A 60,948-nucleotide genomic window follows, 5' to 3' on the forward strand; every position below is an offset into this window, starting at 1 on the left:
GCCCTGGAACATGGAATAGGGAAATATTAACACGCACACATCACGTACATATAGTACATATATGTTGTACATTGGGACAAAGAAACAAGCCATTATACTTTTTTTTGTGAGATCTAGCGTACTGGTTTGCATATATTTATATATATATATACTTTGTTTTGTCCTGATAAGCAATATTAAGTTTCTTAGGTGACTGTTATTTATTTTCTTAAGATTAGTAAGAAATATACAAATAATTGGAGGGTGGTGTAAAAAATCTGAATAAAGTATTAATAATTTTATTGAATCAGAATGCATATGAGGCTTTCTGGCCATTAAGCCATCATTACCGTTTTATTCAGTTCCAGATTTATATCTGTTATATTTCACTATTCCTGCCCATATAACTGAATAACACATTTTTCACCTCTATAATTTGGAGCTCTGGAGCTGTGATACCCCCATAAATGTGGTACCCTAAGAATTTACGTAGATTGCACACTGGCCAGGTCATAGATCGCCGTGTTTTTGGTCATTAGCCTCTTACCTGGAGTTGCTGGTCTAGATCAGGAAAAGCCAGAGGGAAAACATTCTCTGCAGATGATTCATCTAAGGAAAGCGAAGAATTTCGAAATGTGGTTACAAAAATTAAACTTCACCTTAATATAGATGATTTTTAAATTAGGAGATGTTGTGTTTCAGTACCAAGTGCAAGCGGTTGCTTTACTGTATTTCATACTATTACGTGATACCCAGTCATCAAAAAAAGGTGCATGAGGGGTGTAAAAAAGATTGGATTTTAAATTTTACTTATTTTTGTGTGTTTAGCATGATTATGTAATTTAACCCTTTCCAACGTGCGCCTAAACTGCATTATATTGTGTACCGCGTGTGCAACCTACATGTATGTACAACCATGTTTATTGGATATATTTACCAGGGAGGGGTGGGGGCTTTAAAGAAAATTATATTGGAGGAATAATAAGGAAAAAAATTAAGATTTGGGATTTTTTGCGTGCATTTAACCCTGCGTAATGTGATTAAATGCACATGACTCAAGATTGTAAGCGCTCTCCACCTAATGTGTCGGTTTGTCTTAGTCTGTCAATTCTCATCCTGTCATACCCCTCAAATATATGTATTGTATAATAATAATAATAATAATGTCTCCATAGGTATCTGTGAACAGGTTAACATGTCCTGAATATAAAAATATATAGGTTTCTCTAAGTAACGTGTAAACTATTTATACGGTTGTCACCTTAATCTATGTATAGCAAAACTAAGGACGTTTGGCCAGGTCTCCCAAGAGGAAAAATGTGCCCCGACCCCCAGCGTTCAAAGGGATGGGAAGTATTTCCTATAAATGTCTGGACCCCAATTAATTCAAGACAAAGTTCCAATAAAAAAAATAAATCTCATTTTCAAATGAGTGATTGGCTGCTAACACGACCCACACTCGAGGCTCCCACCAGCATCTCATGTTATTGGAATAAAATGTGATAATGTTATTTTACAGACGAAAGACCAGCTCCGGCACAACTCCGATAGGATTAGCAGCAACATTAAGGAACAAGACTAAACAAGATGATAAAAGGGTATTAGCTTTCAATTTCTTGGCTATAAATATCAGTTATGAGAGTTATGGCTCCCTGCTATTTTATCACTATGATAAATTTAACTCTCTTCAACGCATGCTGTCAGTCCAGATTTCCAGAGTGTTTACTTTTAGGATGATAATTGCCTCCTTTAAAAATAGGCGAAAGATCTAAAAGCAGAGGGGTGAATCATGCTTCAGAGCCAATGAGTGCCGAGTATGACTCAATCTCACTGCTCCAGCTGCTTCCAATACATTTTGTCAGCCAACTCTGAAGCAGCTTGAGATGCTTTCTCCGTCCGGTGTCTGATGACCCTTTGAAAGTAGATGTTGCATCATTTCAGATGGAGTCATCTATCCATATAGTAATCACTTTGAAACAAAAGGTCTATGTGTAACTGTTTCAGAACCAGAAGAGGTGGTTTGTAACGTAGTCGTTATTGATACATGTAAAGGAGTTACTAATAGGTTCAGCTGATGGCAGGACTCTAATACTAAAGAAGAGAAGGACCTCGGCAGATGGGCTTCATTTCCTCGGTGGCCTATTAGAAGAGGGTAATGACATTCATGCCTATGGTGCATCTAGACCATGGGTCACTGGTGCAAGAGAGACACATACAAGCTGGTAAGATAGCTCAGCAGGTAAATACCTCTGACAGCTGCAGGGTCACAGGTTCAAATCCCAGTAGGAGCAACTTCAGCCCTTTATCCTTCCAAGGTTGATAAGTACCATTTATTGGGTAATAACAGCAACTATTATTTGGCCTCTGATTTGAAAGCTGCCCTTCTGGATTCCTATGCTTCTGGATAGTTTAAGTATGAGGATATTGGGCAAAACCCCAAACTCTTCTGCAACTAGTTCCCCAGCCACTTCTAAAAAACCCAAGTAGCAGCTGATGTCTACACCTAAATATAGGAATTTTATGCTATAACTCCCAGCACCCTTCGCCTATCTACATAGAATATGTGTTTGATTTGCATTTGCCAACCGTAAAAAATACAGAGGCTGCCTATTACTAATATATATATATTACGCATATTTTGCGTAACTGTTTTAAATAGGAAATGATGAATCACGTTTTCAGGAGTCTTCATATATTTAATTATCTATAGGAGCATGCATAGTATTAGGAAAGGTATTTGGGGGCAAGAAATGAATGCAATTTAAGGACGTTTTACTTTTACTAAGAGTGTGGTAGATAAAGGGAACAGCCTCCCAGCAAAAGTGATATAGACTGATACAGTGAGGGAATTCGAACATGCATTCGATAGGCATAGAGATATTCTAAATCTAAGACAGCAGAACCATTCAGCCCATCTAGTCTGTGCATTTATCCTGATGTAAACACGAAGACCTTACTTAGTCCTTTTTTGTCTTATAGACTTTGCAATCAAGATCATACAAAGCAAGTTCGAGAAGCTCACCGAGAACACCAATCAAGACTTAATATGATTAAGTTCACTGTCAGTTCTAGGATCCAAAATGTTTCCGTTCAAATATAAAAAAGATTGCCTTGGGATAAATATTATAGAAATTAGTGAACCAATTGGGGTCGAGCACAAGCTGAACCGGGGCAGAGCCACACCATCGGATCCAAACCTGATCAGGACTTTTGGATGCAGAAGGACCTAAAGACGAGACTGGGCCCCAGCTTGGGTTCCTCCCCTCATGAAGAGCCAGGAACTTAAACTCATTTTCCTCGTCAGATTCCAAGCCTGGAGCTATAGTATATTCCAAGCACTGCTAATGAGTAATTTGCCCCTTCTAGTTTGTTAGAATTATATTATTTTGCCTATTTTGTTTAAATACGCATTTCCTGTACATCACTTTAATAATAATCAAATAATTAGGCTCTTATTTGCTAGTATAATTGTGCATGGGCGTTATGGTGGAGCAAAGCTACAGTCTCTTTCCACGCTCTTTCCACGCTCTCATCTTCATCTCACCAAGATACTTAGCCTACAGTACCTTTTATCAACATTTGTTCCAGCATTGGTATTGTATGAATTGATAATTTGTTATCGAATAAACCTTATTAATAAGACATAGAAGCTGTGGTCTTGATTGCTGTTTGATCACTGGAGAAGCTTAGATATTCAAGACAAAGAATATTCTAACATAGTTGTACCGTTTTTCTTGATGTCAAGACTCGGACCTCAATCAGTCGTTGGTCTCATCTTAGGTTCAGAGACAACCATATGCATATCCCATGCACGTTTTAAACCTATCTACCACCCTCTCGGTAAAGTAAAACTTCCTTACATTACATTCATTTATTGTACCCAAACAATGATTGGGCCTTCAAAAAACATAAGATTGACCAAAATACTTTGTAGACAGAGCATAGGCGAGTGAAAATTGTTGAGTGAAAATGTTTGATCTGAACACATTTTTAGACCAAAGTTTTTGACAGAAATTATGCGATTGAAAAACAAAATGTGTTATCCCAATTAAAATATTAAACAAAATATAATTCAATATTTAATCTATATAGTATTTGAATAAATTTAAAAAAAATTTAACTTAAATAAATTGTGTATACACGAAAATATTCTTCTGTGCGTTTTCCATCACTTTAAATACATGAGAATCCAGTAAATGGAGAAAAGAGAAGTGACCTAGAATTGAACAATATAATTTTTTTCCGAGAAATACTGCTTTTTTCAGAGCTTCCACCTTTCTACGTTCCATTATCTTTCTACTTTCTAAAGTATCTATAATCAGACGTTAAGGTATATGAAATGTATAAAGGTCAGGGTTATATGTTCTATATGTTGTGTGCTTCAATGTTAGCTGTATGAAGACCATTTGTTATGTAATTAGTCTTGTGAATAAGCATAAAAAGAACATTATAGGCAAAAAGGAAGTCAACGGCTAATAAAATATTCCTGACTGGAATAATGAATATGGCCGAGCATCTAATAAACATCTACAATTCCTAATACAGTGTCTTAGAGGAACTGTCTAGAAAAGCCCTGAGGGGAGAGAAATCGGACAGAAGGATGTCCATGACTGAGGTAAAAAGGCCCTGAACTTTACTTCACCTTATCTTTTTTTCCCAGGTTCGTGTCTGATTGGCTCCCTAGCTTAGCGATAAGGGTCGGAGTGCTAAAAATAGACTTATATATAAAGGAGTTGTTAACGCAGTTTTGTAATTTTGGGTTCATTTGGTTCATTCTATGGCTGGTCATTTATTGGACGGTTATGTTTATGGTTTTATACATCCGGTGGGTATGGTGCATGAGCTAGCCATCTTGTGGTATGGTGGCCTGTGGTGCCCAAGCGCATTGTGGCCACATTTATAAAATCCACAACTGAAGTAAAAAATATTTATTAAATTAAGTAATTGCATGGGTTTTTTTTAAATTTATAGGGAAAGTGCATTTTTATTTTTCATAGTCAGACAATGAGACATTTAACTCCTCCCCCCAGCTGCCTCTATTGAAACCAGGAAGCATGTGTATGTACACTTCCTGCACATGCTCAGTAGCACTCCCAAGTTAATGGGAGCTGGGCTCCTAAGGAAATCATTGACTCCAGACATTTGAGGAAGGAGTCAAAGCTAACTCCAATAGCTAAAGTATGAGTGCATCCAAAATACAATGGAGTCCATGCAAATGGGGCTGAAGGGCTCATTAGAGGGGACAGTCACGGTTTACTACCTCCCAGTGCAATCCGAATCATGTTTTCCTGGTATGGCACATGGCAGCTTCTTTCTGACATTATGGGTTCAGTGAATGTTAGTGATCTATCCATACACTTCTACTGCCTCCCCCCGTGAGGTTGGCTTCAGGATCTAACCCAGCAGTGTGATGTCCTTGAACGTGGAAGCAATTATCTTAAGGCCAGGGTGTTTAATGGTGATCACAACTACTATTTTTCCTGGACACATACACATTTCTCATGTTACTGACCGGCTCATGTAAAGTGCTGCCCTGAAGTATCGTTGGTGGTGTAACTGAGAGCCTGATTCTCTTCTGTGAGTTTATACCCCCCCACATACTGTAGGGGGCAGTACGTGTAATGCATAAGCCCACAGTCACTTTGTGAAGTCCACGTATCCCCAAAAATACAGGGAAGCACTTTATTGATGGTGGCCTGCAACATGAAAAATTAGATGTTTCCTAAAGAAAAAGTCAGATATGGCAACACGGATTGTCTGGGACCACTGACCAATGCCCCAAACAAGAACCTTCCATGCAATAAAACCACACTAACCAAAATGCAGTAATGTTGTTAAAAGTTGCCCTTCAAATATGTTTTTTTTAAATTTTTAAAAGGTCGACTATTTTAACCCTTTAAGTACCAGAGTTGAATGTTCTTTCTTCAATGGTTTAAATAAAGGCCTTTATTTTGTTCTGTGGCAAATTATGGGCGCTGTAAGGTTGTAAGGTTCTAATAAATGAGTGTGCAGGGAGTTGTGCGTTTATCGTTGCTTTGTCACAGGGTTCTGGAGGGCAGTCCTTTCTCTCTACAAGCTTGAACGTTTTATAAATGTATGGTAGGGATTTTGTCACACTTATTGCCTCCCCTTCCCGAGCTGGATCCATCTCTGTATCTATCTACTGAGAGAGAGAAATAATGGTCAATTTAGTTTGTACCTGAGGAGTCTTTAAGGCTGAAGGAAATCCGGACGGGTTTGTCAGCAGGTATCCTGGCTGTGGTGATCATTAGGATGCTTTGACTTCAGCTCTTCTACCGCAATTTTCTCAGCAACAAATATTCCTATAAAATATTAAAACAAAATACCATAATCTGGAAGAAACGCGTAAATGATAAGAAGCATCTGTCTTCTCAGGTCATGATTAACAATAATGAAAAACCACAAAAACGCAACTAAAGTGCTCATAGTCTGAATGCAGAGCATAGAAAACAATCTGTATAGTTTGTACTGAATTCAAAGCTAATGCATAGATCAAAAGATAAAACGTTAACTTATCAACAAAAAAAAGGTTAGCATTACCTATGATGTTACCATGCAGCACAACATAACAACGAAAAGGGACGCTCCAGCCATCAAAATTCTGTGGTGTCTCCCTTGGAAATGGCTGGTGGCATTCTGTAGGATTCCCCCCATATATTTTTGCCCCTTTGTCCGCCCCTTCCACTATTTTCAGTGCATATGATATACTTGCCTCTGATCAGCTCCAGTGCAGGCTTGGTGAATGCTGCAGGCGTGCATGTACGGAAACCCCACTGCGCACGCACAGAAAGCTCTCCCATTGATTTTAATCAGTGGCAAGAATTGTCGGAACATGGACGAGGAGGAGAGCTTTCCGTGCAAGCTTTTGTTTTGAAGGAATGCATACTAAAGTACTTTAATAGATGCTACCATTCAAAAGTTTGGGGTCACTTGGCTGTTTTCATTGAAAACAAGAATATTTCTGACATAACCGCAAAAGGGTTTCTAACCGTCAATTAGCCTTTTAAACTTAAACTTGGATCGAACACAACGATCACAAAAGAGTGATGGGAGTGATAAAGGGCCTCTGTACGCATATGAAGATATTCGATTAAAACTCCAGCTACATAGTCATTTACAACATTAACCCCGTCTGCGCTGGATTTCTGATCCAGTTCATGTTACTTTAATGCACAAAGTGTGCTTTTCTTTCAAAAGCAAGGACATTTCTAAGTGACCCCACCACCACTGGCTCATCTGATGGTACCTGGCATAAGGGGGATCATCGTATCTGGATCAGCTAATCCCATTTAAAGTAAAGCCTAAAGAGAAGATGCTTTAGCACAGCTGTTTTAATTGTAACCATCAATGTTCTTTACATATATATATATATATATATATATATATCTCAGATATACTATATGTAGATAATTGCCACAATAAATCACAATAACTGTCAAGGATGAGTGAATAAAAAAGTTTACTATAACAGACTTCCATTCCAAATGCATTAATAGGTATCATAATGTCTGTACGGCTACTGTACTTATGATCAAAGCCATTATGGTCTGAGGTCATGCCCCGCGCTGATGTCACATCCACTTCCAAAAGTGAATGGAAACACAAGGAGGTGCAGGGTCATTGCTGCCACGTGCCTCACCTTGTTCTGCTTGGGGCAGATGTCCTTCTTGCCCTGCGGAACCTATGCTCTTGCTTATAGCATTACTGCATTTAGTCTACCTCCCTTTTATTAGAACAGTAAAGCGCTAAGTACAACTGATAGCACATTTTTCAAATGTAAAGTAAATTAATGTGAATTTTATTTATTTGTACATATTTTTAATTGGTAAGGGTTTGTTTTTGTTTTTTTTTAGAATGGAGCAAAGCTGTGACCTCAAACATTGTTCCCTGCATGTCAGCAGGAATTAGCCATTTTTTCCAGCATGTCAACTAGCTTATCTTTGACAATAGATCCACTAGGTTACATAGGTTGTCATTGTAACAAGAAGCCACATTAGGCTTCCTGTTCCATGGACTGATCTTACTTTTACTTTTTTTATCCTAAGGAAAACTGCTGATCGCTCCCAGACTGACCATTGTTTCCACAAAGAAAGCCTTCACATTCATCTGTAAAAGCAGGGCTTCTCTGTTTCAGATCAGGGCAGTTAGAAAACAGTAGGGATGAATAAAGGAAATAATTTCCCTCCTTGATGGACTTGTGTCCATCTTATATTATTATTATTATTATGTTACTATGTACTGTCCTCAACAGGGTCCAGCATCCCACAAGAACCTGGTAAGATCAGCTGCCAAAACCAGGATGATATTTAACTGCCGTGTCAGCAATCATTGATTCATTTCACGATTACACTGACAATATTATGATATAGTAATTAAGGATGCACGGTTTTATCCCCCCACCTGAGCCATCATTCACATTTTCTCAGTATCCTTTCAATAAAATTAATCAAACTACATGACAGATGTGTTATGTATCTCATATATGTTCAGAAATACTTTCTCTCTCATTGTTTAAAGCCAATCTAGAACATTATCCCAGGCATTCTAATTCATTATTCCGAGATATCCAATTCATTCTGCTGTCCACTTAGCAGTCTGTGGATGCAATTTCACTCTCTGCAAGGTTTTCATACTGAATGAAATTGACCCTTATTTGTATGCGCCGGCCGGGGGAACGGAAAAGAAAATACATATGCTCATTACAACAAATTGGCTTTATCTCCCGTCTACCAAAACTCAAGCAACGGCTGCCAAAAAAATCCTATCCCTCTATCCCATATGGCGCGGAAGAGCGGGGGGGGGGACATCTGGGGTAATAGTCTGGCAGGATCTTAGCATGCAGTTCCATTACTAAAACAACTGTTCCCGGTGCTAACAGTTGTTTATCTGCAAAATCTGTATCAGAACGCAGATGAAGTGATGCTACGACTTAATCGGACAAGTTGTATTTTCACACCTGTTGTCTTACCTCACTCGGTTAAGTGTGTCTGCACTTGAGTAATCCTGGGTCAGTCACTGTCTTGGCCGGTCTTTGCCTTTATGGAGTAAAATGTTGGAGTGAAGTCTGCACCTGCTGCATACTAACACACTGACAGGCATTGAAAGACTCGGGCAGCTGTTATTGTAGCATGGGGCTACCTGAATTGGTCAATGGCTTTCGCCTTTTCAGAAGAGCTGGCTTCCTCGCTTCTCGATTGCACTTTTCATTCCTTTGGACTGGACGTTCAGTATGTTGTCATGCCTCAAGGGGAGTAAAAAAAAACACCCTCTCGTCGAAAGGGTTTAAAAAAAGTGACAAACTGTCAGAGTTCAAGGCTTTTAATTCATTAGTCCTGGCAAACCTAAAATACAAACAGTCTTACTTCACGGGGCAGGAATGTTTACAGCGTGGCCCAATCAGTGTCTGTGTCTATTCCAGCTAGCTGGCAAAGATAGACTGACTTCAGTCAGCAGAAATGTCTGTAGCTCCAATCAGCGAGGGTTGACATAGCCAATTTGGACAGGCAAGGTTATCAGACCTCACTATTATCCAACAAAGAGCTCAGACTGGCATTTCAGGCCCCTGCGTAAAATTGTAAACTGAAAAGTACCAGATTGAAAAGATTTCTTAAGAGCGTTGGGTTCTAAAATAGTTCTTGTTAACATATAATGTAATGGGTTTTTTTGACAAATGTATATCTGTAATGTGTGTGTTCTAGATCTCTAATGGTAGCCCAATCTACTTAGTCAAACACAATGCCTTCTGGTAAACAATAGAATAGCTCAGTCCTAATCACGTAGGGGGGACATGAAAGTCTATGAAGGAAATTATTTAATTAGATAAACAGAATTTGTTTAGCATTGCCATAAATTATCATCTCGGGGTGGTGCTTAAACTGCAAATGTCACCCAACTAACACATGCCTGACAACAATGGCGGCCTCCACGTTTTACTTGAATAAAGATAAATATAACCTACTTATCCTTGTTGTTATGCAGTGCTGTATATAACATGGCATATAATGGTCATAGTTAATTATTTTGTTTTCCTTACATCTGGTTACTTCTACATGAGTTCATTTAAATGTTTCTAAATTATTTAGAATAAATTAAATTTTTCTCTTTTGTTCTTACGCAATAACCATGGCTCTACTGAAGGAGAACAGAACTTCTTTAATGGACGTATTGTAGAATCTCAACTTTCTATGTGCCAGAGAAGATGCCATCCAAGTTGACATAGGCAACCAGTTACAGGGCCATGGCGGACTTGCATTAGTGGTGGGGGTGCATTTTCTTGCGAGAAGGTTTATCGAGCGTACGCATAAACTCCCCCGCCTACTCCCCGCATTACGGCACGCTGATGGAGAGCCTTTGAGATACTTTATATCGGTGAAACTCAAGAGAGACGTTGGCAAACGTCAGCTCATATGACACGTTGGAAGTTTAGACTCGCTTGAATTTTGATACCTTGGTATTATACACAAACATATCTGATTTAGGCCAAATTATACAAATATTGATTCATCATCATTTTAGCAGTCCGAACATCTACAGGAAATTTTAACAATATCGTTTTCAAAATGCAGACCAGATGACGGTACCTATTCCCCATACATAATAACAGAAAAATGTTACTATTTTCCACAGGAATGTATTTAAACATTCTGAAAAATATATGGAACTGCGCTGTTTCTCCCGATGTTGCTGAGGAAGAGATGAATGGGTTTTTTTCAAGAACTAACACCTTCAACACCTTCCACAAACATTGGCACATATTTAAAACAGGACAGAGGAGGGCTGGTAGGGAGGTAGATAATTGCCCCCCAGGTTGCTCTGATTTAAAGATATTGGCCCAGATATTTTTTGTGTGCATTTTACATGCAATTCTACAAATAGGCACCAGGGTGTCTACAGTAACAATTACTTTATAACCTGATCAGATGCTTTTTGGGGAGGTTCTATTTGTTCAATCAGGTTCAATTTATGTAATTTGTTTTGGACAGAATTGTACTGGACATATTGAGTGATTTATCTGCCAGGTGTGTTCGGACATATGGGCCACGAGGCTGGATTTGTCCACGAGCTTAATGGAGCCAACCCTTCCTTGAAATAGGATGGTCCCCTTGGAGACCCTACAGGTTGCTTGGAATGCAAGTGGACAGGGCGACCCTCAATCTCCACACTTAGGAAAGTCCTCATGCTTGTGGTCTCTCCAGGTCTGAGCAAAGAAACTGGAGTTTGGGAGCCCTTCCCCCAAGGGGAAAAATAAGTAGTCCTGTGAGGCAAATATTCTACCCGGATGCCAGTTCAAATTATGTGGCGATTATTAGATTAATAGGGACAGAACGTTGATCCAGGGATTTATTCTGATTGCCATATTTGGAGTCGGGAAGGAATGTTCCCCCTGGTATGGGGCAATTGGCGTCTGCTTCATAAGGGTTTTTTGCCTTCCTCTGGATCAACACAGTAGGGACACAATATGTATATAGGTTGAACTTGATGGACTTTGGTCTTTTTTCAACCTTATGAACTATGTTACTATGTTACTATGTTACTATATAACAATGACCCTAACAGAGGAGTAAGGGGGCTCCACTCATTTTGACTTATCAATTCTCTGAGTGGTCTACACACTTTTATACAAATATACAGTATTTACATACATGAAAAGAAGACAATCCATTTATAAAGCTACTAAAACAGGTAATGGGAAATGTTTGCTTCTCATTTGGTCATTGAGTGAGGTCATGTATAGTCATTCTCAAATTAATGAGAATATAATATGTCATTATGTGTGTTAATTAAAACACTTTCTATGAGAAAACCTTAATAGTGGCTCAATTTGGCTCAATAGTGAAGACCTATTAATCTAGGAAAGCATTGCCACTAAGAGGGGTACAATCAACTGTCAACGCCATGTCAACTGTCAACGCCATGAAAATTGACTTTATGAGGGTGATATTATGAGATTTTAGAAATCTCCTTTAATCCCTTGATCACAACCCCATTTGTTTGACTTCTCTTCTAGCCATTCTCTGGTGCTGGTGCCATCTGGCCGGCAGAGAAGGTTAAATGCAGCTGTCCAGGAACTGATTGAAGAAGATACTTAAGGGGTGGTAAATGCTTCCTATTTCCTATTAATAGGCACGTGTGTTGGATAATTTTCCTAGAAATGCAGAAATGTGGAATATTATGCGCATTAAAAAAATAAACTAGTACATTGCGGATTATCCCCAGCCGTAATTTTCACACCTGTGTATGTAACACACTGTATGTATCATGCTTTTTGGAAAAATCAATAAAAAAATAAATGTTTCTATTCTGTTGTGCTGTGGGGGGGGGGGGTGGAGTGATATAAATTCACTTTTAAATTTTTTCTTTTACCTTGAGATTTAATAATAAAACCATCTCTGTTGATTCATAACAGTATATGGAGTCTGTTTGTTATGGAGAACAATATCATGATAAAATGCTTACATTTCAATCTATCTTGGATCCCTGGAAGGTTTATTTTCAGAATCTGGGAGTCTTTCCTTCGACTGCCCATCTGTAGAAGTCCAATTCTCGCTTTCTTTCTTTTTTCTCTTTATCTCTCTATTTCTTTCTTTTTTGTTCTAAACTTCCTTTTCTACTTATCTTGCTCCCTTTGCACATAAGGTGTTATTTTTAGTCCAGTTTTGGGATTGGATGACTACTTTGCCAATTAAGGCTGCAATACTGTTATATAGGTTATTGTATTGTTATCAAGTATTGAGACAACGTGATCTAGATTACTGGGTACAGACACTATTTGAGGTCTTTAGATGGTATGTCATCCCACGCCCCTTTTATTTGATTCTCAGTGTGTACTTTGTATTTCTTTTGGTGTTTGTACTGCCACTTCACTACAGGGTGCTGCGATATGATGTCATACCCCGCCGCTCCATGTCTTAAAGGTAACCCACCCCTTTTAGTGCAGTCTATGGTGGCTGTGCCGGCGAAGAGATCTCCGCTGTAATCGACCCATTGAGGAGCGGCACACTGGGGTGCTTTGCAGCAGGGGGGCTGCCGACCTTCTGAACCTCCCGCCGTAGATGGGCCTATGCCAGGATATTTCACTGATGATAGTTCACACGGAATATAGAACAGTAGAACTTACAACCCTGATACAACTTCTTCCATGGAATGACCATAGGGTTTCAATACAGAGTTTCTTGAAAGGTCATTGGAAAGAGGCAAGCTTCCATTACATGTTTTGTCATCAGATTGTATTTAGCGTGACCCAGTAAACCATGGGGGAAACTGAGCGGGTTTCTGAACGTGCCTTTGCCCCAAATCCAGTTCAAACTTAGCTTGGCTACCACCTCTCTGGACCCGCCAACCCTAGACGGCCTAGGCAAGAATACGCTCCTAATTCCATAAACCGAAACAATCACGTAAACTGACTTTTCTGAATCCAAGTGTTATTTCACAAGGAACATGAACTTTTACGCCAATCCTCAACTTCCTTCCTGAAGTGAAAATTATCCTTTTCTGAATCCATGGCTTTATATTTTTAGGATGAAAGGTACTATTCTTAGATGCTAACTTTGCCCAAATACCAACACGTAAAAGTTCACGGACTCAAATACTGCCTTAGATCAGATACCTATAATTGTGATGATGACATATATATTACCGAAGCCAAAAGACTTGACATATGTATAAATATACCGAAATCTTCAAATGTTATTGGTGTTCTGTTACAGAATCATTGCACTGCGGTTATGGTTAGATTGTACAGAAATGTAATATGCACATTTTGATTAGATTTCAAACGTTCATGTAGATATGGTAATATTTCTACATATACAGGATAAGGTCCAGAACATGTTTATAGGTAAAATTCATGATTCATTTTTATTAAGAAGAAAATGGGCGAAATGGAGAATAAAAGGCGCCTCTCACTTTAAATCCAGCGGCTGTTAGGAGCGGTGTTGACCTAGTAATATCGTGGCCCTAACCACATTTGTTGTAGGCAGGCTAATTGAACGCTACTCAGTCCTGAACAAAAAAAAATTATTATTATGCATTATGGGCAGACCAGATGGGCCAAAATGTTTCTTCGCTGGTGCAAAAGTCTATGTTTCTAAAAAAAAAAGTGCACAGAAAGGATCCAGCCACAGTATAAGCGCTGTCTAAACATCGTACACCTCTTCTTAATGTATTCATACCTAGTGTAGCCCGACTTGAGGTGGGGGGTCGCTTAAAGTGGCCGCCAAATGATGTACGCATGGCTCCATACTACATTGTTGCATTCTTGCCGCATGCAGCCACACATATGCAGCCGGTGGCCGCACACACACAATAGGACCTGAGCAGCAATATGGGGAAGTACTATATGGCCCTATCGGCCACCATGTATTTGCCTGGTATGCCAAACGACCAGTCCAGGCCTGACCGCTGCACTTATTGGGCCCCCCCTTTTATTATACTGTAAAGCACTAAGTACATTCTCTTGGCGCTATCGGTAGCTTCGTGATACAACATACGGTATGAGCGATGCTAGCTGGACTGTATTTACACCAAATGAAGAAGCACTTAATTTCTTAAACAGCCAACATTCATAATCTAACTTTTGCAATGAAAATGCTCCCTGGACCATAGAAGCTGCAGCTAGGCCCGGACTGGCCATTGGGCACACAGGCTGGTGGCCGACAGCTCCAGACACTCACCTGATTGGGTGCCGGAGCGTGCGGCCAGCAGGTAGATATGCCTGGCGACACGTCATGTGATCATTAAAACATTGTGTGCAGCCATGCATATCCAGCCGCTGGCCACACTTACAGTACGTCATCCGGCGACCGCTGGCCTTAAAGTGCCAGCGCCCGTCATTGACAGCCTGGCCCTGCCTGCAGCTAAACAGGGCACCGGCTGGAAATAAAGGCACTTCCAGAACCCTTTTATTACAATGAACACGTTCCCCTTATGAAAAATTACTGTAGTTTTTCTGAAGTAATACTGCAGTTTTTTGGACATGAAAAAACTGCAATACTCCACTTTTACTGCAGTATTACTGCACATTTACTGCCGTTTTACTGCATTTGTACTTCACTGTATTGCAGTTTTACTGCACATTTACTGCACTTTTTTTTTATATTGCAAACCTGCAGTTGTGCTTCAATGTACTGCAGCTTTATTGCATTTGTACTTCCATACAAAAATAACTGCAGTAAAACTGCAGTACAGTGAAGTACAAATGCAGTAAAACTGCAGTAAATGTGCAGTAATACTGCAGTAAAAGTGCAGTATTGCAGTTTTTTCATGTCCAAAAAACAGCAGTATTACTTCAGAAAAACTGCAGTAATTTTTTCGTAAGGGATCAGAAATAGTACACTCATAAGGGCAAAGCTGAACTATGTAATTATACAAAATATTAACTAATAAGTAACAAAAATAATTCATTGTGTTGTATGACAGCATGACTCTAGCGCTATGTTTTGGGAGTGATGCCAATTTTTGTTTTAGACGGCCGGATAACCTGCAGGCCTTTTTAGCTGGTGATGGGGGCGTCCCTTATTTTAGCAAATGATGCCTATATTAATTTAATATCGTGGTGATAAATTCTAGCATAGTTCAAACCGCCGAATAAGGGCAGATTAAACTGTTAAAAACTATTTGTTATAAATATATATTTCATAAAACTAGTTGCCGATGGTTCGATTTAGCAACTCATAGCAGTGATTTATGAAAATCCATCCTTGGCATTGCTTACATGTTTGTGGTAAAGCTCTGATCTTTTTAGCTTTGCAAAGCTTAGTGCGAAAAAAAAAACCGCTTGCCTAGGTTGTCGAAGATTAATAATATTACAGATGGGAGGTCATGGAGTTAGTGTTGTTTTTAAATGTAATTCTGTGTTTGACAAGTGGATTCAGAATATATTAGTTGTGATGACAACGGGAAATATATTTGAGAATTAGATGGACATTTTCCTTCCATACCTCCCAAGTGTCCCAGTTTAGGAAGGACAGTCCCTTAAAAACCAAAATCCTGTTTTCTCCCCCGATGCCCCTTTTCTAAAAGCTCAGAATATTTTCTGGGTATCATAGTGTTCTACAGCTCAATAAATACTCTAGAGCTGGATGAGACTTTTCCCCATATGCGCAATAACTAGGAAGTACAAATTTCCTCAATGTGAACTATTCCATGGAGATAAATAAATGCGTAAGCACTTATGACATCATGTTGTACAGGAACATCGCAGGAGAAGCGGGGTGAACAGTAAGGAGATGGAAGTTTCCATCTTCTTTCATAGGCATCTTTGGTCCCCAAGGAGAAAGAGAAACATCCAGCTACAAAAAAGATAGATAGATAATAAATAATAATGAAAACTGCAAGATAAAGCGTCTAGATGTAGAATTGTGTGAATAAAATTTGTTTGTTCTTCTTTCGAATGCATACATTTATATAAATATATAAAGTCTCACAAAAAACATAGCTTTTAGCCACCCTAGGAGAAAGTCTTTGGCCATCTTTCATCTTGTGAACATTGGATGAGAATAATAACATTTCCAGAAAACTATGATACTAAGAACCACAAAACCGGTCATGTTGTATATTCTTCAATTTGGTCGTTAAGAATTTCCAGTATCGTCAGCTATCCGGACCTCCTCGCACGAGCACAGGTGGGTTTTTCGTCAGTACATATGCACCTTTTTGACCCACCTATGCTTGTGAAATGATAGACATTATAAGACGGTGAGAGACATTCTCAGACATGTCATGGATACCTGAGAACCTTCTTTTTTTGCAGGTATAAGTTGGCATCCATTGTTTCCTATGAACCAAGTACTTGAATCAAGGCCATGTCCTTCCAGAAGGATCTTTAACTAGTGTTTTCTGGGTAGGGTTGCATTGAGCATCTCTTACATGAAAATGTGGAGTGGTATAGAATTCCTATAATAATCCTTAGTTATTAAACATTTGAGCAGAGGCATGCTGTTTATTTGCATACCAGTATCATAATGTATATATTTAGAATGCGTCAGGGATTCCTCTTTCATATTGTTTTCCTCCGTAATAGTATAACACACTCATCTTATCGTCTGGTATTTTATTACTCAATAATGTGTACACTATGTGTTGCAATGCCCATACCATTAGCAACACAAACAAATAGAGAATAATATGAAACGTAAAACCCCGCCATGATACTCCTGCTAAGAAACACATGGCCCCGTTTATTTAATTGAAACTACCTAAATTAGACTCCTGGACTTCTCCTCTTTTGTGGTCTCCCATTTTCACATCGGAAAAATATCTCACCAATGTACCACATCTCTTTTCGTTAACATGGTGCCCATTTTAATGAAACCTTGTTTTCTTGCACTATAGAATGTCGTTTTTTGAATGATATTAATAATATGGATTTTTTTTATTTGCTATGGGCATCATAATACTCATGGCATTAAAGAGCCACATAAAACCGACACTTTTACAGTCTACAGATAGATTGGGTAATTGGGAAGTAGTACAATGTTGTGCGGTCACACAACCAATACAAAGCCAAATGCTAGAAGTTCAGTATGGAACATTCTATATGTTGGTAACATACTTGGTTGGAGATATTGAAAAGTGGCCAGATTATCTTGAGAAGCATTAGACGATGGATACGTATTGATGTTGGGCCAGGTTGAGCAGGTTGTCCATGGACCTCTGAGCTTATCTAGACACAGTGGAAATCTAAGTAGCCTGCAGTAAACAAATTGAGGTAATACCACTGTAACGATATATACTGAGCTGGAACGAGAACCCAGGAGCGGAGTTGGGCAGCTCTACCTCTTTCCTGTACTCAAAAACAGAGTTGGCCTCCTCTAGGTTTGCACCTGTCTATGTGAGGCTCTACTCCCTTCCAACTTCAAGTGGAAAAGAGAAGTCTAGATGGAGAGACCTAGGGAGACCTAAGAAGGGTTTAATGAGGTATGGCTCGAAGGGAGGCTGGATAAAAGGTTTTACTAAGATGTGTTATGTGCTGTGGCCAACTAAAAAAGAATAATATACTAATAAATAACATATTATATAAACACATTTTCTGTTGTTTTGAGGATCTAGAACATGGATGTATATGTAGATACCCTCACGGCCACCAAACATTCTGAGCTTCTAGAAAATAGGGATATCAGTTGAGGAAAGAGGGACAGAGGGGTTTGGGATCCAAGAGGGACTATCGCTCCTATAGAGGGACACTTGGAAAGAAACATGTAAAGTTATCAACTGGAAAGGAACATAAATTGTGAAACCTAAAGGCCAGTTCTCACCCATCTCAAATGTAAGCACAGGTCTCACTAGTTTCTAAAGCAACTTAGTAATAGTTAACACCACCACAAAGCGAGACCTGAACATAAATGTCATTATCATTTTTTTACTAGTGTATGTTCTAACTGTGCGTTTTATTATAGCTTTTCTTTTAAATTATGTCACCAGCTCCCGGTGTACCCACATACGCTAAACATATATCTGTCAGCAGGATTCTTCACAAGCTGGGGGAATTCAAAGGAATAAAAATAAGAATGGCTAAAAAAAGAAGGCATGACAGCTGTTTTATTAGACAGCAGATATTTGTCTTTTTTATCTAGAAGGATATTGATACCGAGTACTAAATACGTCCAGCAGAGCTCTTGCTCATTCCTCTATCCTTTGTGTTTGATGACTTCTTTGTGCTAAAATGTTTTGCTGAGTGCAATGTGATATCTTTTAGATTGTGTCCTGTTTAGAGATTATGTGGGCTTTCTCTGTGCAATAGACAGAAGTTGGTTTAAGTCATAAACATTTCATGACTCAGAGAGGTCTGGCAGATAGAAAACCATGCGGCACTGATGATGTCATTCTCTGGGAAAAACCTTCACAGATTATCTCCATTCTGTTGCGGAGATTGTATGCCAACTGTATTCAGTCTGCATGGAAGCAAGCGCACCTTCCAACCTCGCTTTAGAAATAAAAGTGCGATCTCTCTGTGCGATAGAGATATTATGTATCCCTCCGAGACTGTGCTGGTTCTAATGTTTGTGTACGTGCGCTACTTTGATACATTGGTTAAGGCCCTACATCCGCTTTAGATACAGTACGAAGCGCCTAGAGCGGTGGAGCCGTCTCAGAAAGTCTACGTTTACCTACAATTTTAGTTCGAAATTGAGGTATATGCCTTTATTATCATTCCATTTAACATTTACTTAGTTGGAATAATTGTGTTTTAAAAGCTACAAAGAAAATCTGACATATAAAGGGAGTCTCTTGGCCTCCTAGACCACGAGGTCCTCTTTGTCACGTAGCTCTGCTTAAATAAAAATAGCTTTTTTATAGGTCAGCATGGAATCCATAAATCAGAAATGTTAACCCTCTAGTTTCCAGGATGATGGGAATTCATGACATTCTGAAAAAATGTTTGTTCTGTGTGACACTGAACCATTATGCATAGCGGTAACACCTGAGCACCTGCTCCGGACTTGTTTTAGTTTAACTCAGTAACACTATGACATCATACAAGTTCTACAGAATAAACATGAACAGGTTTAGTGATGAATGTCTCCGAATATCATGTTGGAGCAAAACATTAAACAGGGTTGTTGAGATGGAAATGGAAGTCACACAAACTATATATCAGCTGTCGGCACGCAGTGAATTTTTTTTCTGCATGCCGGCAGCTGATCTATAGTTATTGTGTCGTACAATAGATTAGTCAGCGACCCATTGGCAGCTCCTGTGAAGAATATAAAAATATAAATACATGAATAATATGAATATGAATTAAACATATGATCACTGCCTTTAGGCAGAGATTGCATCACGGTGTAGGTGGCTGCTGCCATGTTCTACATGTATCAATCCCTGCCTAAAGGCAGAGATCATATGTTTATTTCATTTGTTATATTCTTCACAGAAGCCAACAATGGGTCGCTGACTGATGTATTGTGGAACACGGCATAAATCAATAGATAATAATAACAGCATTCCCCTTTCCTTGATCGGAACATCTGTTAAAATGTCAACATGAGGCTTCCATCTATAACGGAAACCTTTCACGTACATTTAAATGCATAAGACTTCTCCAGAGATAATTGGGAAGACCGATCATCGGCTCCACTACACACGAGGCAATCGTGATTGTGGGCTACAGGACATGTGGTTGGCATGTTGGGTCCACTTTGCCAGGCAAATATCCCATTTGTGGTTTGCACTTGAAGGGTTAAATATGAGTTGTTTTTTTTATGTGGTTCATGGGTCGCATCTAACAGAAATGTACCCATTTTGGTTGCATGAGGATTTTATTAATCATGAGAACGCCACCACCTGTTTCAAAAGCAGGAGAAGGCCAAGTTCATGAAGAAGCCTGCGTGTTCATTATTAGAAAGCTAGGAAATAAAATTGCTCTCATTCTCTCCTCGAGTCTCTTATTAGAAATTGATCTAATTTTCATATAAGGTAACATATTTAAATCACCTAGCAACACACCCAAAATATCAGTCCTACGTGCCGCAGATTATTTATATGTTTAATCTGCTTTACCTTTTTATATCTGACTTCCTATAGAAGGAAATGCAGTCGTAAAGGAAGGTTAATTTTAACTCATGCTGTAGGAACAAGAAAGTTATATATAATATCTGGCTGCATTTAAAATAGAAGAATAACACCCGGCAGAAATATGCATATCAAGCAAATCAAGACATCTGTTTCTTTTAACGCGCGATGTTTTAAAACATGGAGAATTTTGCATATTTTATATCTAAAAGTCTTTTGAAGGGACTCTGTCATCCAGAAAGACTGCCTCCATACTAAGATTGTTTATTACATCGTTAGAGACTCATTTGTGAGACTCAATTCCCTTTGGGTACAGATGAGCATTCTGCATGATTTCCATTAAAAAAAGCAAGAATTTGGCGCATGCCCAGCAAACACCATTCAAAAAAGCACCTAAATATTGGGGATTCCATCATACTATATGGCCATATTTTGCACGTTTGGCGAGTCCTAATTTTTCACGGCTATATTGCTTACCAAGGAGCTGAATCAGTGGGATTTCGCTATATTTTAACCCCATGAGACTCTCAAGCAATTTAAAGCTCTGGACACCATTCATGAATTTAGTTATAAAGTTATAAAGCATGTTACAAAACTGTTAAATAGATTATTACATGATGGGATAAATCTACAGAGAGAGAGCGTTTGATTTAATTAGCCAAAACCTAGACTATTTTTTCAGGAAATGCAGATTGCTCGCTAGTAAGCAATTCAATTTCATTTATCTGTCACCCTCTTCCTTACATTTCATCCAAGCCTTTGACCCTCTAGCTTTAGATCATAACCTCTCGTTCTAACATTTCTCCTGCTTTGCCATAAACTTCCCTTCTGTATTTTGTTAAATCCCTAAGTAGCTAAATGTTTCTAGACTTTTTTTATTGATACATTTGTAAAAAGCAGCCTTGGGTCTGGTAGAATCCCTCTTTACTTTTGGTTTTCAATTTGTATTTAGGATACACAGTCCATTAATGTCTGAGTGTCAGTTAAAAGACCACCCAAGCCCTATTTTCATGTTAAATTCATGTTGGAGTCCATTGTGTTTGCCGAGCCTTCTCGCCCAACATCAGTGCCTGACCTCACAAATGCTCTACTGGATGAATGGGAATATATATATATATATATATATATTTACAGCCCGAATCTTCCTATTTTGGCACCTCCATATATATTGTTATTATGTGGGTTTCTTAGACCTTGGCGTGCTCTCCATGGTTCTTACGATTTGTAGGTTTATTTTTAGTGGCACAGCTGCTTAAATATGCAGAGCATTAAAATATTTAATAATGGTTCATTTCATGGAACGGCTATAACACGGAAAGATATATCTGAAATTTGCCTTCATGACATTTTCTTTATCTTGGGATTTGTACACATCAAAGTAGACTGGAAAATCTTGACCATTCCTTGTTATTAGAAATAGAGTCGGGGGTTTCCATTTGTACAGTAATATACTTTGGCAAACATCAGAAGTCCTGTTTGCCAGCAGCCGGCACGCTAACCTTTGGCTGCCACAAAGGGAATGAATGAGACCAAGGTCAAATTAAAGTCATGGAGGAATACAATCCAAATATATGTTTATACAACCAGCGTTTACATTATACATTACATATATACAGTAATTCCTTCATGATATACTTCTGTCCTGACAATTAGCTCGTTTTAGTTTGTATTGCTGAGTGTTTTGTGGGCTTATTTTGTTAAAGTTGAACTTTTTTAGTATTTTGTGAAAATGTATAATTTGGCCTTAAATAAATAAATAAATAAATATATAATTATAATATAGAAGTGAATCGGTCTGTCAATAGAATGCCGTACCCAAAAACACCCCACATGGACAGCCCTCCAATCGGGGGAGAGGGTGAGTGCGGAAGCTCTGCCCGTTTGCGGAAGCGCTCCAGGAGGCCAGGTTAATTGAATGGATAGCGGGGAGAAGCGGACACAAAAAGGACAGAAGAACAAGAAGAGGCAAGACAAGAAGCAAAGAAGGAGACGGGCATGGGAGCTGTTGGCACAGAAGGCATTGAGAGAGAGTGTGAGAGAACGTGGGCGAGAGTGAAAAATCCAAAGAAATGCAAACAAGAAGTTGGACATTCTACTTCGTTTTGTTTGATTCATTGTGGGTCCCTCCTTGTTTTTTTACATACGTATATAGTATTCACTAGTGCTGTGGAATATGATGGTGCATTATAAATCAATAAATAATCATATTAATCATTAATACAAATATATATTTAATGGTCCTCAAGCAAAAATATAGTGGAAGGGCCAGAATGCCAGGCTGCTGTCCGTGACATACTGTGACTATAATAATAAAGAATAATTATTGTTATAATATTATAATTTATGATCACTGCAGGCCATAACATTAATTTCACTGAAATCAATGGGAGCGATTTCTGAACACGTGCACAGTGAGCGTCTTAGTAGACGAACAGACAAGATGCAAGAAGAACAGACAAGATGCAAGAAGAACAGACAAGATAACATTTTATTTTGTCATGAAATTCCATAAATAAATGAGCACGAGGTTGATCCAGATTTGACTCTAAGCTGACGGAATGAAGAAGGCCTATTGGGAAATTATTTTTATGCAGCGCTTGTAAAGACAGGTTCCCAGAAGCAAACGACTTTGACATTCTTGCCCTAATTCTCTGTTGATTCTGTTTGCATAATTACCTGCTGTGATCTGTCTGAGTGCCAGTCACCTGCTCTAACCTCCAACAGCCTCTGATCGTATGAGCTTCAATCTGTTCCCTCACTTAATTTAGCCGGTGTTGCTGGAAACCACCAGCTCCCTTCAAGCCATTTCTTCAATCCTTGTCTTCTCTTCGCCCATCTAAAACTGGCCGATAAGTCTGCCATGGAATTCATTCAAGTTATTTATGTTTAGTGTTATAGACCATGAAGGACAAGCAAGTTAAAACCCACGGTTCCCTTTAAAGTGGTTATGTAGTCACAACATAGGTATGTAGAAGACACTACGGTGTAGGGTGATGCCAACGTATCAGCCAAGGTTTCACAGACACCCCGAGGATTATTGGTCCCAATCATAATGTGGCAACTATGGCATGATCATCAATGACTGGCTGCAATTATTTATTACCAGGGGTGTCTGATATCTACCCATGCCACTGGGTTGATATCCTGATCAGTGTAGACCCATATGGATGGGACCACCTCAGTAAAGATTGTAAAGATTTCCGGGGACAGCCTTTTGTGTTACTGCATGTAGAGTCCACTTTACATGATGCAGGGCTGTCCATTTAGCACCATTATACATCACTGTGGAATATGGTGGCGATATATAAACAATAATGGGTGTCTCAGATCGTCATCCTCACTAATGGGCAATGGGAAGCTGTATTCTAGCGAAAGCTGGGGGAGGCTGTTGCACAGCACTGCCACAGAAGATGTATTGTTAGAACTCCTTAAGTAGGTCCAGTCTCTTATCACGTCATACATTGTCTTTCAGACCCAGATAAGTCTACGATCTGAGTATATAATTAAATGGAGTACAGCATCAATGTCATCTATGATTGAGAGAACTATATCTGGGTTGACCTCTGGAATAATCAGTTAAAGAAGAATGTTCAAAGTTTGGTTCAGGTTGACTTCATTCAGAGTTCTGCCTGTTATGCAGGCAACACAGAAGTGGATTAATTATAAAATTGCTGACTATGAAACAAATTACAATTACAAATGATGATTTATGGAGGGACTATAGCTTCTGGAGTAGCTTAGAAAAGACTTAGCTATATAGAAACCAGCTTACAAGAGCAGCGTCCTCTGTTTTTATGGTTTTGTTTTATTTCTTATTGTGATAGTGCTACAGGATCTGCAAGTGATCTATACATTATTTGTCATAAAATCATTATTCTACAAACCATCACCAAGGGTCCATTAGGGACTGCAGCTGGGGGTTTAATATTTAGGTAGTTAGAATAAAGCAGGTTAGAATAAGCCGTTAACAGAGATACAATTTGGGATAAATTTCTAATCATGCTTTCCAAATTTTGAAAGAAGGAAGTGGAGGTTTGATAGATCAGACGGCAGTCAATTTTCTTTGGCACTTTGACCATCATCGGTGGATTTCAGCAAAGTTTTCACTAGCAGTTGGGTTAACAAGAATTTTTTTTTGGGGGGGCGAGGGACTTATGGCAGCAACACTTATGGCTGCTTGTGAACTGTTTACTCCACTCCTATCCTACCTATTTCGAAGGATGATTTTTGTCAAAGCCTCTCCCAGTATTCATCTTAAAAGCCTTTTCAGGGGTTCAGAAATAAATATGGCATATAACCAATTTAGAAATAAATAATATAATAATTTATAAAACAATTAAATTATAATTATATTTATTGTGTGCTCTCCAGGATTGCTGCCCAGGTCCCGTCCACTCTTGCGCCTTTCAAGTTTATAAGGAATAGCCTCAACTACGTGTGCAGCTGCCCCCTATTATAATATGATTATAATATACAAACACAATATAATAATTAGTATAGTAACAATAAATAAAAAAAAATCAGTCTATAGTTACTTTTATATATTTTTTACTATTTGCATTGAACCTAACAGAGATTGTTTTGCTTCTTTGCATAATTAGTTTTTTTAACGCTATATGGAAGTAAACATTTTGCAGTAGTTATTTACTGCCACCTACTTTCCAATTGCAGTAAGTCCTCTGTCAATGACATGTTTTTTTATGTAGTTGATTATGTGGTTTATCCAGTAAAAACAATAACAAACATCTTGGATAAACCCTTCAAGAAAATAAGTGTGAGAAAAAGCTCTACTTGAGTTTTATTCTAGGTTCTAGGTCATGCTGTCAGTAATGTCCTGCTTTGATCTCTTACACACCCCTGTGATTTGTACCTTAGTGAATAGCACAGTGTAGAATTCTGGCCGACTAGGCGATCAGGCTCCCCGAAGCACCACTGCTCAATGGACCGGATAAAAGGGGCGATCTTCCCCACCTGCCCTTTAACATTATGGAGGACTGAGCTGATTTACTTCTGTGTGGCGCTGTGCATCCTTAAAAGGCGGAGTGCCGCTATATGACATCATATCTCAGTGCTCAGAAGAACTTTTATCTCATTGTTTCAACTAGACATATATCAAGTTATTACTGATCAGCAGGCAAATCTTCTATTGCATACCCCTTTTTCCTTATTCCCATGTTAGAACACAATTGCATTAATGTTAATTTTACATTTAAGTTAGTATACCTTTACAGTAGTCTATAATGGTATAACTCAAACGCTAGCGTCATACTTGCCACTATTCTAGGTCACTAGGGCACGATGCAACAATGATATCACACAAAACCACAGCCTGGGATATCGCATGACTAGGGCATGGACAGAATCCCTGAGTGTGCGGCATGGATTGCTTAAATCAGTCCTTATTCCGATTCATGTTCCACTGCCTACTGTTGAGCTAAGCTGAGACAGCCATCTGGTTTAAAAATTCACTGCATTATTCAAGCGTACCCAAACCCCAAATACCAGCTGCAAACACAGGGAAGAAAACTTAACATATTATTCACAGCTCATTGAAAGACTATATAGGGTAATGTGCATACACAGTACAAATAAAGTAGATTAAAAATGAGTTCTCAAAACTATGGGCAGTAAAGCTCTAGTGTAAATGTGTATAATGAAATATGTAATATACAGAGAATGTACATTAAGTAATAAAGAGAAATCAAGTGGGTAATGGTGGTTAGCAGTATATAGTTATGGTACCAGGGCGCCACCTAGTGGCAGAAATGCAAACTGCCCCTTCAAACTACCCCCCCTCTGCCCCTTCAAAGTACGCCACCTCTGCCCCTTCCTTCAAACTATCCCCCCACTTCTCCTTATCCTAACTTACCTTGAGGAGTCCTGCCGCCATTTCATGTTGAGCGCCGGAATAGTCCGGCGCTCAACATGAGATCCCGGCACCGCGACGGAGTCACGGGGAGTAAGGGGCGTAGAGTGGTTGCTGAGAACTTCATGAGCAACCGCTCGGCGCCCCTGCCCGGGACATAAATGAAAACATTGTTGGTTTTTTTAACTTTATTTAACATCCTCCATGTTAAATAAAGTTAATAAAACTTTATTTAACATGGAGGATGTTAAATAAAGTTAAAAAAACCAACAAAAAAAACCAACAATGTTTTCATTTAGGTGCAGAGGGGGCAGCAGCGGACCACGCGGGGGCGGCGGAGGAGGACCCCACGGCAGCGGCGGCGGACCCCGCGGCGGCGCCCCCTGGAGTGTGGCGCCCTGTGCGGTCCGCAGGTCGCACACCCCAAAGGCCGGCCCTGGTTCCAGTGAAAGGTAAGGTTAATGCTGCAGCATTCAAAAACATTTTGGACAATTGTGTGCATGCAGGTGTAGACAAACTGTATTAGAACAGAGATCCAAAATATTAATTGATGAATCTAATAGGGAATAGATGGCATAATTGATTGAAATAAAGAGAAAAACCTGAATGGAAGAAAACGACCACAGAAAATAGCTAAACTGCTGATTGTGAGACAACAGGCTACACCGACAGATGTAGATTCAGACGGTGCAACCAGTCACAGAGACTCCAGACCACAGCAACACCTAAAAGATGAGACCGCGGCTACACAATCCCGACAGCATAACGGATTTATTGTAGCAGCGCAATATCGCAGACAGGCTGGGAGGCTCACACTCGATGTGTTTACCACTTCAAAGCTTAACTATAATAGGCAGACCGCTATCAAACGCAGCCCAACCCTTACGAAAAAATTACTGCAGTTTTTCTGAAGTAATACTGCAGTTTTTTGGACATGAAAAAACTGCAATACTGCACTTTTACTGCAGTATTACTGCATTTGTACTTCACTGTACTGCAGTTTTACGGCAGTTATTTTTGTACGGAAGTACAAATGCAATAAAGCTGCAGTACATTGAAGTACAACTGTAGGTTTGCAGTATAAAAAAAAAAGTGCAGTAAATGTGCAGTAATACTGCAGTAAAAGTGCAGTATTGTAGTTTTTTCATGTCCAAAAAACTGCAGTATTACTTCAGAAAAACTGCAGTAATTTTTTGTAAGGGAATCAATGTATGGAAAACAACATAGAACTTAACCCTTTCAATCCCAGGGGTTTTTGGTACCTCAAAGCCCGGAGCAATTTTGCAATTTTTGCGCTATGTCGTTTCAGCGATGATTCTCTGTTCCTGTGAATAGTCTACCCATGTAAACTATATATTGTTTTTTCAAGGAGAGATAGAGCTTTCGTTTGATACCATAGTTGGATGATTAGCTGAAAATTGAGAATTAGAAATTTAGTAAAAACTAGCAAAAATTTGAAAAAAAAGTTTTTTTACATTTTCCCTCTGAATCCTCACAAAATTAGGTAAAGAGACAGAAAATTCCATCCAGATTTATCAATTCAGGTGTCCTGATTTCATAAATACCTAATTTATATAGATTTTCCATATTTTCCCAGCACATATAGGCAACATACTATAAGGTGTACATTACTTTATACAAAGCCGTTACATTTTTACATTAGGTATGATGGGACTGCAACTCTAATTTTAAACAAATAAAACAAAAACACCCACAAAGGTATATATTTTTATAAAGCAGACAATCCAGGCTATCCTATCAAGGGTATTTGGGCACTCTACATGCAGGTATTTGGCCACCAATCACTGTCAAAGGTGGCCACGGAAATTAGTTCCTGCACTTTTTTCACCAACGCGTCTTAGTATTTTGTAGTATTCTTAGGATTTTTTGTACAGGGTATGTGTTACGGCAGAGAAATCTATCCTAAAGTGTTCAGCCGCCTCTCCTGATTACGGAAATACCCCACATGCCTAGTTTTTAATGGTTTTCTGGACATTACATGACACCCACCAACTTTTTTGAAGATCGTGGGGAGTAAAGGGTTAGGGTTATGTACTGATTTTAAATTTTTTTTTCTGCAGCTCTGCACGATGCTCTGTCTCTCTCTCTCTCAGATGAAGGAGAGAGGCAGAGCATCTGCAGTAACGGTCACACGATCGCTGTGATTACTCATCACAGCGATTGTGTGACATTGCTGCCGGATGTGTGGCCCTGGGGGACTGCCCCGGGTGTGGGGCAGTCCCCCAGGGCTAATAACATACCGGAGGGAATGCCCGATCGGGCATAGATCTGTAACAGTTTACCGGCATTCGTGCCGGTAAACTGTTACAGCTCCCTCATCGGAGCTATCGGGTAGCCCAGCAGGGTCTAGATAGACCCTGCAGGGATACCCTGTCCTCCTGTGAACTTCCGGGTGACGTCACTACTGACGTGACCCGGAAGGGAAAGCGTGATCGTGCGAAACTGGAAAACTGTTACAGCTCCTCATCTGAGTGATCGAGTAGCCCAGCAGGGTCTAGACAGACCCTGCTGGGCTATCCGATCCTCGCGTGAACTTCCAGGTCACGTCAGTAGTGACGTGACCTGGAAGGAAAAGCCCAATCGCCCGATCGAGCATTTCTACCGGTACGTCCATAGGGGTTTCTTGGTGGACGTTTTTTGGACGTCCCGGTACGTCTATAGTGTATATATAATTGTGATAGTTAGGCGACTGGGTCACAGCATCTCCGGAACCGCAGCTCGTGTGGGGCGTCCCCGGTCTGCATGGGTCAGTACCTGTCAAAAGTGGTCCAGGGAAGTGAACTGGCGACAAGGCCCATGTGGTCACATCCAACAGACGAGCTACTGTAGCTCAAATTGCTGAAAACGTTAATGCTGGTTCTTATAGAAAGATGCCAGAACATGCAGAGCATCGCAGTTTGTTGTGCATGGGGCTGCGTTGCTGCAGACCAGTCAGGGTGTCAATGCTGAAAGTGCCTACAGTGGGCACGTGAGCATAAGAACTGGACCACGGAGCGATGCAGGATGCATCCATGGAGGCCACACCTCGCGACTTATAGGACAAGGACCTGATCACTTTATTACCCTGACCAGAATTTTTATTCCAGATTATATTTATTTAGTGCCATATAAAGTGTTATACTGAAAAATACATGCTTTTTTCCTTAGAAAACATAGAATGCATAAGTATTTTAATTCAGCAACATTTACTGGAGATAAAATATAACTTTTGAATATATTATTTTTGATTATGTGATCTGTAACGATCACTGATGGAAATCCCTGCGAATGTTTTACCCCAGAACGTCTCATTATGACAAAAGGCCGGCATTCGCCCCTCGTGGAGCTCTGACTGAGCTCTTTGTGCTCCCTACTAACTGCAGCCTCACATGCTGTCTGCTGACCACGCCCCTCCACACAGGAAGCTGTCATCTGTCACTAGAGCAGACAGGAAAAGCAGTGGCACCCAGAGACTATCGATCCCCCTATCTCGCACTTTCTGTAGAAGCGCGGCCTTTGCTTTCCCTCTCTGGCTCCCGCCTTACGCACTGAGCGACTCGCTCGGTCTATCGGCTACCGTGGTCTGACTCGCAGGGCGTTGTGGGTAGGCAGGGCTTCTTTTCAGCCTGTCTAGAGGCTGGTTAAGTGCGTGCTGTTCTTCTCGTTGCCGACTCACCGGATACCGTACACATGGCGCTGCACGTCCCAAAGGCCCCGGGCTTCGCCCAAATGCTAAAAGACGGAGCTAAGGCAGGTGACGGGTTGGGGAAATGTAGGCCGCTGACATGTAGGTTTCTGACATGTGGGGCACATGGAAGCTTCTAGAATAGTGGCTAAGCATGGGAGCCTCACCGGGCATCGCTCAAAAATCTATCCTTACCCACCCACTATTAGCTCGACTGGCATATTTAGCCCTTTAGGTCCTTAACGTGGTGTGGGCCGCGGAGCAGCACAGAGTTAACTCTGAGATTTGTATGGGCAGATCACCGCCCTTTGGGCCTGAGAGGGTTAAATACATCGCCTTGCCCTTTTTTGCCCGGTTATGCGGAGCTGGTTCTCTGTATAAATCCGTGTTGGGCAGGGTGGCACATGTGAGCCTGATGTGCCCGTCATGGTGTTACACGGAATGGTGGTGGGTTCAATGGTCTGACTGGGTGGATGAGACTCTTCTGGATGTAACAGATTACTTCCACCAGGGCTGGGATTGATGGGATTCAGCAGGCTGGTTCTCCATAGTGTTTGCGCTCATATATTACGTGTATCACACAGATCAGGCTGGGTGTTTTATTTTCTTGGTTAATGGTTATACTTGGTCTGGTGAATCTTACCTCGATCTCTTTTCAATGACACCATTTATGTTTCTAGTATAGGTTTGTAACCGTTACTCCTCCCTCTGTATAGAAGATGCGTCGTTATGCAGTTGCTTCTCCTCGTAATGGTTCCCTGGGGATGTGTGTGTGTGTGTGTGTGTATATATATATATATATATATACACACACACACATCACATGCGCACTGTAGTGCTTTTCCGCAGAGCGTTCCTGATGGCATCCACGTTACTTAGTGATGTGACGGTTTAAACGTGCTGCCCCTGTGGCTTTACCCCTCCCTCCCACCCGTCCATTCTCTTCTCCCCTCTTTTTTAGTTCAGGCCCATAAAAGGCAACATGTAGAATAAGCCGAATGAAGTAAAACCTGTTAGGGCGCAGCGCCCGTCTTATAGCATTTATTTTACTTATATTCTTAGACTATTCATATGCCAGAAATAATGCCATCTATAACGCTGCTTTATGGCGTTACGGCTGTTGGCAGAGCCGTAGGTTGCACTGCAGTCTGGAAATTGTCCAGTTTGATAACATTTTATATTTGTTTCCGCCAGTGCTTCACGTATCTAAGTGTGCAAAACTTTGTTCCATCAACACAAATCTCCAGTGTTTAATAAGTTGTTTGAACTGGCAAGTAAACTATTCTGATTCCCTGTTTGCTCAACGGTTAATTTGGAGCATATATCCCGGCACCAAAAATCCTTTGACGTTAAGAGCTCGTCCCCAGCGGTCCCATAGATTGTAAGCTTGCTGGGCCGGTCCCCTCTCCTCCTCCTGACCCCTTTGTGTTTACCTATTATTTTGTCATAGCGCTGTCTGCCGAAATGATAACGACTGCTGCGTTTTAGTTTAGTTTTGGCTGGTTGGATGCGACACTCCTGTGAGTTTCGGGTTGTTTGAATCACTTGTATTGTATACATCTATACATCTCCTATGATTTGTGCTTTTGTAGCATGTGATGCACGCACCAGATTTACAATGTTCATTTTTTGTTAAATTATTTTTTTACAGCATTATTCTGGGTTAGAAGAAGCTGTTTTTCGCAATATCCAAGCTTGCAAAGAACTTGCTCAAACCACCCGCACTGCATACGGCCCTTATGGTTAGTAATACGACATCTGTTCAATTACTGTGTTTTTACACATTTCTGATACTTTATTTTTTTTCTTTTTCATTTCTTAATACATCTTTTTTTGTTTTTATTCTAGGAATGAACAAAATGGTTATCAATCATTTAGAAAAGCTTTTTGTGACAAATGATGCCGCAACCATCATCAGAGAATTGGAAGTAAGTCAAGTTCTTGATTATGTAAATAAATTGGTTTATAGGCTTATCTCGTGCCATAGGATGGGGGTTTTCTTAGAGCTACCGTCACATCTAAAAGGGAATCCCGCACCAGGGGCGCTTATTACAAATGTTGTGTTTCAGTGTTCTGCGATGGCTTTAGTAAATCTGATATCAGCAGCAAGACCCTTTTTAATAGATGTTGAATTTAAAAAAAACACCAAATGTGAATTAGTGTTTCCTTAACCATGACGTATGATGTTAGGGGTACCATTCAGTACTAAAGGGGATGATGCATTTCAACAAGATCTGTGTTTCATGTTTACTAAGTAGTAATACTTATTGGCAGGTTCAACATCCAGCAGCCAGAATGATCGTCATGGCCTCACACATGCAAGAGCAGGAGGTTGGCGACGGCACAAACTTCGTCCTGGTCTTTGCTGGAGCTCTCCTTGAACTGGCAGAGGAGCTGCTGCGGATGGGTCTTTCTGTATCCGAGGTTTGACGTTATTTCTTAGCAAGTTCCTGTATTTTATATGCATGCATGCCTCACTATAGCTGGGAACTCTTTGTTAATCATAGACGTTCTTAAAATCTGCCCTCGTATACATGATTTACATTTCCTTAAGGTGATTCAAGGATATGAAAAGGCTTGTAAGAAGGCTTTGGAGATCCTTCCTGACCTGGTTTGCAGCTCTGCAAAGAACTTGCGGGACGTTGAAGAAGTTGCTGCCCTCCTCCAGACTCCCATTATGAGCAAACAATATGGAAACGAAGCTTTCCTCTCAAAACTCATCGCCCAGGCGTGTGGTAAGGCTGAGGAGAAACAAATCATTCATACACTTGCTGAGTGAGATTTGTTTCCTGCTTAATTCATCTGCATTTTACTTCTCTTTAGTTTCTATCCTTCCCGAATCTGGACATTTCAATGTTGACAACATCAGAGTTTGCAAGATTTTGGTAAGTATTCCTGACTTTTTTGGTAGCATATTGGTTCTTGATTCTTAGGAATACAAATTACTTTGACTGAATCTGTCATTTCGATAATCTTTGGGATAGTTATCGTTTGACAGAACGGTTATTTTAACCGGCCATGTCTCCATAAAGATAGCACTTAGGGAAAACGAGTGTCCTTTAAGTAAAGCTTCCTCCGAACGGCTTCCAGGCGCCCTTAAATCTATGGAGTATATTGCAGTCTTATTATCTTTGCAATTTCACTTAGAATTTAGTACTAGTCTGCAAAATAAACAATTACTGTAAAATGTCATAAAATAAGAAACCTATAGAGAAACTTACCATTATCTAAATTGTCCTCTTATACATAAGATTTTGTAGCATAAATGTACCTTTAATTACTCTTTTGTGAATTAAATTAACAAAGGTCGAGTAAAAAAAAGTTAATTTTAATGTTACAATAATGCAAATTTGTAGACGCAGTATATTAAGTCTGTTTAAAGGCTCATCTAGTGGTGTGATTTTTGTTCTTGAACCGTGTCATGGAACTTTGATATGTCAGGACATAAAGCAGTTATTTGCAGTTTTAGATGGTGGGATGTGATCTGTACTGTGACAAACCCTGTAGCATGAGGGCCATACATGTCACATTTAGGGGTTCTAAGCACAGTCCTCTGGGGCAATCAGAGTTGGGAACACCAGCTTGTTGCAAAACAGCGCTTTATTTTAACGCAAACCCCAAAACCAAATCATAAAAATAAACACTTAGCTCCCAATTGGAGCCCTCTCTAACTGAACTATGCTGGCCCAGACTGACCAGCCTAATCACCCACTACCTCAACCTCCCAGCCAGACCCAGCTACGCCAGGCTCTGAAAAACCTCCCCCCAGACAGCACACAAAATGTCCAGGCAGGTATTGCCTCACTTAGCTCAGGGATGGTCCTCTTGTTCAGGGCCTCTCCTTGCCCTGGGAGCTCAGGGAACTTCCTCTCCCCCCAACAGTCTCTCTGATTATCAGGCTCCAGGGGTTTTTAATGCCCAGCACCTGTGCCTGATGCCAGCCCCATAGGAATCACGGACCGGATCCTGCGGACTTCTTGCCTCCTGGAAAACCCGGCATGAAATTTCCACAGAATGGGGGAACGGAGCGTCGGCCCACCCTGCTCTCCAATTGCTCCACCCCAGGGACCCATATTTATGATCTGGATAGCACCTGTACCCAAATGCCACACTAAGCATCTCCCTGGGGATTATACTGTCACAGTACGTAAAGATGGAGAACAAGTTATAGTGGTGGGCTTTGCTAAAATGTACTCTATACAGGGTTCTGGCATCTCCGCATCATCTGTCTTACATGGAATGGTTTTCAAGAAAGAAACTGAAGGGGATGTCACATCTGTTAAGGATGCCAAAATCGCCGTGTACTCTTGTGCTTTTGATGGCATGATCACCGAAACAAAGGTAGGCTATCCTTGGTACATTGTTGCTTTTTTTTCCTTCTGCTACCATGCAGCAGTTGCTTTCTGTAGATAAGAGTTCCTCTGCTTCTGATCTGTTTATATTGTAATGCAATGAATCTTTATAGGGTACTGTGCTGATAAACAGTGCACAAGAACTAATGAACTTCAGCAAAGGTGAAGAAAACCTAATGGAAGATCAGGTGAAGGCAATGGCAGACGCTGGAGCCAATATTATCGTTACAGGCGGCAAAGTGGCAGACATGGCTCTTCATTACGCCAACAAATACAATCTCATGGTGGTGCGGTAAGTGCTGAGCTCGGCCTGTGTGGCGTGGTGTTTGGGTTTAGGGTTGCTGGCTGTTCGTCTTTATTGTACATGATGTATGTGTAATATGTCCGTCTATTGTATTGATAGGTTAAACTCTAAGTGGGATCTGAGGAGACTTTGCAAGACCGTGGGTTCCACAGCTCTTCCAAGACTGGTAAGAAAAGCGAAGATGCTGCCTCCGTCTCTCTCTTTCTGCAGGGCTCCCTGTTTCCTCGGCATAAAACGGAGCCATTGTGTTCAGGGGTGCATGACACTTAAGACAACAGAAATAGATGCGTTTTCATACAGGTGTGACAGGTCAGCATCCGAGAGATAAGCTTGACCGGAGCCCAGTTCCCCAGTTGTGTTGTGGCTATCTTAGTAGCTTTCACTCTTGCCAATTGGCTAATGCTGCATCTGCCAGACATTGCTCTGAGGGTGTATTTGAGTACATTAAGTACATCAGTTATTGTTAATGAAGGAGAAAAAAATACACATGCTCCTTAATTATTTAAATTCTTATCTACCTAACCTTTTGTTTGTACTCCCGTGTTCTCTAGACGCCTCCTACACCAGAAGAAATGGGTCACTGTAATAGTGTTTACTTGACTGAAGTCGGAGACACGCAGGTTGTTGTGTTTAAGCACGGTACGTCCTCCTTTTTCCCCCTCTGGTGAAATGAATTTTTCCCTTCTAACCTATGGGTAATCCGCACACGGCAAAACCAGGTATAGGCAACTACCGGCATGTTCCCTTAGGTTTAGAACACTATTCTAAGCTGCTACTATACAAATTCTTTGTATGCTGAAAGAAATACTGTTTTTTTCCATTGGATTTCCCCTGTAACTACTTGAACCCCCAATCGTATAAATGTAAATCGGTTGCCGTTTCAATATAAGCTGATCCAGCCCCCCCCCCCATGAATGTAAAATAAGTGTGGTATATTTTTTGTTCTCTTTAGAAAAGGAAGATGGGGCCATTGCCACTATTGTTGTTCGCGGCTCCACCGACAACCTCATGGATGATGTGGAGAGGGCTGTGGACGACGCAGTGAATAACTTTAAAGTTCTGACGCGGGTTAGTAAAGGAAGAAGCTTGGCATCTATGTTGAGGTTTATGTCTTCATATGACTGTTTATAAACCTCCTAAAGAGGTTCTTCCCAAGGCCATGTCTTTTGTTTCCCATTTGTCAAGACCAAAAAGTGTCGTCGTGAATAAACTGGTATGTTTTTGGTTTTCATCTTTGTCCCACTCTTTTCTGTATTTAAGGATAAGCGCCTTGTGCCAGGTGGTGGAGCAACTGAAATTGAATTGGCCAAGCAGATTACATCTTATGGAGAGGTAAAAAAGTAGTGTGTTCAGCAGCATTGAGTCGTATAGAATCTATAAGTTCTGTTTTAACTTAACTAGTTTTTCATAATGGAAACTAATGCCAGTTTCTTGTATTCCTTGCAGTCATGCCCAGGGCTTGATCAGTATGCCATCAAGAAGTTTGGGGAGGCGTTTGAATCTCTTCCAAGAGCATTAGCTGAGAATTCTGGAGTAAAAGCTAATGAAGTCATCTCCAAGCTCTACGCAGCGCATCACGAAGGCAATAAGAATATGGGATTTGACATAGAGGTACTTAAATTCTTCTAAATCTAGATGTAACACAGACCTTGGAACCCTTTGGCCCATCTTTAAAGACTTTTAATTGGTCTTTAAAGTTGTGCATGTTTAATTTCCCTCACTATATGAGCTTCTGCCACTTAAACTGGAAGGCTGTTCCACTAATCTATCGCCCTCACCACCCTTAGGAGGCCTTTTTACAATATTTTTTTTCTTGCTATGAATCTATTGCTACTGCAAGAAATCAATGATTGTTTTGTATGCCAGTGGAGATTAACCCCTTATTGCACAGTGGTGTGATTTGCAGTCTTATTGTAGTGACAGAACAGCATGTTGCAGAGAGAAGTACTTCTGGGAGACAGAACAGATTTTTTTTTTTTTTAATCTGTTTCCAGGCTGAGACCGCGGCAGTGAAAGATATGCTGGAAAATAACATATTTGACACATACCTTGGAAAACATTGGGGAATCAAGATGGCAACCAATGCTGCCGTCACTGTACTTCGGGTAGATCAGGTAAGCATAGATACTGTTCTCAAGATCTGTAACCAAACGGGCTCCCAAAGAGAATATTGTGCATTATATGTATACATCTGCAGCGGTACAATAAAGAGGGAACCAATGAGGAGTCTTCCCCGAGTGCTGATTTTAGTTTTTATTTTTGTATCTATTCTGCACAAAGATTGAGCTTTATGGAAAAGAAAGCATTAGAAGTGCTCTGCCAGTGTGTGTTCTGTCCAGAGCAATGTTTTTTTAAGTGTAATTCTTTGATATGCCTTGTGTTTTTGCGTGGGTCAAATTGTTAATCCAGTTTTTGTAAAGAGACTTTTTGAAGACATTAATGTCCGTGTTTCCCTTTTAGCAAATCCTACATTGCATCATTGGGTGGGAAATCTGATTTTATGTATCCAGAGCTACTGTAAATAGCTGAATTTTGAAGATGACAGTATTGATATTTTTGAAACTTTATTTCGAGGCAACTTTTTGCTCTTTAATTCCACAGTAGCACCTGGAAGTGTGTGGGTTTTTTTCTTTCTTTTTTCCCTGAGCTTTATTATTTACTTTCATATCTTTCTGGGTGATGTTTTGTGAGGGGTGCGTCGTCGTTACAAAATGTATTTTTACTTCTACTCATGGTAACTGTAAAACAAAATTTTAGATTATAATGGCAAAAGCAGCTGGTGGACCAAAAGCCCCCAAACAGCAAGGACACTGGGATAAGGATGATTGGCAGGATGAACCTGAGAGTCATTAGGTGCCGCAGTGTGCTTTGCATGTGAACACTGCCTGTGTTACCCACAACTAACTCGTGTGATCATGCTATTTCTTTACTACTAAACTGAAATCACTATTGTTACGATACACACCAATGCACCGTATGCACATACATAATATATAATGCGCTCTGCTTGAGAGAGAGATAAATGTATAAATCTCTCAATCAATTAAAGGAGAAGTCAGGTGTTGGTTTCATGTGAGAAACCACTTTGTAACGGCTGAGCTTCATGACGTACTGTACCGCTATGAGAATAGTGGGTGGCAAACTGGCAGCGTAGTGTATCATGATACCAGTTTCAACATTGGTGGTCCCTAGTGCCGGTGACTCGAGGCAGTCTGAGAACCAACGGTGACACCCCGCTTGTATGGATCGATGCGTTTTGCGGGTAGCATTAGGTCTGCCTGTTACTTTAATAACTGACAAAATAGGAAAACAATGGCTTTTGCATATATTTGCAGTTGTACCGTTCTCATTACGTCTGCTTACTTGACGCTTTACATTGGCAGCCCCTCTACCGGTTACTGAAAAATTAGGCTGGTCGTTTCCACTTCCGCTCTGAATGGATTCTTATTTTCTTCGGAGTGTAATGTGACAACGCATTTTCCCTGTATTTTTTAATTGCAGGTTAAATATGCCGTCTGCTACGGATGATCCATATTTGGGGAATCTGTCTAATATATTGAAAAGGGTTATTCTCAGTAATTCTCATTTGAGTAAATGTTAATCCAATCAGTGGTTTTCATAGCAATACTTGGACATTTTGCTTGTGTTGCATGATGCATGTTACTATTTAAATGACCCTGACCTATATTTATATGTACGGCTTTTTTTAATCTATTTTAAAATGTTTCACAGATAATCATGGCAAAACCGGCAGGTGGCCCTAAAGCTCCCACAGGAAAGAAGGACTGGGATGATGACCAAAATGACTGAACATCCAATTGTTTGCCTGCGCTATTTCAATTACAGCATGTGTGGCTCTTTGAGATTGGTTCCTATTCTCCTTAAATTAATAAACTCCTTTACAATACGGCGAAAATCCATTCTCTTTTATGTACTCTGACCGGTAGCCGGTATTAGACTTTGATGGCATTGATGTTAAGTCTATTACTACCATCTTATGCTTTCAACCTTGCACCTCTCAGGATAGACTGAGTAAAGGGGACCGGGGCGTTACACTTAGTTTCTGGATTAAAATAATCTATATACATACGATACAACTCTTCTATTAAGCCTCTGAAATGGGTTTGAGTGTAATAGATTGATTAGATAATGCTGATTCTGCCACTGACTGCCCGTATCTTAGATCCCATTAGGTGTGTTTTTGGTACTTAACCTTAATAGTATGTAAGGCATATGTATGTAGTATGTAGGCCAAGCCATTCTGGACAGGTTTATGTTTAGCCTTGACGAATACAAACACTACTGATGGCTTTAATGGTCGGGGGGGGGGGCGCAAAAGCTGTCATTAGTTTAAAACCTGCAATCTTGCAATGAGGTTTATCCCCCCCCCCCAGTGCACCTTAAAGGGACACCCCAGCAACCATAATACATAACTGAGTGGTCCCTTTTTGCTTTCATGTGCTATACTCTTCATCGCTGGCTCACGCTGAGGTCAATGGGAGCATTCTCCTGCCACTGATTGGCTGCTTCCAGAAAAGTAGTGTAATGTATTTTGTATAGGTCATTATAGAATGCATAAGGATACATGCATCCATTACTACTGCAGAGCCCAGTACACAGTTAATGTAGTGAGCGCTTTAGTGTATTATGTAGGGGCTGAATAGCCTTTAGTTCTGGCTTATACACAACTGCCATTGCCTTGATAGATAGATAGATATATCTATATATAATTTATATCAACATTAAACTAAGAAACAAACAGTCCATCCCACACGACTTTTGTAAGAAGTGATATCTGGAGGAAGCACGCTTCCAGTTAAATGAAATCCTGCACTCGGGTACCAGTAAGTTTAGGCTCCCCTCCCAGGAGAGACTTTACACAAAATCTGTAGGTTTTTTTTTTCACCTGCAGAAACAGTGACTTCTCATCCTGCCATGTAAAAAATAGTTTGGGTCTTATGAATTTGGCGGCGTGGACACTAGTTTTAGATGTATGGTTCCAGAATGTATCAGGAAGCCAAGATGTAGTCTGTCGTCAACCTTATCCGTCCTATTTGGGATTTATATCACTGGCTACTATGGGACAGTTTCCACGCTCTGGAAAAGCACTTTCGGGTTTCAGGTCTAGCTTGGAAACTCCTGTCTAGGGCTGTGAAGATGCGGAGGAGCAAAATGAGAATCGAGCCAAGGTGTTTGGAGAGAAGCAGAGTGGTCTCCACATTGACCTGGTTGTTTGGAAAGCCTATTGTGTCTGGAGGAAAAGCTTATTCACAAATACCGACAATGTCTTGACAAGACATCTCCTCGGAATAAAACTAAACTAAAGATGCTCTTGTTCAACCTGACCTAGGTGCTCCATTAAATTTCACATTTATTCATAGAGCACCATCAGATTCCTTATCAATGTTATGGCCAACGGTGAAAATATTTACCAAATACAATTTAAAACGGGCAGTAACTCGCATTACAAAATATTGGTACAGAAGGATGATGAGGCTCTGCTCTATTGCAATCTTGTGTAGGTGAAGGAATGAGAACGTATGAGAGAACTGCTTGAATAACTTGTGTGGAGACCTTAAGGGGTCCAGATCTGGCAGGTAAAGGTGATGATTTATTAAGGTTGCAGGTATAAGGAGGTTAATGTCCCGGGCTTCTCAGTGACCATAAGTAGGACAGACTGAGGTATGGGATACCAAACAGAACAGCACGGGGAGAAATCCCAGAAATGTATGTGGGAAGAGCTAATAAAGGTGGACGTCTTGTGGGAAGTACAAAGAGGGCAATTAGGAGGTGATTTAATTTAAATCTGGAGGGTATAGGAACTGGTACAGTGGGGCAGCAGATGAAGAGCAGTCGGATAGTTTAGTAGCAGTGTTCAGGGTGGATTAGAACGGTAACTGTGTAGCGAGTGCCGGTTATTAGGGAGTTACATATCACAGGGTAATGGATTAGCATTTTTTGTCAACTCTTATGTGAGGGAATTGTGTTACCTCTGTTCCTGATAGGTCCTAATGAAGATGGTTAATCTATGCCCCTGACTGATCAGGGCTCTTATTGGCAGGGTCCAGTTCTATAAATAAGGCCGTGATGTTTGGTAGACAATTTCCCAAAACGACTAGAATTCCACCAGTCTCCCGCTTTTGGGTTTGTTCACCAGAGTGAGTTCACATGAGAGTCGCTTCACTATTCATTATGTCTGCCAACACCGGCAGGTTCCTCCAGCTAGAAAAGCCCTGTATATCGCACAATTCAATGGATGAAAAAATCTCACTGATTTAACTACATCTTTTACAGGGTCAGCCAAGCTCTTTCCGCATCAGAAGCTCATCGAGGCTGGACCTCCGTGACGTTTAGCAAAGGGATGCTGTGGAAAACACAACTCTCCCTTTAATGAATCTCACCAAGAACGGCTACAGGAAAAATAAATTCTTGCCGTAGTAGAACCTGTATCCAGTAAATACCAGTTTGTATATAATTGTGTCATTGGATTTGAAGGAAAAACTAATCTGTTAGTAGCTCATATCCTACCTCGAGTGGTGGTGGTGTCAATACAGCTCCATGCTACCAGGAAAAGACACTTAATTAATAATATAATCTTTCAGTTCTGATCTAGGGTTCCCTGATTTGATGGCAGGATATCCCTTGATCTGCTATGGGACACTCGCACCTGCCCATTCCATGGAAAGTGGTTCCAGACCCATCTTCAAGACCGGCAAGCCCAACTCCTGCTTCTCCCCTTCCAAGCTCTTCAAGGGACGAGTGAATATCCTGGCACTAGGAAACCATTATATACAGGGAGAAGGGATAGCTAGAATTATTTTATTTTTCAGCTTTCTAACTAGCAACCATGCATATAAGCCCACTTTTTCCTGCGATGGCTACAGGCCTACATGAAAAGGCCACTTTATACAGTAGTCTGTATTTTTAGGGAAGAGATCAGAATGCTAAGATTATGCAGACATTTACATCATTCATACGCTTCCCTTAGTGAATAATTGTTAGAACCAGCCAAAGCATTAAAGACCCTTAAGAGTTCTTTATTCCCCCCCCCCCCCCCACCAAGAACTAGTTGGTCCAGCCATGAAGTACGAAAACCACAAGCCAGAGGTGTGGGATTTGAAGTTGCCTACAGCTTTTCATTGAAATAAGGAGAAATAAAATAAAAGATAGCAGAACTATTGTTTAAATCAAATAATAAAAACATGTTTGGTCAAAAAGGATCGTGTAATGTTTGTATAATATTAAATGCACACAATTTATTGCATAAGTGCAGCTGCTGGCAGAGACTGCAGCGGTCCGGTAGCCGCAGCACCAGAACCAGTCAGCCCCGTCTTTCCATTAAGTACATTCTTCTTAATACTCATTCATTCTACTGTTCCAGTTGGCCAGCGCTGGAACTTCTGGCTGACAGCGGTGCTCATCATTTAATCCCCATATTCATTCCAAACCCCCCCAGGCCACTTGTCTGTGTAGTTCAATTAAAATAAATATTCCTTGGCAGATTCAGCGGCTAGGAAAACGATTTTCCAGTAACGTTACAGTATCCGTTCATAAAATAAGAGGTAAGCCTGCGAGCTCAGTACTTTGCTGAGCGGCACCGCTTGCACGTGACTGTCACTGATGTGGTACCAGTGACCCCTGCTTGGCTGCGCACTCGACTCTATAAAGACAAAAAAACAGATTCCATGCGTTATTCACGATACAAAAATAAACATAAAAACAAAGAAGCCTCTATAAGTTGAACAGGGTTACCTTCAGGAAACGCTCCTCGAAGAACCAGGTCACAAAGCGGAGCGCTAGGGTTCCGCGATTTAACGTAAGCGGTGTAGTGACCCGATCTCATGGTGCCGCTGTGCTCGATGACCCCGTACAGCGAGTACAGCAGTCTGGACTCTCCTTCAGGGATGTTCTGTGGATAAAAATTTTTAAATTTTAATGAAGCCTGGACTTTTTAAACATGACCGTCCTTAATATTGAATACAGAAAAAAGCCCCGGCCTCCCCATTCCCTTCAGCGTTTTTATGCCGTTTCAACGCAACGCAGCATTAGTACTGCCGAGAGGGCAAATGTGCCAGCGGCGTGGATGGCTTCCATCCGAGTTCCATTCAGAACCCATGACTGGAGAAGAATACGATGCACAAACCGGAGCCTGCGCATAATTGCGTGCACACACGAGCGGCCCTTCTAATATCACAGCAAAAAGGGCCACCGCGCACAACGTATTGGAAATGGTGGGAGACTCATTTATCTATGCATCATGCAGGGCAAAAACAGACCTTTTAGCAGCAGAAACTCTTGTGACGGCCTGTATGATGTCAGGTTAACTTGTTGAGACAAAATGTTGCAAATAACCTTGATCCACCTTGATGAATGAACCCCAAATCTTTCCCTTAAGTTTGACAGTGACTGATCGTTACACTTCCAAAGGACCCCCAACACGCGGCACGTAGTGTGAGCTTTTGTCATTATGGAGCGATTTAACAGAATGGTCACTTACCTTACATTTAACGGTGCAGAACGGACCCAGGTCTATCAACTCGGGGAATTTTATATGTTTATTAATTTTGTGAAGATTAAAGCCATTCTGGGGGTAAATAATAATAAAAAAAAGGGGTTACAAATACGGCTTTACAACAAAGAATCGTTTCAAGAACAATTACTGATAAAACAAAGCAACTCATTAAAATAGTAGCACAGTTTTGTTGATTTTGTGGTAACAGTGGTTAGTAGTTACACGTTTTATCAGATTGCATGCAGAATAAACACAGCGGCTTTACTAAAGATACAAATTCCAAAAAACATTCACGGACACGCGGAAGACTTACTTGTTGAAACCGTTTCAAATGCAAAGTAAGGATGGGAGGAGGCACGGATACCAACATTTGCTTCTTGGCATTCGTATAAACAAACTTCTTCTCACCTGGAACATAGGAAAATCAGGAAACTTGATATATAGCAAAAAACCCAGATTTATTGCATAAAACCAGCGTCAATTAAAACAACCGTCGCGTTAATTTTTCTAACCCAAGGAATCGATGTTGGAGTTTAAGGCTATGCTCAGCAAGAGACAGGGTCACGGGCTAAGTAAGGTTCCAGGAGTGACAACAGGTGGAACACATAGTAAATAGGTTAGCTCTGTGCTCTATGTGCTTCATGGTTGGGAACCAGGGTGTAGGAACCTTGCTAAACCCGCAAAACAAATGATATCTGTACTTGTACCGGCAAACGCAGACAGTTTGACAGCTCCGCTGTATTTTTGGGGTCGTCATTAGATGCTACTTTGGCGAACCTAGAACCCTATTTATATAAAATGTTGTGTATATCAAACCACTGTTTGCATATTCTTTCCACTTTCAGTCTCACCCGTCACAGCAGGAGACTTATTGTTTTTTTGGTTTTTACACGCACTTATATTCTTAATTTTTGAGCCAATCGTTGGTTGATCATTACATGAATTAAAGGGGATCCTGCCTTACCTTTACTATTGTTCTTCTGTCTATTCAGCTGTCGTCTCGTACACTCGTTACACAGTAACTGGTTGTTGCCGGTCAAGTCTTCCTTGCTAGTGAACTGATAAAGACAACTAAGCACAGAGCATTCATCCAGCGGAAGACTCTTTCTTTCTGAGAGGGTAGAGAAGGCAGTTTTCGGGTCTTCATTCACTACTTCGTAGACTTGCGCCGCGGGCTGCTTGTCAATTATTTCCACCTCAATTTGCTCAGGTCCCAGATCGGCATCCAAATTGAGTTGGTTTAAAGTTTCTGTTAATGGATCTTCGGGGGTGAAACGCTCTGTTTTAGAGGCACTTGTGTCATCGGTAAATAGGGTGGAAGATGTTCCAGCTGGAAGCTCAGCTTTATCCGCGTTCACGTGATCATCATCTTCATCATTTTCTAGAACCACATTGTTTTTCAGACTTTCTGTACCCTCAGTCGAGTCGAGATTTGCCGCACTGTCCTCCATGCTCTTTTCTCCATTGTCTATAACCGATTTAGTGTTTTCTTCAAAATCTTTTTTATCTAGTCCCATATTATTTTCCAGTTTTTCTACATCTGTTTCGGTATCCTCAAGGCTTGAATTAGTGACATTTTCTGGATTCTGTGTATCGGATGCAGCGTCGCCTTCCACGCGGTCTACGTTGGCTTCCTCCGAGGGAAATTGTTTAGCCGCAGATCCATCGTCCGGTTTTGGATTACCTTCCGACTCCATCGGATTGTTCGAGGCTGCGTCTTCGTCGCCACTGTCATCGTTCTGCTCGGAATTCAGATCACTGAACACCACCGTCTTGTCCTGTATCTTCTGCAGTCGGCGTTGATTCTGTGGAAACATTAACACTATGTTGAGAACACACAACAACGTTCCGGCAACAAAAACCTCCAAACTCGACGGGGCAACCAGTCCTTACCCACCATAAAATTAATTGAAACCTGAAATTAACAACAATACCATTGACAGCGATCGGATGCCAAATGCTTACCTTTGCCTGCTTTTTAGCTTGTTTCTTGGCCTTTTTCTGAAGATGTTTACTTGGTCCAGACTCGTCGCTCTTCTCTTTTACATTTTTATCATTGTCTTCGTCAATATTCTGGTCGCAAATATTTTTGGCCATCTTGGAGTTCTTCTTTACATGCTGAAACACACGATTCGAGGCACTGGCCATTCATTTCTCACCATCTACACAGCAACACATGCTATTTGGTTTTTAAACTTAGGATCATTAGCGCCACAATAAATATTCTTAGGTTGGCATCATTCGGCTGAGAATATACAACATGCAAACAAGGCATTCATAGTTTCCATTCCTATATGGGGTATATGGGGTAGCAGCAGTACAATGACTGAGATAGATGCCTATATTTTGTAGGTTACTGTTATTCTTACCAGATCATCCAGAACAGGGAGGGAGAGGTCAAGAAATGGCTCATGGACCAAAGACACCTTCAGGAAATGAAACAATGTTAATTCCCACAAGCAAAGAACAACTTTTTATGTTAGAACATGTAATGGTCTGTTATTTAATTACACAATAAAACTACCCAAAAGATTGTTGTACGACGCACCCCGGCGCTAAGCTGCGGGAAGACCCTACACACATTATCTGGACAGAAGTATTGGGACACCTGACCACTACACCAACAGGGACTTCTATGACATCGCATTCTAAATACACAGACATTAATATGCAGCTGGTCCCCCTTTGCAGCTTTCACTCTTCTGGGAAGAGAGTTTCTGTGGGAATTTTGGCCATTCATCCAGTAGAGAGTATTTGCGAGGTCCGGCACTGATGTTGGATGAGAAGGTCCCGCTCGCAATCTCCGTTCCAGTTCATCCCAAAGGTGTTTGATAGGGTTGAGGTCAGGGCTCTGTGCGGCCGGTCAAGTTATTCCACCCCAAATCCATCAAACCTGTCTTTGTGGACCTTACATTGTGCGCTGGGGCACAGTCATGCTGGAACAGAAAAGGGTCTTCCCCAAACTGTTCCCACAAAGCTGGAAAGCATAGCATTGTCCGAAATGTCTGGGTATGCTGAAGCCTCAAGATTTCCCTTCACTGGAAGTAAGGGGACCAAACCCTGAAAGGCAGCCCCAGACCATTATCCCTCCCCACCAAACATTGCAGTTTACACAGCGCAATCAGACAGGTAATGCTCTCCTGGCATCCGTCAAACCCAGACTCGCTCAACAGATTACGGGAGAAGCGCGAGCCGTCACGCCACAGAACAGGTTTCCGCTGCTCCAATGTCCAGCGGCGGCGTGCTTTACACCACTTAACCCGACGTTTGGCATTGTACTTGGCAATGCAAGACTTGCATGTAGCTGCTCAGCCGTGGAAAACCATTCCCTGAATCTCCGCTGCAGTTTTTGTGCCGATATTAATTCCAGTGGCAGTTTGGATCTCTTCGGCTATGGAATCAGCAGAGTGTTGGTGACTTTTACGCACCATGCGCCTCAGCACTCTGTGACTTTGCTTGGTCTTCCGCTTCGCGGCGAAGTCGCTGTTGTTCCTAAACGCTTCCACTTTCCAATAATACCACTTACCATCCAGTGTTTCACAAACTGCGCATGAATTCACGGAGCTCTTCAGAACCATCCATTTTTTTCATGAATGTTTGTAAATGCAGACTGCACGGCGGGGTCCTTCAGTTTTTACACCTGTGGCAATGGGCCTGATTGAAACACCTGAATTCAATAATCGAGAGGTTCGTCCCAATGCTTTTGTCCATATAGCGCAGCAGTTTGCATGACGACGCTATGGAGCTGCTCATGGGCATCAGGGTACGGGGCGGCATTTTCCGATCTTAAGGCGTTCAGCGGGTGATTTCACTAGGCCACGTGATCCAGTTACTCCATTAGGTTGTAGAAACGTAAAGTCAGAAGCATTGCTTTGGTTAGTTCTAAGAGACACGAATATGGACTTATTTCTACTACAGAACACGGTCATTCGCAATGAACTTGGTTGGGATCCAAGGACACTCATTAAAAAATCTAAATTTGGCCATTGGTCAACTTGCTGTATATCCAAGTCACTGAAATCATCATTAAGCTTAATTGAGTTTTCATTAAAGATACTGAAAATGCGATTCTCGTCCATTACATATACGGGGAAGGTGATAATTGTTCTTAGTGCATTCAGGTTTACATTTACTAAATGATACACTAAAAAGAGATCTGCGTTTATAAGGCGAACACGTACCGTACGACACTGCTCACACACGATTGTGCTAGTAAGTTCCCCTCCAAATAATCTGTCCACAAAATTCGGGATCGCTCTACGCTTTTCGCAGTCTGTGCAGAAAGAAAGAGGTGTATTTAAAAATCAGTGGTGAGAATTATGAGAGGATGGAGGAAGCTGCAGCTTTCCCATAATGCAAGTAGTATAATTTTTTTAGGTTGAATGAGTGCATATGAGAGTACCTACAAAGTGCTGTTATATGCATTCATTGTTCTTGAATTGGAATTTCCCTTTATATATATATATATATATATATATATATATATATATATATATATATATATATATATACATACATATACATACACACACACACGCACGCACGCACGCACGCACGCACACACGATATCGGCTGACAAAGCTAAACGCATGGCCAAGAGATACAAATTATTTTAATTTGATGTTGAATATAAAAGGGTTTCATTTGAGTAACGCTTATTTCACATGCTGGGAAACGTACCTTTAATTTTCTTTTTTATCTCCTCCTCGTCTGTAGAGTCATGTAAAGCTTTGGTCATTGCCACACTTATTCTCTAGAATACAGAAGAATGCAGAAAGCTAAAACTCACATGCAAACGACAAGCGATGGGGTTATGTCATGTTGTTATCTCACTACCTCTACGTCTTTGTCTGGTGGCCACAGTGAATACACACTTAATACAATCACCGTCATTCTAAGCACAGAAACCTTTGTAGGTGCTTATCTTGCGTGTCAGACTAAGTAGAAGCAGCGATCTCTGAAAGACCCTATGAAATGACTCGGTGATCACTTCTACCGCTTACCACAAACTAGTTGGGTATCACAGATTGTTCAGACCATATACACCAACTACACGGCCACCCACATACACCAACTACACGGCCACCCACATACACCAACTACACGGCCACCCACATACACCAACTACACGGCCACCCACATACACCAACTACACGGCCACCCACATACACCAACTACACGGCCACCCACATACACCAACTACACGGCCACCCACATACACCAACTACACGGCCACCCACATACACCAACTACACGGCCACCCACATACACCAACTACACGGCCACCCACATACACCAACTACACGGCCACCCACATACACCAACTACACGGCCACCCACATACACCAACTACACGGCCACCCACATACACCAACTACACGACAACCCATATACACCAACTACACGACCACCCATATACACCAGCTACACGATCACCCATATACACCAACTACACGACCACCCACATACACCAACTACACGACCACCCACATACACCAACTACACGGCCACCCACATACACCAACTACACGGCCACCCACATACACCAACTACACGGCCACCCACATACACCAACTACACGACAACCCATATACACCAACTACACGGCCACCCACATACACCAACTACACGACCACCCATATACACCAGCTACACGATCACCCATATACACCAACTACACGACCACCCACATACACCAACTACACGACCACCCACATACACCAACTACACGACCACCCATATACACCAACTACACGACCACCCATATACACCAACTACACGGCCACCCACATACACCAACTACACGACAACCCACATACACCAACTACACGACCACCCATATACACCAGCTACACGACCACCCAACCTTTGTGTTCTCTACTTTGTTACCTGAATCTCCTCTCCTCTCATTCCATCCAGGAGGTAGCGAAGCAATTCCTGGCTATCTTGTTGCTGATATCCTTTAAACCGTATAGCTCTAGAATGAAAACATGTCGGCAGCTACAGTGTTAATGTTAACTAACAAAACATGTTAAAAACCCAATTACATTCAAACAGCCCACAGTAGAAAAGTGTTGTTTTCTTTATCCTGATGGAGTAATAACCATATGAATTTGTTGAAAAAAGGAAAAAAAATGTACGACTCTCTGGCTCACAATAGAAAGTTGAGATAATGATTTGCCAAAACAAGAGACATTTAACAAACTGAACACGATCGATTTCAGAGAATACACCTAAGAACAATGGAATTTATTTACTTTTTTGAGCTAAAAAGCATCAAGACATCAAATATTAGATTAACACCTGTGACATCACATCACAAACTGCAACATAATTATGATCCATACATTAAAAAAACCAAGACAAAAAGGAATAAATTGATTTTAAAGGATCATAACCATCTGATGCCAGTAGCCCAGTGTACTTCTCTACATAGAGATCTAATTTGTCGGCTGATCGGCCATTTTTACTTAACGCTGCAATTCTAAAAGTGTTAAAAGTTAGCAGAGTGGGAGGAACAGCCCTTTTAATACGTTTGGTGGCTGGTACATTTAAATAGCTTTTTTTTTTTGTATACTCACTTTTTACAGACCTGAGAGAAAAGCTCTTTTGGGGTCACCAGCCCTTTTTTGGTTTCTTGCATTTCGGTCAAAAACTGGCACATCGCTAAAGTGAGAGGCCCCGGCAGCAGCTCCACGATCACTTCTTCACAAGACTGAAATGTAGAGAATCATTCGAAACGGCCTCACTAAAGAGAACAAATGCAATCAACGCGCCACGCGCTACATTCAAAGCACCTACGGAACACTTTATCGGTGGGTAAGGGTGACTTTTTCTTGGTCACTGATACGGTTTCTTCACGTCTGAGACGAGCAGAGGGCATGCAGCAAATCCTACGAATTATAACCCAAATCTGTAACCTTCCCGGATCCCTTACAGTTCAGTGAACTAATTAAACCCAAATTACACAAAAACTATAGCTACAGGTTTAATAAAAGCGAAGCTGTAGAGGTGACAGATCCCTCGACAAAACACAATACACTTTTTTTAGCTAAAACTCTCAAAAAAGGCCACTTAAGTGTCAAAGGGCCCAAAACTCAGATATTTTGATTGTCTCAATGATACCCCAAAGTCTTGCGTCTGCCCCATGCAGCTTTCCAGGTGTGGCATCGGCGCCAATATGTGCTCTGTGTGTGAGGGAGGCTTGGACCTGGTGGCATTTAATAACACTGATCTCCGTCACACTGATGGTTAATGGGTTCTCCTGTATACATGTTTCAGGGATGGCACATAAGATGGCAGAGAGGAGAAAAAGCTGAATCCCTTACCGCTGTCTACTAGACAGGTAACAGGACCCCAAATCGCAGTTATGTTACCGCAGACCCTTCAGACACTGAAACATGACTTTGAAGGAGGTTGTAGCATGCAATGTACTTACAGAGTCGGGCAGCTCGATGGCCACGCTTTTACGAGGTATTTTTACTTCATTCAGAAACTCTCGTAAGACTGGAGTCTGAGACAAATTCTTCAGAGAAAATGGGGGGGGGGGGGGGAGTACAGAAAAGAAATTCTAAATCACCAAATGAAAGCAGAATTTCATTTTATACGTTCCCCACATATTTAAAGAGTAAATATTAATTAACACTTAAGGAAACAATGAAGCAAACCTCACATATGTGTGTAGCGTGTATATAACAGCGCGCACGTGGTGTATATAACCCGGCCTTAGAAAATGATTGGTGATAACGCTCTTTTACTTAACGCAATGTTTGTACAGTCCTTATATTTCAGAAGTAAGGTTTGCTTATTTTCTTGTGTACGATCTTTAAAGATATCACTTAAAACTCCCCAAGAATTATGGAAACGAAAAGATAAATTGAGAATCCTATATTCTGCTTACTTGCATCACGGCATTGAAGAAGCAGGTGTTCCCCAAATTACTCAGACCTTTCACAGCAGTTTCTTTATTGTTACTGGGGGTGTTGGATGCTTTGACCCCTTTAGCCAGAGCACCGGGGTCTTCTTCATCACTCGTCCTCCTGTTATTTTGCTCCGACGCTTTTTCAGCTGTCTCCACCCCTCGCTCTGAAATGAAAAACAGATCAGCATCGGTATTATTTATTGACCTGTTTTGAAAAAAAATAAGTAGCAACTGAAGGGGTTAAACTAACATTCGAACCATTATATAAACTTTAACGCATGGGATACACTGTGGTGCTTTTAAATTCCTGTGTTGTCCTTTTGCAAACGCGTGGGGGGGGATTCGGCCCCCAGCCAGGCCAAATGTCACGGAGGAGAAGCGTTTCATACTCGCCCCGTTACCTCGCGCACCCGCTCAGGGAATACGGCGTGTCGGGGACCATTCAGACCCCCATGTTTGGATAGCCCCCCCAGTGATTTCAACGGGAGGACTTTTCCGACACTGATCCAAGAAGCCAATCGATGGCAAGAATAGTTGGACCAGGTAGGAAGTGGCAGCGGCAGGGCTGTATCTTCTGTCAGGCAAGTGCTTTTATTTTATTTTTCCTATTGAGGAAGAACGCATATTAAGTACCCGTAGAGTAATTTAATATGCATCCTTCTACAGTAAGGGTGTCGGGGAGATTAAATTGTCTCTATGGAAACTGCTGGCGCTATATAAATAAATATAATTGCCCTTCAAGGGTCAAATGCAAGATTGCTAGCTGTCTCAGTACTCCTAAGTGGTGCTATGAATTCACATCTGGAACGCAGGAATCACCGTAACTAAAAAGGCAAAGGAAGTCAGGTTATGGAATCTATTGCGAGTTTTCATTTTAATAGCACAGATCTCCGGGCCAGTCATTCCACCGAGAACACTGTATTCTCATAAGAAACACTAGACAAAGCAAAGCAAAAAGTTCCAAAAGGCAAGCCGAGAACAAAAAATAAAGACTATTTTCCCCAAGAAGTGACCCTTGGAACGCCCACAGGCACAATGGACGTATTTTTCTTGGAAGCCAACTTTGTTTGAAAAGGCAAAGATCTTTCCTAATTGCAAGAAAATACCGGTTAATATTTACAGAAGGAGTTATTTGGAGTGTAAAATTACTAGTAAAACAAGATAAAAACGGGATTTACAGATTTATTGAAACTCACACTCTTCTCCCAAATGTATTATTTAGTGCGAATAAATCAGGGGTAGCCAACAGGAAGCTTTTTAGAGAACAACAGATCGCTTAATGCCCAAAGAGACCTTTGTGGGCCGCCGGCAGGCTAAAGATTTTAAAAACAATTCTGGACAGCCACGCGCTGCTTGCTGCGATCGTACATAAGAGCATGAGATAATAATAATCATAATAATGATATATACTCAAAGCACAATCCCCTCTCTACCATGAACACGGAGGCATTCAAAGCTCCTTCTTCTTTGGCTTGGCAGGGAGTGTACGATAGCCTTATGGTCGCCTTATTAACCAGTAATATGTGGAGTACCAGGCAGATTGGCTCAGGAGCGAAGTGTTAAACGGCCCTTCCATGGCTGATGCTCTCTGCGTCTCTAGCAGGAGGTCAAATAAATGCGAAGGAACGCGTTACATCTGGAGACTCCACGAGGAGGAACAAATTAGCATCTTTTTATGGTACAAACCTGAATTACGGCTTTTGGTGTTCGCCTTGGACTTTTTTTGGATATATTCCACCAGCTGGCCTAACCGGTTAGTGTTGGTATAAGGAACTTCATCATCACAAATGTAGCACCTACCAACATAAAGTGAAATAAATAAGGCGGCATACATCTCAGCCCCACAGACTATGCTATAATTATTTTTTGTATTACAAGCCGGTGTATCCATCATTAAAATGGCTGTAGGTCTTGGTCGGGTGGTTCCAGGAAGAGCCCAAGACAAGGAAGAACACAGCAAATGCAGGGTCTGCCATCCATCGCTGCCGTGTGTCCGTGTTACAGACAGAGAGGTGACGCGGCTTTTATATACAGATGACACGGGTCAACTAAACTTCATGCAAATTAATTAAATAATATAACACGATTAGCGTGGCACGTTGCATAAAAATACTTGATATTTTGGCATTAATGGCACACATTGTAGGGTTTCTTTTTACCAGCAAGTACAGCGACACAGAGACTATGACTATTTTATATACACAACAGTATCGCGCTCCACAGACTGTGTATAATCTATATTCTAGTTTAAAAAACACGTTAAAGCACCCTTAACATACCAGACACTCCACATGTCGCAGCTCAGCACCAGGCAGTGTGGGACGGATCTGGGAGTATTGTAATGGTTCAACGCATGCTGATGCTCCGAATTCCTCCCGCAGCCCTTCACATAAAACAGATAAACAGGATGTATTAGCGATTAGAGAAAATGGCGTTTCCTGGCAAAGTTTATGTTGGTTGAAATAATGGTCGAATTCTCCTCAGAAAGAGTTTTCCTTTATTTAGATCATGCGCATAATCGAGACAAGGCACACAACACACAAAAGTCGAAGCGTTGTCTAATTACATGTTTGAATTGCAGGGTTTATATAACCTCTTATCTACTTCTAATAGCATGCATCATTCTGATTGGTTACTTTTCAAGCAGGTTACGCCTCTTTAAGCTGCATAATTAAGGATGGCCTAGACTTGACCCTTTGCACATATATATAGAACAACATAGAGTAGACGTGTTGGCGGGAACTCGTGCATATATCATAGACTAGACATTCCCTGCTTTCTTATGTCTTTGTCAGCAATAATATTTACGATAACATAAGCAATTTTCTAACAGTTTATCGGACTGCGTGATGGACAGCCACGGCCCTGGATCCAAGCAGGAACAGCAGCGGGCGAGCTGAAACGCTAAGGTTCTACCCCGCGATCTGACGCGGTTACGTGTAACTGTGCTGCAGGATGAAGCGTCATAGAATTTCTACCGGTAACGGGTAAAGCAGCTTGTTATTCATACCCTGTAAGCTTCCTATATTTCCAACAGTTACCTTAAGTAAGCTTCTTGCCCAAGCACAGTTGTATCTGTTGTCATTTCACCGAATGTATCTCAAGATTGTAAGCTTGCGAGCCGGGTTCTCTCCACCTAATGTATCGGTTTGTCATAGTCTGTCAATTCTCATATGTAATGTATTAAGCGCTGCATAAACTGTTGGCACTATATAAATAAAAGATAATTTCTCACAAGCTGCCAAAGCAAGAAAAGCCGGCAAAGTACTTTACCCGATGGCCGCACGTTAGACACAGCCAGATGGAGGCGCCCTCCTCGTGCTCTTCCTCTTCTCCATTCGTGTCTCTGCCGTCTGTTGGGCAGTCCTGACACACCGTGTATTCCACATTCACCAACGCCTTTTTCACCGCTCCTTCCTCTAGTGCTTTTCGGAAATGCTTGCAAGTCGGTCCTGGAACGGGCGACATCGGTCAACGAAGAAATATACAAAATGACATGCCGAGCGCAATGCCTGCTTTAATGCGTTCACTAAGACTGCAAGCTCACAAGAGCGGGGCTCTCTCCTCCTTTGGAGAGACGCACATTGTAACGTGTTTATGTTATTGTTCATTTTATATTCATCCCTATTGAGCTATGGAATCTGCTGGCACTTTAAAAGGATAAATAATGTATTGACGCGAGCTACAACCTGAGCACGATTCAGCGTTCCAATATAATGAAAACAGCTATATTGACTGATTCATTATAGGACAGTTATCTAAATGAAATATATATATATATATATATATATATATAATATATGGAGAAAACAATGCATGAAACAAAAATAGGAAAAGTAAGCAGCTGGGTGCACACATTCAGCAGCCATCCTTCCAACAGCCCAAAGTAAACACGGAGGTGAATAAGCACCTTAAGCAATACATAATACAGATATTAACAGAGGTCAGAGTAAGATCTGCGCAATGTTTTGAATCTGCCCCCTCCCACTTTTTGGAATGGGGCAGAAACTAGTTTTCTCCCTCTCCTGATCTGTTTGTGCGGTGATCAGCAAGTAGGGTTCCATAGCCTGTTAATGCCGATTGCAAGAAAGACCCTGCTGAGGCTCTCCTGTCCTCAAATGCATTTTTAGTGGGTGGCAGCAGATACACTTACCGGAAGTGAATGCCTGATCACATGATCGGGCATTCTATGCGTGACGATGTACTGGTGCTCGCAGCGAGCACCGTTACACACAATCAGTCAGCAGGAAGCCAGCAATGCTGGCTTCTGAGGACCAAAGAGAGTCCAAGCCGTCGATAGATTCGGTCTCCAATGTAGCGGGAGGAAGATGTCCGAATGGGCTTCTTGCCACAGGTTTTAAGAACGTACAGGTATATTTCAACCTCAGGGTCCATACCTGCATCCGGGGACTCCTGCGCAGGAATATTTCTCACTTTTTTCTTTGCCATAGCACTGTTCCAGTATTCCTTTGACAAATACAGTAACTAAAACAAAAACCCATACCATTAAAGTCACACAAATATACGCAGTTCTGGTTTTGCAGACTGACAACAATGGCCTCCAGGTCTGCAGATAAAGGACGTTATTACAAAATTAATCCATCAAACGGGGATTTCAAAATGGGGAAAATATTTTTTATTGTTTCTTCCCATAAAATGGCCTACAAGTTCTCAGGTATACCCATTACATCATTTGGATATTTGGATATTGTCAATGCTTTACTTATATATAATATAGATACATATTACATATGTAATACTTATACTTATAAGTACATACGCCGCACGTAATAGATCTACAATATAGATACCTACCCCAGGCTGGCTACCATTCAATATGGTGCATGCGCAAGCCCCTCCTTGTAAGATATTTTGGTAACTGGCTTTTTAGTCACATAAGTATTAGTCACATGTGATACCCGTTATTTTTTTTTTTAGTGCCATCATATCCCACAGCACTGATATATATATATAGATAGATAGATATATCATACATACACACTTATACGCCCATATGTCATGCTGCCCCTATACAAGTCTGCCACAAGGAGAGGGGCAACTTGAGTGTTTAACACTGGGACAGGTGCATGTATGTAACACGGACGCCCATGTGTTAGGCACAGGTGACGAATCCTGACAATCCACATTTATATCACAGATAAAGTATAACATATCTCCCCGGTGCTATTATCTGCACATTTATATCACAGATAAAGTATAACATATCTCCCCGGTGCTATTATCTCAACTTGTTTGATGGGTATGAGTGTACCCCGGGGCTCCTCAGCCCTGAAATGTATGATATGTATAGGAATGGGACCGGGCCCTTTAAGGTACCTGTGGGCTCAGCAGCCTACAGACTCCCCTACGTGCCGCTGTTCTACTGGAGCCGGCTTCCACCACTCACTCTCCACGTTCCCGGTTCGCAACCCTTCTCCCAGCAGCCTCTCGCGCGGAACAGACCGTCATCCTCATCTGCTACATTCCGATTGGATAGAACGGAACTCTCTTGTGATTGGCGGACGAAAGAGCAAATTGGAATTAAGAGCTGAGATGACGCGAGGGTGCGAACGCCTGTGCGTAGAGTCGACATTAAGTTACGTCACACCGAACGCACAGCGGCCATTTTTGATATGGTCAGAAATCCCTGGAAATATATCTATTCCATTGTTGCAGAAGTAGTACATATGCAGGGCCCAGCGCGTGGCCTCCTCGTTTCATTATGGTATATAATGCCTCTGTCCTCCGTACTTACAGTAACTAATATGAGCTGTACGAACACTAGTCAGAGAATACTGGCCCGGATCAAAGATGGCTGCTCCCGACTGAAGTCGTGTAGCCGATCCATAGATTAGCTCTTACATCGAGAGACCTTTGGATTTTCTCTGCATAGCTTAACATGATTTGGATTTGTGGCTGCAGCTGAAATCAGGTATGGTTTAAAGCCCCAAGAGCTATCCCTAAAGATGATGTCCCCCCCCTACCTATTGGTGTCACAGAAATCTTGATTTAGCCTGATGGAGGGTGAAAGGGGTCTGTTCACTGTTCTCTCCTGGAGAGTTGTGGTTTTACACCCTTGCTTCTCTATTCATTAAGAAGGGGCCAGGACCTCACGACCTAAAGGGTTGAGCTGGCCCCTATAATGTATAATTCAGTCTGTGGATCTTCCTGATTTAACCATACATTATACAGGGCCAGCCAAGCCCTTCCTGCGGTAGAAGTTATAGAGGATAATGTATTGTGAATTCAAAGAGCTGAAACCACAACTCTCCTGTTAAAGCTCCCTTAAGTGAGTAAACCTCTTTGGGACGGCTTTTTGTCTCTTTTTCCGCCCCTGATGGCCTTCTTTTCTCAGAGTTCAGAACGTGATACGTATATATAGACAAATTGTGCAAATAAAATACATTCGCCGTCTTCTAAGTGCCATAATTAAAAGAAAGCTGTCAATGGGTCGTATATAAAGACACCGCAACGCCACGTCTCTAACCGCCCCCTCAAACGCAAGTTTCCTTCTTTGGCGACTTGATATAGAGACGCGTCACTACGTATCATCTAAAACCGTCTTTAAAAACAACGTTACCTTAAATCTATAAACCGCATTCAGTCGGTGAGAAGTATTGCGGATTACGTTGCTCGAAATGTAATGGTAACGTCTTATTGGAAACCAAATCTAGATTCGTCAAGATACAGGAAAAAACTCACCAGTGGGTATGAGAACGTGGATTCATCTTCAGAGGGTTAGCACCCAACTCGTGACATCACGTTAAAGATTTCCCCACATTAAAGCTGTCTGGGTCTCGATGGAAAAGCCGCTCTTTGGCTTCCCCTTGCTTGGGATGTGATAGAGTATTACTAGTTTAATATTGTAATGCTATAGAATATGTTGATCTATAAGAGAAGTTGAAGGTGCTTGCGGTCCACTCGGTCTTATTGGTCGCCTGCATTGCAAGCATCGATGTGTTTTTTGAATGCTGGATATTAATATTGTAACTTTTGTCACCAGATGCCGTCTGAAGATGACGAGTCCGGAGGAAGCGGAGGCTCAGTTATCGGAGCTGGAGTTGTTATCTAGCATGTTCCCCTCTGAAGATGAGTTTGTGGTCACTGATCAGCTGGCCCTGGCCGAGCTGAGAGATTTTGTAGAAAAACAACTGCCGTTGACGCCGGCTTCCAAAATCGAGTTTACAGTGAATGTGAGACTGGAGGACAGCGACGATGCAAAGGTAAAGCTTTCCATGGCTGCTGTTATTTGCCGACTTAAAAGAGACCTTTCTTGTTGTCTTCAAAAAACCAGCAGACATTATTCCAAAAGTTTAAAAGTTAAAGACCAGGCTATCGATAAACCTAATTACCACAAACGACCTAAACCAAGAGATAACTGATTACGTATACATGTAACAGCTGCTGGAATCAAAGAAAAAAAAATAAAAAAATATCATTTCACTTTCCCCTTTTTTCTTTCAGCACGTTCTCTGCTTGCATTGTTCGTACCCCCTCAACTATCCTGCTGTGCCCCCTGAAATCCGGGTCAGGTAATATCTCCTGCTTTCCCTGACTAGCTGTTTGCATCATGTCTAGCATTTATTACTTGATGCGTAACCGGTGAAAGATGGGTTGCTCTGTGTTATGTTTGTAATGATGATGTTTTAAAAGAGGGTCTTCATTCTTCAGAGGTCAATGAAGCAAAATATGTTTGTTTCACTGTCGCTCTGTTCCATCGATACGAACGCTGCTTGTGTATACATGTCTGCTGGAGGTCTGCACGTGTACAAGTCCCATTATGTGCTCGGGGGTATTTGTCAGGGGCCTACGTGTTCCGTATGCATTCTACGGAAGCCAGGTTGGTGCATCAGATCAGTGAAAGGATTGGGGACAAGCATTTCTGCAGAGCGTTTCATGCGGAGACACTTTGCAGAGAACGAGCCTTAGGCTTTATACACCTGTTAATGTATTTTTTTTTTATTTTTTTATAAGTGATAGTTCTATAATGCAATGATAGTTCTATAATGCAAAGTGATAGTTCTATGTAATGTTTTATAGGGTGCTTTTGTTTCTTTTGCAGATCTCCGTCGCTGGCCCGTTCCCAACAGGCTCAGCTTAACGCTGCCCTTAGCACGTACCTGCAGAGCAGCTGTACCGGGGAAGTCTGCATACTGATAGCCACTGAGTGGGTCAAAGAAAACGCTCACAGTTATCTTAACGCGGACACGATATCTTCGTCAGAACCACAGCCAAGTGTAGCCACTCCGGAAGATTGTGTATTCACTAGATTATGGATTTACAGTCATCATATTTATAACAAACAAAAGAGGAAAAATATTTTAGAGTGGTCTAAAGAGCTGGATCTTACTGGCTTTAGCATGCCTGGTAAACCTGGGATTGTCTGCGTGGAAGGACTTCAAGATTCCTGTGAAGAATTTTGGTCCAGGTGTGTGATTGCTGATAATACAGGGGGAACTGCTTCAGCTGCTTTAATATTTCAACATTGAAATCGCAGTGGAGTTTAATGGGTTAATGAAGCCAATTATTGACAATTTCCTACCTTACTTCACAGCTATACTTTCCACGTTTCCAACCAGTTATATCATTTCCATACTTAATATTGAAGCTTTAGTGTCCCTAATGATGGCTGAACCCGTGTTTTAGGTATGTTCTTAGAAAAGTTGGTGTCCTCTGTTCAAACATATGTGTTCGAGGAGACCTGATCTGAGAATGTGAATGTATCACGGCTCTTTAGACTAACAGGAGAGGTGAAAAATAACATGGCTGCTAGAGGAGGTGACAAGCAGCCGGCTTCTGCTTATAATTATTTTTTGTTCGTATACGCTACTGTTCAAAGGTTTGGGGTCGCTTAGCTGTTTTCTTAGGAAAACATTTAAAAATTTCTAGCTGTAACATAATCGCAAAAGGGGTTTTCTAACAATCAATTAGCCATTTAAACTTAATCTTGGATCAGGGAACACAATGTGTCATTGGAACACAGGAGTGATGGGAGTGATAAAGGGCCCTTGGAACACAGGAGTGATAACGGGCCATTGGAACACAGGCGTGATGGGAGTGATAAAGGGTCTCTGTACGTCTATGAAGAGATTCATTAAAAATCAGCATTTTCTAACTTCCATAGTCATTTACAACATTAACCCTGTCTGTGCTGGATTTCTAATCCAAGTGACCCCAAATTAACCAATGTCAGTCAGGAAAGGGTTTTCTCTTCTTGAAATCAGCAAAGTCAACATTAATTAAGAACATCTTTTTTTCTTCTAACAACAGAATAAGAAAACTTACATGGCAGCGCATTTTAATCAGACATCGCGAAGATATTCCTTTGACGGGCCAGAATCTGAGAAAATTCCCCGCCGTGGAGGAGAAAGCATTTGACGTGCACGGCCCTAGAGGCAACCATATGGACCTCGGCCAGCTCTATCAATTCCTCAATGAAAATGGATGCGCTAACGTCTTCCCCATGTATTTTGGGATCGAAGGACGATGAAGGCGCTTTCTAACTGCGTAGAAAACTGTGGAATTTAAAGAAGTGCCTTCGTTGCATATCCTTTCTTACCGAACTTTTTAATGTGTTTTTATTTTTTGAAATATATATAAAATGTCATTCCTCATGCATAGTTTAGAGAAGAAATCTTAGCTTGTCCGGACTGTCTGGCCAACTCTAGTCAAGGAACGTTTGATCCCCATTGTGAGGCCGGAGGGATATTGCGCAATCATCCATATAAGGTCGCTTCTGCGATTCCCAAAATGTATAAACCAATTGAGACCAATTACTGAATTTCCCGGGGCTTCCC

The 60,948-nt window shown here is 41.2% G+C and overlaps 4 protein-coding genes across 5 annotated transcripts in view; 2 read left to right on the forward strand and 2 right to left on the reverse strand.

Moving 5' to 3' along the window:
- The window catches only part of LOC149274866 (MAP3K7 C-terminal-like protein), a 7,309-nt gene extending 1,061 nt beyond the window's left edge, over nucleotides 1–6,248 (reverse strand). Inside the window, exons 1-2 of the mRNA XM_089505176.1 lie at nucleotides 6,179–6,248; nucleotides 527–588 (exon numbers count right to left, since the gene is read on the reverse strand). Of these exons, the coding sequence (XP_089361302.1) occupies nucleotides 527–588; nucleotides 6,179–6,248 (132 nt within the window). The remainder of the gene's footprint in view (nucleotides 1–526; nucleotides 589–6,178) is intronic.
- A 23,819-nt stretch (nucleotides 6,249–30,067) lies between these two features.
- On the forward strand, nucleotides 30,068–38,528 carry LOC149274867 (T-complex protein 1 subunit theta-like). 2 transcript variants are annotated; one of them, XM_089505172.1, is made up of 15 exons: nucleotides 30,068–30,127; nucleotides 31,714–31,804; nucleotides 31,911–31,990; nucleotides 32,337–32,486; nucleotides 32,617–32,797; nucleotides 32,886–32,947; nucleotides 34,266–34,403; nucleotides 34,528–34,706; nucleotides 34,818–34,884; nucleotides 35,270–35,357; nucleotides 35,671–35,786; nucleotides 35,979–36,050; nucleotides 36,165–36,329; nucleotides 36,713–36,832; nucleotides 38,451–38,528. In XM_089505172.1, exons 1-15 carry the CDS (start codon nucleotides 30,068–30,070, stop codon nucleotides 38,526–38,528), a joined length of 1,647 nt encoding a protein of 548 aa, XP_089361298.1. The 2 variants fall into 2 exon arrangements, with proteins under 2 accessions (XP_089361298.1, XP_089361299.1); XM_089505173.1 differs by lacking the exons at nucleotides 30,068–30,127; nucleotides 31,714–31,804 and having other exon boundaries at nucleotides 31,913–31,924.
- A 3,725-nt stretch (nucleotides 38,529–42,253) lies between these two features.
- LOC149274868 (ubiquitin carboxyl-terminal hydrolase 16-like) lies at nucleotides 42,254–55,600 on the reverse strand. Its single transcript, XM_089505170.1, has 18 exons — nucleotides 55,549–55,600; nucleotides 54,425–54,603; nucleotides 53,431–53,534; nucleotides 52,834–52,947; nucleotides 51,449–51,468; nucleotides 51,131–51,297; nucleotides 50,669–50,755; nucleotides 49,812–49,945; nucleotides 49,120–49,207; nucleotides 47,911–47,983; nucleotides 47,412–47,503; nucleotides 45,600–45,656; nucleotides 45,196–45,348; nucleotides 44,195–45,035; nucleotides 43,544–43,638; nucleotides 43,216–43,302; nucleotides 42,471–42,627; nucleotides 42,254–42,378 (listed from the first exon to the last, which is right to left on the reverse strand). The coding sequence occupies exons 1-18, from the start codon at nucleotides 55,598–55,600 to the stop codon at nucleotides 42,254–42,256; spliced, it is 2,625 nt and encodes an 874-aa protein (XP_089361296.1).
- A 2,567-nt stretch (nucleotides 55,601–58,167) lies between these two features.
- Nucleotides 58,168–60,641, forward strand: LOC149274869 (RWD domain-containing protein 2B-like). The gene is made up of 4 exons (XM_089505178.1): nucleotides 58,168–58,374; nucleotides 58,616–58,683; nucleotides 59,214–59,579; nucleotides 60,422–60,641. The coding sequence occupies exons 1-4, from the start codon at nucleotides 58,168–58,170 to the stop codon at nucleotides 60,639–60,641; spliced, it is 861 nt and encodes a 286-aa protein (XP_089361304.1).
- The last annotated feature ends 307 nt before the right edge of the window (nucleotides 60,642–60,948 follow it).

Source organism: Sceloporus occidentalis, unplaced genomic scaffold (genome assembly GCF_023333645.1).
Source record: "Sceloporus occidentalis isolate IW3139 unplaced genomic scaffold, rSceOcc1.0.p SCAF_314, whole genome shotgun sequence".
In the NCBI taxonomy this organism is placed as follows: Eukaryota; Metazoa; Chordata; class Lepidosauria; order Squamata; family Phrynosomatidae; genus Sceloporus; species Sceloporus occidentalis.

What these genes read in the sequence shown, in the direction of transcription:
- LOC149274867 (XM_089505172.1), top strand. Translation starts at nt 30,068, where the DNA reads ATGGCGCTGCACGTCCCAAAGGCCCCGGGCTTCGCCCAAATGCTAAAA. An exon ending in TGCTAAAAGACGGAGCTAAG is followed by an intron (nt 30,128 to 31,713) that starts GCAGGTGACGGG and finishes ATTTTTTTACAG; the next exon opens with CATTATTCTGGGTTAGAAGA. An exon ending in GCATGATCACCGAAACAAAG is followed by an intron (nt 34,404 to 34,527) that starts GTAGGCTATCCT and finishes GAATCTTTATAG; the next exon opens with GGTACTGTGCTGATAAACAG.
- LOC149274868 (XM_089505170.1), bottom strand. Translation starts at nt 55,600, where the DNA reads ATGGCAAAGAAAAAAGTGAGAAATATTCCTGCGCAGGAGTCCCCGGAT. An exon ending in TGAGAGGAGAGGAGATTCAG is followed by an intron (nt 47,984 to 49,119) that starts GTAACAAAGTAG and finishes TCTGTATTCTAG; the next exon opens with AGAATAAGTGTGGCAATGAC. An exon ending in ACAGAAGAACAATAGTAAAG is followed by an intron (nt 43,639 to 44,194) that starts GTAAGGCAGGAT and finishes CCTATGTTCCAG; the next exon opens with GTGAGAAGAAGTTTGTTTAT.
- LOC149274869 (XM_089505178.1), top strand. Translation starts at nt 58,168, where the DNA reads ATGACGAGTCCGGAGGAAGCGGAGGCTCAGTTATCGGAGCTGGAGTTG. An exon ending in CCCCCTGAAATCCGGGTCAG is followed by an intron (nt 58,684 to 59,213) that starts GTAATATCTCCT and finishes TTTCTTTTGCAG; the next exon opens with ATCTCCGTCGCTGGCCCGTT. An exon ending in TGTGAAGAATTTTGGTCCAG is followed by an intron (nt 59,580 to 60,421) that starts GTGTGTGATTGC and finishes TTCTAACAACAG; the next exon opens with AATAAGAAAACTTACATGGC.